Source organism: Bombina bombina, chromosome 10 (genome assembly GCF_027579735.1).
Source record: "Bombina bombina isolate aBomBom1 chromosome 10, aBomBom1.pri, whole genome shotgun sequence".
NCBI lineage: Eukaryota > Metazoa > Chordata > Amphibia > Anura > Bombinatoridae > Bombina > Bombina bombina.
In genome coordinates, this window is record NC_069508.1 from 103,431,133 (window position 1) to 103,503,221 (window position 72,089).

Below are 72,089 nucleotides of genomic sequence, written 5' to 3' on the forward strand. Positions count from 1 at the left end.
ATAATAACTAACAGTAACTGAAAACATAAAAACATATTTTCCTGAGTGTGACTGAGTACATGTAATAAGTGTCATGATGTGATGGGTTCTCGGTGTGCAGGGGTCAGGTATATAACAATGGATATAGGTGAGATCCTAGATTACCTTATTTTCTAGTGTTGCTCTTAGGGGTATTATTGGTTGGGTTGTGTCTCCCAGAGGAACATTATATCAGCGTGCGTGTCTAACTGATTTGCAATGAGATAATGGTATCTTTTTAACTTGAGGTTGGTTTGTGTTTCTTGTATCCATGTTTGCAGAGTGGGTATTGTTTATCATGATTTGTAAAAGTTTCACATGTGTTCTAGAGTCAAGTTTCGGGTATTTGTGGAAGAGGAATGTCATTGGGTCCAGGGTTATGGGTGTACCTAGTGTATCTTGTATGTAGGTGGAAATAGATTCCCAAAAGGGTTGAATTTTAGGACAGGTCCGCAAAATATGATATAAGGTCGCTTCATCTGAGCATTGTCTCCAGAAGCGGTTGGAAGAGTTAGGGAAAATGTGTTTAAGTCTTTGTGTCATTAAATACCATCTTTGGCTGAGTGGGCTGATTTGCGGATGGAGATAAAAATTGATCGGCAGACAGCAGCTGGGATGAGAAACGGCAAATCTCTCTCCCAGGATTTGGTAGAATTCGGCAAATAGCGACGTGAGCAGTTTGTATGTCAGTGAGATAATGTGGTGTATGGGAGAGGAGGAACTACACATTTTCTCAAATGGGGTTCTCTGTCTTGTTAGATTGTGTTTATGTGTAGATTGGAGGAAATGGTTGAGCTGGTGGTATCTAAACCATGTTGCATAAAACCCATCGCCTAAGTGTTTGATATATTGTCTTGGTAGTAACTTACCCTTCTCCGCCAAAATGTATGTAGGTAAAAGGAGATGTTTATATCTTTGGTACCCGATGAAGTAATATTGATACTTGGTTGGAAGTCAAAGTTTTGTACAGTAGGCGTGAGTGGTGAGGGGATTGTGGAAATATTAGGGTGGGGTTTGACTATCTCTGTCCAGGATCTATGGGTTTCTGATATTATGGCGTTTGAAGATTTTCTTATTTTAGTCTGGCAACTGTCAATCCAGCATGAGGCACCCAATTGGGGATAATCTGCAAATTCGTGCTCTAGTCTGACCCATTGTTTATGATGGTGTTCATCATAAGTGCACCACTCTACTATCCTGGAGAGGAAAACTGCATTTCAGTATTTGTGTATGTTAGGAAAGCCTAGTCTGCCATGAAGGGGGTCTCTGTATAAGGTTGATTTGGCAATTCTAGTAGGCTAGATTTCCATATGTAGGAATTAATTATGGATTGTAATTTATGGAGTAAAGAGTTTGGGATGGGGATTGGTACCGTTGTAATATAGATAATATTTTTGGTAGTAAGGTCATTTTGGCTGCACCTATCCTTCCTAACCTTGAAATAGATTTAGGGGTCCATGATATGGTGTGTGCGGATATGCTCGAAATAAGAGTGTCATCATTTAATTTGATCAAATCAGCTAAATTAGAGGAAAGGTGTATTCCTAAGTATTTGAGTGAGCAGGTTCTAAGAGAGAATTGGGTTATAGATTGTAGTGATGCTAGGTCTTCATTTGTTACGTGTACCGGGAGTAGCTCCGACTTCTCAAAGTTGATTGAGAAGTTGGAGACCGTGCCATATGACTTAAGGAAAGAGTGTGCAGCCTGAAGTGATTTTGTTGGTGCAGTTAGGGTTAGTAGGAGGTCATCGGCAAATAGAGCTAACTTGTATTCAGAGGATTTGATTTTTATTCCCTCAACCGAGGGGGAGGCATGAAGAATGGTAGCGAGTACTTTCATTGTTAGGACGAACAGTAAGGGTGACAATGGGCACCCTTGTCTTGTACCGTTACTAACTGGGAAAGATTCTGAAAGGAGCCCATTTACTTTTATCTTGGCTGAGTGAGTTGTGTAGAGGATGGTTATTTTGGAGATAAATTATTTGGGGAGGCCAAATTTATGTAGGGTGCATATTAAAAAGGTCCAATCTAAGCGATCAAATGCTTTTTCAGCATCCGTTGTTGATTATTTAGTATTGGTAGTTGGTGTTGGGAGGTATGCTGTAGAAGGTGTATCGCCTTTACCATATTATCTTTGGTCTCTCTATGTGGTACAAAACCCGTCTGGTCATTATGTATCAGATGAGGGAGAGTGGTGTTTAGCCGGTTGGCAAGAATTTTTGAGTATAATTTGAGGTCAATGTTTAGTAATGATATGGGACAAAAATTGAAGGGTGTATCAGTCGGTTTGCCCGGTTTAGGTAGTACTGTGATGTTTGCCTCGAGCATGCGTGAAGGAAATGGATGTTATGTGTCTATATAATTAATAATTTAAAGAGATGTGAGATGAGTAATGGTTTAAATTGTTTATAGTAAAAGTTACTGAAGCCATCTGGACCTGGGCTCTTCCCTGTTTTTAGAGATTTAATTGCAAGTCCAATTCCTTGTGTGTTATGGCTTGATTAAGTAGATGTAAATACTCTGGGTGTACCTGGGGAAGATCTATTTGACTGAGATATTTTTCACATAAGTCTTTGTGGTCGGGTTTTAAGAGCTCAGTGAATAAGTTGTATAGTTTGGTGTAATATTGACGAAATTTCAACAACTTTTAAACAACTTTCTGATTTACTTCTATTATCAAACGTTCTTTGTTTTCTTGGTATCTTTTGTTGAGAAGCAGTATATAGCAGTCGTTTTACAAGCATGTTATGCATTTGCAAGAGCACTAGATGGTTTTACTTTTTCTGCCATGTAACACTCCACACGTGTAATTTTTTAAAAATTGCATGCTTTGTTGTTTAAAAAGATAATCCCTTTATTACCAATTTCCCAGTTCTACACTGTTTTAGAAATTTACTTTTTACCTCTGTGATTACCTTGTACGTAACCTTTCCCAAACTGCCCCCTTATTTCTGTTCTTTTGACATACATGCATTTTAGCCAATCAGTGCTCACTCCAGGGTAACTTCACGTGCATGAGCTCAATGTTATCTACATGAAACACATGAACTAATGCCCTCTAGTGGTCAAAATCCATTCAGATTAGAGGCAGGGCAGTCTTCTAATTAGCATATGAACCTCCTAGAATTCGCTTTCAACTAAGAATACCAAGAGAACAAAGCAAAATTGGTGATAAAAGTAAATTGGAAAGTTGTTAAAAATTACATTCCCTATTTAAATCATGAAAGTTTTTTTTTGGATTTGACTGTCCCTTTAACTTTAAAAATGGCAAAATGAATTTAAGCTAGCTAGGTAGACCATTTTGTCTTCGCCAACTGTGGTATTTTATAATTTCTTACCCTTCCCGCTAATCTATCCCCCTTCTACTTTCATACAAAAAAAAGCTATTTTCTATTTATTCAGTTAGTATATAAAAGATGATAATAATCTGTATTCTTAAGAGGGTATAGTAGTTGATTTAATGAGGGCTCTGGAAGGGATTTAATAAATATAGACCACTTCCCTATGAATTTTTGTATTTTGTTTTCGACATGTAGCCTGATAGCATGTTGCTCTAGTATTAATTTTTTCATTATGTAGTTTTTCCATTCATTAAATTTTAGTTGTCGCCAATTTCTAAGTAACAGGTTTCTGGTTGTAAAGATTGCTATATTAATACATTCCCAGTCTTTACTAATCTCTCTATTTATTAAGAAAATAATATAATCAACCTTAAAGGAGAAAGATTTTTTTTTTGTAATTTTATTTATCCAGAATTCTAATTTAAGTCAAAACTGTCTCATCACTGGACAGTCTCAGATAAGATGTAATAGATCAGCGGCATAAAGCTTACATCTTTGGCATTTATTAAATTGTCTATTCCCCCATGCTGCTCCCTTTTTGGGGAGTGTAATATATTTTGTAAATTAATTTTCATATGGGCCTCTCTCCAAGTTTCCGATAATGTGGTCTTTTCGACTCTATCAAAGGAAGATTTTATTACTTCTGGTGTTACATCCATACTGTATATTTTTTAGCTGCTTTTAATCAGAGACATCATAAAAAAACAAACAACGTTTCAGTCAGCGATGGGTGTGGGGAGCGCTCTAAAAGAGCTGTGAGTATAAACTATGATTTGAAGTGTGTATACACTGTGATAGAATGTGTATGGATTTACCAAATATAATTTCTTTGAATAAATATAATTACTTTGAATCATAAATTTTGTGTGGTTCTGGTGTTATGTAGTGTCTCTCCAAAAAATGTGAACAAATAAACAAACAAAAACAAAACGTTGATTCTTAAAATTCTTCAAGGACAATTTTATAAAATCCTTCTATTTATTCAAAATGTGTATGCTCGGTGTATTATCACTGTACCTTTAAATAAATTGATGTGCCTCTAAATAAAATTGATACACAAATTGTGCTTCAAAATGGATAGACAAACAAATCGTTGTGAATTTGAAACGTGATGAATTTAAAACGTGATGAATTTAAATGAATAAACAAACAAATCGTGATGAAAAAAATGACTTAACTTCTAGATGAATAAACAAACAAATCGTGATGAATTTAAAAAACTTTACTAAGATAAAAAACAGTATAAGATCGTTTCAATCGTATTTTATGGTTATACCATACAATGAATCTGTTTAGAGCATGTGGGGGTACATCTTTATCGTAAAACAATGCTAAAAGTTCGGATTTTTAATCCTTATGGTGGAAGTTCGGATTTGTAATCCTTATGGTTTTCTTAAGTTGTGGCCACAACCAATTTTAAAACAGTTAAAATCCAAATGTAGTACTGTGCTGTTGTTAATTTTGCAGTTTATTCTCCCCCTAACCGGACCTCTGATATTCCTTACCTCCGTGTTTTCTTTGTATTACCTTGGGTTCTGGGAAGAGTGCTTTTTGTAAGTAGGTCGAGTTCTCCAAGCGGCTTTGCCGCTGTTTGAATTTCCTCCGCAACTACTTCCTACCCTGATGTGCGTGTGACGTTGACGTTGTACACGGAGGACCAATCAGGCAACCGGATCGTGGGGGGAGTGTTTCTTGTACTGGAGCCAATCTTTCTACACTCGATGTCAGGTTTTCTACGCGTTTCAGCGCCGTAACTTGCGCCTTTATCAAGACTGTATAATCTGGTGTGTCTTTTAGGCTCCTATATAGTCCTGAGAGGCCGTTGCCGACCGCTAAACTGCAGAAGATTACCAATAATCTATTACACCCGGAAACGCTTCTCCAGACCCCCGTTTCCGGGTGTAATAGATTATTGGTAATCTTCTGCAGTTTAGCGGTCGGCAACGGCCTCTCAGGACTATATAGGAGCCTAAAAGACACACCAGATTATACAGTCTTGATAAAGGCGCAAGTTACGGCGCTGAAACGCGTAGAAAACCTGACATCGAGTGTGGAAAGATTGGCTCCAGTACAAGAAACACTCCCCCCACGATCCGGTTGCCTGATTGGTCCTCCGTGTACAACGTCAACGTCACACGCACATCAGGGTAGGAAGTAGTTGCGGAGGAAATTCAAACAGCGGCAAAGCCGCTTGGAGAACTCGACCTACTTACAAAAAGCACTCTTCCCAGAACCCAAGGTAATACAAAGAAAACACGGAGGTAAGGAATATCAGAGGTCCGGTTAGGGGGAGAATAAACTGCAAAATTAACAACAGCACAGTACTACATTTGGATTTTAACTGTTTTAAAATTGGTTGTGGCCACAACTTAAGAAAACCATAAGGATTACAAATCCGAACTTCCACCATAAGGATTAAAAATCCGAACTTTTAGCATTGTTTTACGATAAAGATGTACCCCCACATGCTCTAAACAGATTCATTGTATGGTATAACCATAAAATACGATTGAAACGATCTTATACTGTTTTTTATCTTAGTAAAGTTTTTTAAATTCATCACGATTTGTTTGTTTATTCATCTAGAAGTTAAGTCATTTTTTTCATCACGATTTGTTTGTTTATTCATTTAAATTCATCACGTTTTAAATTCATCACGTTTCAAATTCACAACGATTTGTTTGTCTATCCATTTTGAAGCACAATTTGTGTATCAATTTTATTTAGAGGCACATCAATTTATTTAAAGGTACAGTGATAATACACCGAGCATACACATTTTGAATAAATAGAAGGATTTTATAAAATTGTCCTTGAAGAATTTTAAGAATCAACGTTTTGTTTTTGTTTGTTTATTTGTTCACATTTTTTGGAGAGACACTACATAACACCAGAACCACACAAAATTTATGATTCAAAGTAATTATATTTATTCAAAGAAATTATATTTGGTAAATCCATACACATTCTATCACAGTGTATACACACTTCAAATCATAGTTTATACTCACAGCTCTTTTAGAGCGCTCCCCACACCCATCACTACTTGCACATTTCTATACATCTGATATTGGGAGCATATCAGATTTGGGGAAGCTAGTTGAGTCCTATCTACGTATCACTCCACACTTTCCTTTTCTAACGTTTCAGTCAGCACCTGACCTTAATCATGTTGTATCTGATACAACATGATTAAGGTCAGGTGCTGACCGAAACGTTGTTGGTTTTTTATGGTGTCTCTGATTAAAAGCAACTAAAAAATCTACAGTTTGGTGCTGCTATCTACTTTATTTGCTGCTACCATTTGGGGTTAGTGCATGAACCCCTATAGCGTGCACCGGATGTCTGATGGTGAGTGCTGGGCCTATCTTTTATTTTTCTATGTTACCTCCATACTAACATCCAGATTCCATTTTCTGGATAATAGTTCTAAATGAATCTGTCCTTCTAGCTCTAGAAGATACTTGTACCAAGGGGATATCTTATATATGTCATGTCTGGCCATCCTTATCCATGATTCTAGTTTATCCCAGTTCCCTTCAAAACCATATATCACAGTAATCTCATTAGCATAATTTCTAATTTGCAAGTATGCGTAAAAGTCTTTATTATTCAAAAAGTACTCATCTTATAATATTTCAAAATCGTTAATAGATTTTCCCTCTATATTCATAATCTGAGAGACAAAGTTCAGGCCATTATTTCCCCACCTTCTGAATGTTACTGAATGTATCCCTTCTGGAAAAGCTGTATTTCCTGTTATTCTTAAATGCTTGGATATACCAAATGTAACTCTCTGCTTCTTGCACATCTTTTGCCAAGCCCATATTGGATAATATATGATTTTTATTTCTTTAATCTCTACCAGAAGCTTATTATGAGTTATGTGTAAAAGATTCTGCAACCCATAGGGACCAACAAGGTTCCTTTCTACCTCAAGGGCTGTATAATATTGAGATTCAGCTAGTCATTCAACAGCTAGCTTCCCTAAACATATCCAGTTATAGTACTCAAAATGTGGAAGTGCTAAACCCGCATATTCTTTAGAAAGACATACATTTCTAACCGCAATCCTTGATTTCTTCCTGTTCCAAATAAATTGTGAAACATTAGACTGAACATTTTGCATTATGTATATTAATTTAGGCAAACTAATAATTTTTACAAGAGTCACTCTACCTGCAATTGAAATTGGTAATTTTGTCCAGTTATTTAGCTTTTCTTTATTTTTTTTTAAATAAAGGGGAACAGTTTCAATTGTACCATTTGTCTTCGTCTACCGAGATCAGAATGCCTAAATATTTAAATCCTTCCAGGGATTCCTTAAATAATTTGATTATGTCTGCTTCTTCCCTTTTTTTATCCAAAGCATCTCTGATTTTTTAGAATTGACCTTGTAGCCTGAAAAATTAGCTAAACTCTCTAATTAAGTGCTAAAGGGATATTTCTTCTGGAGTCCCGTATAAACAAAAGTAAATCATCTGCATATAAAGAAACAATTAATTCCTGCTTACCGATCTTAACTCCTTGAATATTTTCTCTCAGGGTAGAGGCTCGATAGCAATATAAAGGGACAGTCAACACTCAAAATACACTTACTGTATTGTCTTAGTTACCCCATGATTAGTCCATACATCATGGAATACATGGAATATCCATTATAATCAAAAAAGTTAACTGCCCGTTTTGAAAAAAAACGTGGCTCCATAACTCCTCCTATATCTACGTCACTATGAGCCCGATTTTAGCCGCAAATCTCCTGAGTGTCGGCCACAAATGCACGTTTACAAAATTGCGCATGCGCAGTTTGTTAATATCGTCACTCTCTGTCTTCTTATGCACGGAACTATGTAAAGGTTCCCATTTCAGTGACGGGCTGTCTGTGAAAGGTAAGGGCCATTGGATCGTCTGTTAGTTTGTTTTATAGAAAGGCTCTTTTAAAGAGCCTTTCTGTAATACAAACTAACAGGCGATCCAATGGCTCTTACCTATTCTTTGTTAAAAGTTAAAACTAGGTAGGCTCATATGCTAATTTCTAATATATAATTGAATGTACTGTAAGCTCTGTTGCATTGGATTGGCTAGTATGTTTCTTGTGTGATTGAAAAGTTACAGGAACAAAGTAATTATCAAATCAGATATACGCTCACTGGCCACTTTATTAGGTACACCTTGCTAGTACCTGGGTTGGACCTCCTTTTGCCTTCAGAACTGCCTTAATTCTTCATGGCATAGATTCAACAAGGTGTTGGAAACATTCCTCAGAGATTTTGGCCCATATTGACATGAGAGCATCACGCAAGTTGCTGAAGATTTGTCGGCTAAACATACATGATGCAAATCTCCCGTTTCACCACATCCCAAAGGTGCTCTATTGGATTGAGATCTGGTGACTGTGGAGGCCATTGGAGTACAGTGAACTCATGGTCATGTTCAAGAAACCAGTTTGAGATGATTTGAGCTTTGTGACATGGTGCATTATCCTGCTGGAAATAGCCATCAGAAGATGGGTACACTGCAGTCATAAAGGGATGGACATGGTCAGCAACAATACTCAGGTAGGCCGTGGCTTTTAAATGATGATCAATTGGTACAAAGCCAAAGTGTGCCAAGAAAATATCCCCCACACCATTACAACAGCACCACCAGCCTGAACCGTTGATACAAGGCAGGATGAATCCATGCTTTCGTGTTGTTTATGCCAAATTCTGACCCATCTGAATGTCGCAGCTGAAATCGAGACTCATCAGACAAGGCAACGTTTTTCAAATCTTCTATTCCAATTTCGGTGAGCCTGTACAAATTGTAGCCTCAGTTTCCTGTTCTTAGCTGACAGGAGTGGCACCCAGTATGGTCTTCTGCTGCTGTAGCCCATCTGCTTCAAGGTTTGACATGTTGTGCATTCAGAAATGGTATTCTGCATACCTTGGTTGTAATGAGTGGTTATTTGAGTTACTGTTGCCTTTCTATCATTGTCACGCTCGGCCGCTGGGAAGCTCTGGCAGTCCTCTCTGTGTGCTTGACTGACAGGTAGTCTGTGCCACCCCTTCCTGATGATGTCACGACCAGGCTTTTTATTCCAGGCTTCCTGTTTCTTCAGTGCCCGTTTGTTCCTCTTTGTGGCTTCTGTGAGGAATTTGCTGTGGAAACTCTCTAACTGCTGATTTTCTGTTGCCAATCTCTTCAAGGACTGACTATGCTGGTTTAACCTTCAAACATCCTGATAACCTGTTGCAAACTCTGCAAGGATTGTCTACACATTGTTAACCCTCAAACTGCCTGATAACAAATTACCTACTCCTGCATTATTAACTGTTTCTTGTTTTACCCATCTTCTGTCTGAGAATAAGTGGACTATCCCTGCTCTCCTGATTCTGTGGAAGACATTTCCTGAAACCAGTTCCTTATTCAGAAGTCTATCTGGCTGATATCTTGAATTACTTTGGACACAGGCTAACCCTGCTCCATATCGTGAGTACATTGTTTTTGGAGGTTGTCGTAGGGTCACGTCCTGGATTAAACTCAGAATGCAAGGGTGTTGTTTAAGTTTGGAAAGAAACGAAAAACCAATGGCACTACTTTGTTGCTACATATAACTATAAATAGCTCCCGAGTGCTATACGTGTATTCCTTCTTTTTTGGTGGGGTTCTCTTAACCCACCATTTAGCTTTGTTGTTTAAGTTTGCCCTAGCATTTGGGTCTTCTTCTGGACATTTCCTAATCTGACAGTACAAACGGGCCATAATATGGACCCTGATGAGTTATCCAGGGCTGTGGCTCTACAAGGGCAACTTCTAGGAAATAATTCTGCTCATTTGCAATCTTTGGATTCCAAGCTTGACCAGATTACTGCTCTGCTACATAACCTCTCCGCTCCTTCTCAAGCTACGGCGACTCCTGCTGCCGCTGCTACTAGCTCCAATGCTGTCTTTAATCCACCTCAACCTGTTGGACAGAATATACCATGAATCCCACTTCCAGATAAATGTGATGGTAATCCTGAAGAATGCCGTGGATTCCTTAATCAATGTCGTTTACACTTCAGAAACAATCCCCAAGTTTTTTCCAATTCTACTTCCAAAAAAATCACCTTTATTATTACCCTCATGAAGGGTAAGGCTCTAGCCTGGGTGTCCTCTCTATTAGAGAAGAATGATCCTTTACTACAGGATGTGGAATTATTTGTGTCCATTTTTTCTTCTGTTTTTGACAAGCCTGGGAGGTCTGCAGCTGCTGAGGCAGGATTGTTGGATCCGAGACAGGGATCCCTTTCCGTAGCTCAATATGCTATTGAATTCAGGACTTTAGCCGCAGAAACTGATTGGAACCATGGAGCCTTATGGACAGCCTTTCGCAAAGGACTTTGCGAACGCCTTAAGGATGAACTTGTATTTCGGGAACTCCCCGATTAATTGGAGGGTCTTATCAATTTATGTATTACTCTTGACGCCCGGCATTCTGAACGTCTTCAGGAGAGAGATAGGAATCGGAGATCCTTTGTTAAATCTTCTTTTCATCCTCCTATTCGAACCTCAAGTCTTTCTAATAATAATTCCCAATCTCCTGAGTCTGTGGAACCCATGGAAGTAGGAGCTATTAAATTGTCAGAAGCTGAACGCCATAGAAGGCGTACTCTTGGGTTATGTCTGTATTGTAGTAGCAAAGGACATTTACTGAAGGACTTTCCTATCTGGCCAGTAAAAGCCAAGGCTTAACTTTTGATAGAGGGACAGAGTTAAGCCAGAATCCCATGTCTTCCCTCAATTCTAAACTTTTTGTTCCTGTAACTTTTGGAAACACCAAGTTTCGAGCTCAAGCTCTCATCGACTCTGGAGCTGCTGGAGTTTTCATTGATTCAAACTTTGCTGACTCTCTCAGGATTCCTCTTCAAGCCAAGAAACAGTTAATTAAGGTAACTAATGTTAGTGTACAGCCTCTAGGTTCTGGATATCATACAACATTCTACCATTCCTCTTCTTTTGTCTGTGGGCATAATTCATTCTGAAATGATTCGTTTTGATGTCATCTCTTCTCCCCACGTACCATTGATTCTGGGGTTACCTTGGTTGCAGCTTCATGATCCAGTTTTCTCATGGTCTAAAGGAGAACTTATTTCCTGGGGAACTACCTGTTTCAAACATTGCCTGCAAAATCCCTCTAAACCATCTTGTCCTGTCGTAGCTATGGTGGAAGTTCCTGATTTATTGCCTAATTACTATCATGCCTTTAGTGATGTGTTCTCTAAAACGGAGGCTGAGACGTTACCTCCACACCGGATATTTGACTGTCCTATCGAATTGTATTCAGGGGCTCCTCTAACTAAGGGAAGGACCTATCCCCTCTCTCGTCAAGAAAATGTCTCTCTTGAGGAATACATAAAGGACAACTTAGCCAGAGGATTTATTCGTCCTTCCTCATCACCTGTGGGTGCGGGTTTTTTCTTCATTGGGAAAAAAGATTGAGGTCTTCGTCCCTGTATTGATTATCGGGCCTTGAATCAGATTACTGTCAAAAACAGCTATCCTCTGCCGCTCATTTCTGAGTTATTTGATCGTCTTCAAGGTGCTTCTATTTTTTCCAAGTTAGATCTCCGTGGGGCCTACAATTTGGTCAGAATCCGTAAAGGAGATGAATGGAAGATGGCACTTAACACTAGATTTGGTCACTACGAGTATCTAGTAATGCCATTCGGATTGTGCAATGCACCAGCAGTATTTTAGCACTTTGTTAACGAAATCTTCAGAGATTATCTAAATCAATTTGTTATCATTTATCTCGATGACATTCTGATCTATTCGAAAACATTACAGGAACATGTACATCATGTAAGACTGGTACTTCAGAGGTTACAAGACAATTCCCTGTTCGCTAAATTGGAGAAATGCTCTTTTCATCTGAGTTCCATTCCCTTTTTGGGGTATATCATTTCTGAATCAGGTTTTGAGATGGATCCTGCTAAACTTTCGGCTATCAAGGACTGGCCCAGACCAACTACTCTCAAATCCCTGCAGAGGTTTCTTGGCTTTGCCAATTACTATAGAAAGTTTATAAAAAACTTTGCTGACATCACGTCTTCGCTCACTTCTCTTACTAAGAAAGGGCAAAATTGTAAGAACTGGTCCTCTTCGGCAGTACAGGCTTTTGAAACGCTAAAATCAGCATTTTCTTCTGCACATCTTCTCAGTCATCCAATTCATGATCTCCAGTTTATTTTGGAGGTTGACGCTTCCTCTATAGCAGCTGGAGCTGTTCTCTCCCAACGTGATCCGACTACCAGCAAGATACATCCTGTGGCGTTCTTTTCAAAAAAATTCAATCCTGCCGAGTTAAATTATGATGTGGGCAATAAGGAGCTTTTGGCTGTAAAATTATCTTTGGATGAATGGAGGCATTGGTTAGAGGGTACCAGTCAACCTTTTTTCATTCTGACAGATCACAAGAATCTTTTATACCTCCAAACAGCTACACGTCTCAATCCTCGTCAGGCTCGGTGGGCCTTGTTCTTCTCCAGGTTTAATTTGTACTTTCCTATGTTCCTGGTTCAAAAAATTCCAAGGCAGATGCTTTATCTAGGCAGTTCCAATCTTCTGAACCTTTTCCATTGGATTCTGAACCTATACTATGTCCAGTCAAAGTTTTGGCTCAAGTATCCTCTTTTCCAGTACAGGCTTTACCTGCTGCTCAAGTCCGGGTACCATCTTCTTGCAAACTACCTTCTGGTATCCTGTATGTACCCAAAGGATTACGTCTTAAGCTTCTATGGGCTCACGACAACATTTCAGCAGGTCATCCTGGAGTAACCAATACTTTGTGGAAACTGAAGCAGCATGTTTGGTGGTCCACTATGAGGAGGCATGTCAAGGATTATATTGCTGCTTGTAGTTCTTGTGCTTCGAACAAACAATCTTCTCATCAACCGTTTGGTCTATTACACCCTCTTCCTATTCCTCATTTCCCTTGGTCTCACTTATCCATGGACTTTGTTACAGATCTTCCTGTTTCTGCTGGAAATACAACCATTTGGGTAGTGGTGGATCGGTTTTCCAAGTCTGCTCACTTCATACCTCTTCCAGGCTTGCCTTCAACTCAAAGACTTTCTGAACTCTTTGTTCTACATATATCTCATTTACATGGTTTTCCCACTGACATAGTCTCAGATCGTGGAGTCCAATTTGTTTCCAAATTTTGGAGGTCTTTTTGTAAGCACTTCGGAATCAACATATCTCTTTCTACTGCACATCATCCTCAATCCAACGGACAGACTGAGCGTGTAAAACAAGCCTTGGAATCTTTTCTTAGACATTATGTAGACCATCACCACTCCAACTGGTCTCAGTTATTGCCTTTGGCGGAATTAGCTCACAACTCACGTTATAACGCCTCATTACAGACCTCTCCCTTTAAGGCAGCTTATGGCTTTGAACCTAGAACCTTTCATGTGATTACCAGTTCTACTGAAGTTCCTGGAGCAGATCATATAGTGAAAAATCTCAGTAAACACTGGCAACTCATTTGTCAAAATCTACTTTCTTCTTCCTTAAGACATAAGAAATATGCTGATCGCAGAAGGTGCAAGGCTCCTTTACTTCGTACTGGAGACAGAGTATTTTTATCCACCAGATTCATACATCTAAAACAACCTTGTACTAAGTTGGGCCCTAAGTACATTGGACCTTTTCGAATTGTTTCCAAAGTTTGTTCTTCTGCATACTGCCTGGCCTTACCCAAGACTCTCAAGATCCATCCAGTGTTTCATGTCTCCCTACTCAAGCCAGTCATCTACAATCGGTACTCTATCTCTGTGTGCTTGATTGACAGGTAGTCTGTGCCACCCCTTCCTGATGATGTCACGACCAGGCTTTTTATTCCAGGCTTCCTGTTTCTTCAGTGCCTGTTTGTTTGTTCCTCTTTGTGGTTTCTGTGAGGAATTTGCTGTGGAAACTCTCTAACTGCTGATTTTCTGTTGCCAATCTCTTCAAGGACTGACTATGCTGGGTTAACCTTCAAACTTCCTGATAACCTGTTGCAAACTCTGCAAGGATTGTCTACACAGTGTTAACCCTCAAACTGCCTGATAACAAATTACCTACTACTGCATTATTAACTGTTTCTTGTTTAACCCTTCTTCTGTCTGAGTATAAGTGGACTAACCCTGCTCTCCTGATTCTGTGGAAGACATTTCCTGAAACCAGTTCCTTATTCAGAAGTCTATCTGGCTGATATCTTGAATTACTTTGGACACAGGCTAACCCTGCTCCATATCGTGAGTACATTGTTTTTTTGAGGTTGTCGTAGGGTCACGTCCTGGATTAAACTCAGAGTGCAAGGGTGTTGTTTAAGTTTGCCCTAGCATTTGGGTCTTCTTCTGGACATTTCCTAACCTGACAATCATCTTGAAACAATCATCTTGAAACAGTCTGCCTATTCTCCTTTGACCTCCTGACATCAACAAGACATTTTCGTCCACACAACTGCCGCTCACTGGATATTTTCTCTTTTTCTGACCACTCTCTGCAAACCCTAGAGATGGTTGTGTGTGAAAATCCCAGTATATCAGCAGTTTTTGAAATACTCAGACCAGCTCGCCTGGCACCAACAACCATGCTACATTCAAAGTCACTTAAATCCCCTCTCTACCCCATTCTGATGCTCGGTTTGAACTTCAGCATGTCGTCTTCACCACACCTAGATGCCTATATGCATTGAGTTGCTGCCATGTGATTGGCTGATTAGCAATTTGTGTTACCAAGCAATTGAACAGGTGTACCTAATAAAGTGGCCGGTGAGTGTATATCATCTTTTATAGATGAAGACCTGTATAACAGATATTTTGTTACCATTACATGCATACAGATCTTGCAATTTCTCAATCATGTTATATAGCTTGTATCAATTACTAAGCCAAGATGTCAGCATGTGCAAATATTTTAAAAATTAGATAACAAAAGTTTTTCTTTTTCATTATTCATGAGTAAGGTCATTTTACAATATTTTATATAATGATTTTATACAGATTAAAAAGAAGAAAGTTTTTAAATAAATAAAAATAGATAGAGATAGATTGATAGAGATAGATAGAGAAACTTAACAAAATAGAGGCCTTTGTGTATAGAGAGCTATATAAAATTATGAGGTCTGCTCTTTTTTGCAAGATCAGCCCAGTTAAGTGAACGTTTTTGTAGAACAATGGATTGAGGTTTCAATGTGCACAAACAGATATTTAAAATACAAAAAGAAACAGAAATTCTAATTTATAATTAGACAGGTCATTTGACAAAATAATATTTTTTTTTTTTAAAGAGAAGCAAGTTTATCAATCAACAAAAGAAAAACATATAACATACTTATGGATATGAAGAAAAAAAAAGTGTATTATAACTATCGGCTAGATTACGAGTTTTGCGCTAGAGGCTATGCGGTGCTAACGAGCAGTTTTTCTCACTGCTCACTTACCTGCAGCACTGGTATTACGAGTTTTTACAAACCCAGCGTTAAAAGACAAGAAGTGAGCGTTGAGCAAAATTGTGCTCCATACCGCACTCCAATACCAGCGCTGCTTAAGTCAGCGGTGAGCTGGTCGTACGTGCTCGTGCACGATTTCCCCATAGAAATCAACGGGGAGAGCCGGCTGAGAAAGAATCTAACACCTGCAAAAAAGCAGCCCCATTGATTTCTAAGGGGAAATAAAATTTATGTTTACACCTAACACCCTAACATGAACCCCGAGTCTAAACACTCCTAATCTTACACTTATTAACCCCTAATCTGCTGCTCCGAACACCGCCGCCACCTACATTATACTTATGAACCCCTAATCTGCTGCCCCTAACATCGCCGACACCTACATTATATATTAACCCCTAATCTGCCATCCCCAATGCTGCCGCAACCTACCTACGCTTATTAACCCCTAATCTGCCACCCCCAACATCGCCGCCACTATAATAAACATATTTACCCCTAAACCTCCGCACTCCCACCTCGCAAACATTAGTTAAATATTATTAACCTCTAATTTGCCGTCCCTAACATCGCTGCCATCTACCTACATTTATTAACCCCTAATCTGCCGCCCCCAACGTCGCCGCCACTATACTAAATGTAATAACCCCTAAACCTAAGTCTAACCCTAACCCTAGCACCCCCTAACTTAAATATAATTACAATAAATCTAAATAAAAATTAATATTATTACCTAAATAATTCCTATTTAAAACTAAATTCTTACCTGTAAAATAAACCCTAAGCTAGCTACAATATAACTAATAGTTACATTGTAGCTATCTTAGGGTTTATTTTTATTTTACATGCAAGTTTGTATTTATTTTAACTAGGTAGAAAAGTTATTAAATAGTTATCAACTATTTAATAACTACCTAGCTAAAATAAATACAAAAGTACCTGTAAAATAAAACCTATCCTAAGTTACACTAACACCTAACACTAGACTATAATTAAATAAATTAACTACATTAACAACAATTAAATAAATTAAATTAGCTAAAGTACAAAAAAAACACACTAAATTACAGAAAATAATAAACAAATTACAAGATATTTAAACTAATTACACCTAATCTAATAGCCCTATAAAAATAAAAAAGCCCCCCCAAAATAAAAAAAAACCCTAGCCTAAACTAAACTACCAATAGCCCTTAAAAGGCATTACCCCAAAGAAATCAGCTCTTTTACCTGTAAAAAAAATACAAACAACACCCCCAACAGTAAAACCAACCACCCACACAACCAATCCCCCAAATAAAATACTATCTAAAAAAACCTAAGCTCCCCATTGCCCTGAAAAGGGCATTTGGATGGGCATTGCCTTTAAAAGGGCAGTTAGCTCTTTTGCGGCCCAAAGCCCTAACCAAAAAATAAAACCCACCCAATACACCCTTAAAAAAACCTAACACTAACCCCCTGAAGATCGACTTACTGTTCTGAAGACCGGACATCCATCCTCAGAAGTCTTCATCCAACCGGGCCGAAGTCCTCAATGAAGCCTGGAGAAGTCTTCATCCAAGCCGGGCGAAGTGGTCCTCCAGACGGGCAGAAGTCTTCATCCAGACGGCATCTTCTATCTTCATCCATCCGATGCGGAGCAGTCCATCTTCAAGACATCAGACGCGGAGCATCCTCTTGAAACAAAGTCTTCTTACTGAATGACGGTTCCTTTAAGTGACGTCATCCAAGATGGCGTCCCTTAGATTTCGAATGGCTGATAGAATTCTATCAGCCAATTGGAATTAAGGTAGAAAAAATCCTATTGGCTGATGCAATCAGCCAATAGGATTGAGCTGGCATTCTATTGGCTGATTGGAACAGGGGGTTAGTGTTAGGTTTTTTTAAGGGTGTATTAGGTGGGTTTTATTTTTAGGTTAGGGCTTTGGGCCGCAAAAGAGCTAACTGCCCTTTTAAGGGCAATGCCCATCCAAATGCCCTTTTCAGGGCAATGGGGAGCTTAGGTTTTTTTAGATAGTATTTTATTTGGGGGGTTGGTTGTGTGGGTGGTGGGTTTTACTGTTGGGGGGTTGTTTGTATTTTTTTTTACAGGTAAAAGAGCTGATTTCTTTGGGGCAATGCCCCGCAAAAGGCCCTTTTAAGGGCTATTAGTAGTTTAGTTTAGGCTAGCGTTTTTTTTTATTTTGGGGGGGCTTTTTTATTTTGATAGGGCTATAAGATTAGGTGTAATTAGTTTAAATATCTTGTAATTTGTTTATTATTTTCTGTAATTTAGTGTTTTTTTTTTTTGTACTTTAGCTAATTTAATTTAATTTATTTAATTGTTGTTAATGTAGTTAATTTATTTAATTATAGTGTAGTGTTAGGTGTTAGTGTAACTTAGGTTAGATTATTTTACAGGTACTTTTGTATTTATTTTAGCTAGGTAGTTATTAAATAGTTAATAACTATTTAATAACTATTCTACCTAGTTAAAATAAATACAAATTTGCCTGTAAAATAAAAATAAACCCTAAGCTAGCTACAATGTAACTATTAGATATATTGTAGCTAGCTTAGGGTTTATTTTATAGGTAAGTATTTAGTTTTAAATAGGAATTATTTCGGTAATAATATTAATTTTTATTTAGATTTATTTAAATTATATTTAAGTTATGGGGTGTTAGGGTTAGGGTTAGACTTAGGTTTGGGGGTTAATACTTTTAGTATAGTGGCGGCGACATTGGGGGCGGCAGATTAGGGGTTAATAAATGCAGGTAGGTGGCGGCGATGTTAGGGATGGCAGATTAGGGGCTAATAATATTTAACTAGTGTTTGCGAGGTGGGAGTGCGGCGGTTTAGGGGTTAATATGTTTATTATAGTTGCGGCAATGTCCGGAGCGGCAGATTAAGGGTTAAAATTTTTATTTTAGTGTTTGCGATGAGGGAGGGCCTCGGTTTAGGGGTTAATAGGTAGTTTATGGGTGTTAGTGTACTTTTTAGCACTTTAGTTATGAGTTTTATGTTACGGCATTGTGCCATAAAACTCTTAACTACTGACTTTAAAATGTGTTAGGTCTCTTGACGGGGTAGGGTGTACCGCTCACTTTTTGGCCTCCCAGGACAGACTCGTAATACCGGCGCTATGGAAGTCCCATAGAAAAAAGACTTTACGAAGTTTACGTAAGTTGTTTTGCGGTAAGGCCAAAAAAGTGTGCGGTGACCCTAAATCTGCAAGACTCGTAATACCAGCGGGCGTAAAAAAGCAGCATTAGGACCTGTTAACGCTGCTTTTTTACCCTAACGCACAAACTCGTAATCTAGCCGAATGTTTGCTTTAATTAATTCCTTGATAATTAAAGTGAATCTCAATTTTGATGCTAAAGTGCCCGGGTTCTTAAAATTTCGATTAAAAACAGTGGCACTTTAATTCATCAAATTTACATTTCACTCCTGTTGAGAAAAACAACTTACCTTTTTAATCTACACAGCAGCTCCAGCTTCCTCCGGTCATTGCAAGCCATTCCTGATGTCAGAAATGATGGATAGGTCATCCTCCAATCATGGCCCCCCCCCCCCCCCCCCGGGGGAATCAGTGTCTGATTCAACGTGGTGATTGGAGGAATCCGGATTCCTCATTTTAGACCCAGGAAAAGGCTTTGCGACGGGCGGAGGAAGCTGGAGCAGCTGTCAAGAGTAAAAGGTAAGTTCTTTTTCTCAACAGGAGTGAAATGTAAATTTTGAGGAATCAAAGTGCCTTAATCAAATTTTTAAAAAACCGGGCACTTTAGCATCAAAATTGACATTCACTTTAAAAAGTGATAAAATAGTAATCAAATTTACTTTATTCTCTTGGTATACTGCGTTGAAGAGCATACCTAGGTAAGTAGTGTACACATGTCTGGAACTCTATATGGCAGCAATTTTAAAAGAATCTTTTAACAATTTTATACATTGTGCAACACTTCTGCCATCTAGTGCTGAAAAGTGACTAACAATCTTAAAAGCATTCTTGCAAAACTGCTGCTATATAATGCTCCATATGTACACACTACCCACCTATGTATGATTTTCAATAAAGAATACAATAAGATTGAAGTAACTCTGATAAGTAAATTTGATATTTTTGAAATTCTATGCTTTATCTGAATCATCAAAAACAAATGTGACTCCCTTTAATGTCATGTTCCCCTTTATCTTAGGTGATACGGGCTATGCATATATAACTTGGCTGCCTAAACCTGTTAAACCTTATTTACATCCAGCAGAGAAAGTATATAAATCTGTGTCATGCATGGACCAGATTCATAACTTAATGCACCTTTGGTGCACTGAATTCATGGTTTTGGTGTCTGAAACATTCCGGTGGAATCTTACAGTAAGCTTAGCTATGACATCACTGTAATTTTATCAATAGTGGCTCTGGAATATGAGAGTAAAGTTCTACTATTAGTGGATATTTTAGTATATAACACTATGTTGCATCCCCTTGTTTTCTTTAATTTTTGAGTTAGTAGATCCAAGAGACTGATTACTTTTTAAAGAGATAGGGGCATATTTATCAACTCGTCAACTGTGCTGCATTCGCCGGCACCAATACGCTCGCCTGACATCGCCTAACATTGCTGCCGCGGATCTGAATACGCTCTCCATATTTAACAAAAAAGCTGTCAGAAAGCCGCGCACCAAGTACGGGGCGATGAGCAGTGGACTGTTGTTAACTAACAGTCATCGGTCTCGCTGCTCTTCGGCTTTTTCACAGCTTTATTTGTATACTGTCACTAAACACCCACACTAAACTGTTTAACCCCTATACCGGCGCTCCCGGACCCTGCCGCAACTAAATAAACTTATTAACCCCTAAACTGCCGCTCCCAGAGCCCACCGCCACTCTAATAAACTTATTAACCCCTATTCCTCCGCTCCCGGAGCCCACCGCCACCTACATTATACTTATTAACCCCTAATCTGCCACCCCCTATTATTATTATTATTATTATCGTTTATTTATAGAGCGCCAACAGATTCCGTAGCGCTATAAACAAAGGGGAGTACAACAAAACAATTAAAGGGATCAAATGGGTAGAGGGCCCTGCCAAGAGTTGCACTGTGTAATCCACTCTTAAGAAGGTGATCTACAAACAGCTGGACTCTTAGGCTTACATGCTAAGGGGGTTCAGGGGATAGCAATGGAGGAGTGGAACTGGTATAAAGTAAGGTTAGCATAGGTTGTATGCATCCTTGAACAGTAGAGTCTTTAGGGAGTGCTTGAAGCTTTCAAAACTAGGGGAGAGTCTTGTAGGGCGAGGCAGAGAGTTCCACAAGATGGGAGCCAGTCTGGAGAAGTCCTGTAAACGGGAGTGCGATGAGGTAATCAGAGAGGAGGAGAGTAGGAGGTCATGAGCAGAGTGAAGGGGACGGGAGGGAGAGTATCTGGAGACAAGGTCTGAGATATAGGGGGGAGCAGTGCAGTTGAGGACTTTGTATGTCAGAGTGAGAATTTTGTGTTTGATCCTAGAAGCAAGAGGAAGCCAGTGAAGGGATTGGCAGAGAGGAGCAGCAGATGAAGAGCGACGTGTAAGGAAGATGAGTTTGGCAGAGGCAATCATTATGGATTGTAAGGGAGCTAGGCGGCAGGTGGGGAGACCAGAGAGGACAGAGTTGCAGTAATCAAGGCGGGAAAGAATGAGAGAGTGGATTAAAATCTTAGTTGTGTCTTGTGTAAGGAAGTGTCTAATTTTGGAGATGTTTTTAAGGTGGAAGCGGCAGGCTTTAGCCAAGGACTGAATGTGAGGAGTGAAGGAAAAATCTGAGTCAAATGTGACCCCGAGACATCAGCCATGCGGGGTAGGGGTAATGATGGAGTTGTCGACAGTTATAGAGATATTGGGGGTGGAGATTTTGGAAGAAGGGGGGAAAATGAGGAGCTCAGTTTTGGAGAGATTTAGCTTGAGGTAGTGGGAGGACATCCAGGAAGAGATGTGAGAAAGACAGTTAGTGACACGGGTTAGCAAGGAAGGAGATAGGTCTGGTGCAGAGAAGTAGATTTGGGTGTCATCGGCATACAAATGATATTGGAAACTGTGGGACTTTATTAGGGAGCCTAGTGATGACGTATAGATTGAGAAGAGAAGGGGACCGAGGACAGACACCTACATTATACTTATTAACCCCTAATCTGCCACCCCCTACACCGCCGCCACCTACATAAAGTTATTAACCCCTAATTTGCCGCTCCCGGAGCCCACCGCAACGAAATAAATGTATTAACCCCTAAACCGCCAGCCCCCCACATCGCCATAAACTAAATTAACCTATTAATCCCTAAACCTAACAAATTGTTAACTTTATATTAAATATTAACTCATTCCTATCTTATAATAAATTTAAACTTACCTTTAAAATTAAATTAAACTATATTAAACTAATAATTAACCTATTCTAACTAATATAATAAAATTACATTAAACTATATTAAATTAATAATTAACCTACCCTAACTGTTATAATAAAATTACATTAAACTATATTAAATTAATAATTAATCTAACCTAACTTTTATACTAAAATTACATAAAATTACAAATTAAAATAACTATATTATATATTTAAACACCTAACCAAAAAATTGCAAAGTTACAAAAAACTAACTAAGTTACAAAAAATAACAAACACTAAGTTAAACAAAAAATAAACACTAAGTTACAAAAAATAAAAAAGAAATTATCAAAGGTTTAAACTAATTACACCTAATCTAAGGGCCCTATGAAAATAAAAAAGCCCCCCCCCCCCCCAAATAAAAAAACCCTAGCCTACAATAAACTACAAATAGCCTTAAAAGGGCCTTTTGCGGGGCATTTCCCCAAAGTAATCAGCTCTTTTACCTGTAAAAAAAATACAAACAACCCCCCCAATAGTAAAACCCACCACCCACACAACCAACCCCCAAATAAAAAGCTATCTAAAAAACCTAAGCTCCCCATTGCCCTAAAAAGGGCATTTGGATGGGCATTGCCCTTAAAAGGGCAGTTAGCTCTTTTGCAGGCCCAAGTCCTAATCTAAAACTAAAACCCACCCAATAAACCCTTAAAAAATCCTAACACTAACCCCAGAAGATTTACTTACAGTTTTGAAGATCCGACATCCATCCTCCAAGAAGCCAGGAGAAGTCCTCAACGAAGCGGCCGAAGTCTTCATCCAAGCCCGCAGAAGTCTTCATCCAGACGACATCTTCTATCTTCATCCATCCGGCGATCAGCCAATCGGAATTAGGGTTGAGCTTGCATTCTATTGGCCAATAGAATGTGAGCTCAATCCTATTGGCTGATTGGATCAGCCAATAGGATGAAAGCTCAATCCTATTGGCTGATTGCAACAGCCAATAGGATTTTTTCAACCTTAATTCCGATATATCAGCCAATTGGAATCTAAGGGACGCCATCTTGGATGACGTCATTTAAAGGAACCTTCATTTGTCGGTAGTCGTCGGAAGGAAGAGGATGCTCCACGTTGGATGTCTTGAAGATGGAGCCGCTCCGCACCGGATAGATGAAGATAGAAGATGCCGTCTGGATGAAGACTTCGGCCGCTTCGTTGAGGACTTCTCCCGGCTTCTTGGAAGATGGATGTCGGATCTTCAAAACTGTAAGTAAATCTTCTGGGGTTAGTGTTAGGATTTTTTAAGGGTTTATTGTGTAGGTTTTAGTTTTAGATTAGGACTTGGGCCTGCAAAAGAGCTAAATGCCCTTTTAGGGGCAATGCCCATCCAAATGCCCTTTTCAGGGCAATGGGGAGCCATGGTTTTTTAGATAGCTTTTTATTTGAGGGGTTGGTTGTGTGGGTGGTGGGTTTTACTATTGGGGGGTTTTTTGTATTTTTTTTTTTACAGGTAAAAGAGCTGATTACTTTGGGGCAATGCCCCGCAAAAGGCCTTTTTAAGGGCTATTTGTAGTTTATTGTAGGCTAGGATTTTTTTCTATTTTGGGGGGGCTTTTTTATTTTCAAAGGGCCCTTAGATTAGGTGTAATTAGTTTAAAGCTTTGATAATTTCTTTTGTATTTTTTGTAACTTAGTGTTTATTTTTTTGTGTAACTTAGTGTTTGTTATTTTTTGTAACTTAGTTTTTTGTAACTTTGCAATTTTTTTAGTGTAGAACTAAATTATTTGAGTAGGGTTAGGTGTTTAAATATATAATATAGTTATTTTAATTTGTAATTTTATGTAATTTTAGTATAAAAGTTAGGTTAGATTAATTATTAATTTAATATAGTTTAATGTAATTTTATTATAACAGTTAGGGAAGGTTAATTATTAATTTAATATAGTTTAATGTAATTTTATTATAATAGTTAGAATAGGTTAATTAATAGTTTAATATAGTTTAATTTAATTTTAAAGGTAAGTTTAAATTTATTATAAGATAGGAATGACTTAATATTTAATATAAAGTTAGTGGGTTGTTAGGTTTAGGGATTAATAGGTTAATTTAGTTTATGGCGATGTGGGGGGCTGGCGGTTTAGGGGTTAATACATTTATTTAGTTGCAGTGGGCTCCAGGAGCACCAGATTAGGGGTTAATAACTTTATGTAGGTGGCGGCAGTATAGGGGGTGGCAGATTAGGGGTTAATAAGTATAATGTAGGTGGCGGTGGGCTCTGGGAGCGGCGGTTTAGGGGTTAATAACTTTATTTAGTTGCGGCGGGGTCTGGGAGCGGCGGGATAGGGGTTAATAACTTTTATTTAGGTGGCGGCGGTGTAGGGGGCGGCAGATTAGGGGTGTTTAGACTTGGGGTACATGTTAGGGTGTTAGGTGTAAACGTAACTTTTATTATACCATAGGAATTAATGTGATATATCGGGCAGCAGCGAACATGAGCTTTCGCTGCTTTCAGACTCCCATTGATTCCTATGGCATCCGCTGCCTCCAGGGCGGCGGATTGAAAACCAGGTACGCTGGCCCGGAATAGTGGCGAGCGTTCCTGCTAGTTATTTGATAAGTAGTAAAAGTAGTCAGATAGTGCCGAATTTGCATTCGGAACATCTGTAGTGACGTAAGCATCGATCTGTGCCGGACTGAGACCGGCGGATCGTATGTTCCTCACAGATTTCTACTTTTGCCGGTCTGTAGGCTTTGATAAATAAGGGGAATCAAGCTTGCCACAATTACGCTGCGGAATTCCGGCGTATTTGCGGTTGACGGCTTGAAAAATAGGCTCCATAGTATACTGTAAAGTTTTCTCTCCTTCAATGTGTTCCCAGTTATTCATTTTACCTGCTGGAATATATTAAATTGTTTACAAATAGCTCCTATGTCTTTCTTATGTCATTTTAAATACTTGTTTTTGCCAACTGTAGCCACTTCTACTACTGAAATTAGTAGTATTCTCTATAGAAAATGTATGTAAACAAGAGGCAGCAGCAGAAATGAACCTCATAATCAAAATAAAGCGCACACTACCATTAAAGGTACAGTAAACACCTTGCAATTGCAAGACATTTCTGTTGCGTTGCTATACGATAACATATTGGCCAAGTCTAAACATTTTTAAAACAAATTAACACCTTGTTAATTTGCAGTTGTTATCAGTTAAAGTCATTTAGGAAAAAAATATTTGATCTGCTGATTTTGTACGTTTGCCCACTTACAAAGAAATGATCAGTCTATAATATTAATGGTAGGTTTATTTGAACAGAGAGAGACAGAAAAACAACAAAAAATACAGAAAAACACATTTAAAAAAAAGGTATAAATTGATTTGCATTTTAATGAGTGAAATAAGTATTTGATCCCCTATCAATCAGCAATATTTCTGGCTCCCAGGTGTCTTTTATACAGGTAACAAGCTGAGATTAGGAGCACTCTCTTAAAGGGAGTGCTCCTAATCTCAGCGTGTTACCTGTATAAAAGACACCTGTCCACAAAAGCAATCAATCAATCAGATTCCAAACTCTCCACCATGGCCAAGACCAAAGAGCTGTCCAAGGATGTCAGGGACAAGATTGTAGACCTACATAAGGGGCTGGAATGGGCTACAAGACCAACGTCAAGCAGCTTGGTAAGAAGGTGACAACAGTTGGTGCGATTATTAGCAAATGGAAGAAATACAAAATAACTGTAACCTCCCTCGGTCTGGGGCTCCATGCAAGATCTCACCTTGTGGAGTTTCAATGATCATAAGAACGGTGAGGAATCAGCCCAGAACTACACGGGAGGATCTTGTCAATGATCTCAAGGGAGCTGGGACCATAGTCACCAAGAAAACAATTGATAACACAGTACGCCGTGAAGGACTAAAATCCTGCAGCCCCGCAAGATCCCCTGCTCAAGAAAGCACATGTACAGGCCGTCTGAAGTTTGCCAATGAACATCTGAATGATTCAGATGAGAACTGGGTGAAAGTGTTGTGGTCAGATGAGACCAAATTTTAGCTCTTTGGCATCAACTCAACTCGCCATGTTTGGAGGAGGAGGAGGAATACTGCCTATGACCCCAAGAACACCATCCCCACCGTCAAACATGAAGGTGGAAACGTTATTCTTTGGGGGGGGGGGTTCTGCTAAGGGGACAGGATAACTTCACTGCATCAAAGGGACGATGGATGGGGCCATGTACCGTCAAATCTTGGGTGAGAACCTCCTTCCCTCAGCCAGAGCATTGAAAATGGGTCGTGGATGGGTATTCCAGCATGACAATGACCCAAAACACACGTCTAAGGCAACAAAGGAGAGGCTCAAGAAGAAGCACATTAAGGTCCTGGAGTGGCCTAGCCAGTCTCCAGACCTTAATCCCATAGGAAATATGTGGAGGGAGCTGAAGGTTTAAGTTGCAAAATGTCAGCCGCAAAACCTTAATGACTTTGAGAGGATCTGCAAAGAGGAGTGGAACAAAATCCCTCCTGAGATGTGTGCAAACCTGGTGGCCAACTACAAGAAATGTCTGACCTCTGTGATTGCCAACAAGGGTTTTGCCACCAAGTACTAATTCATGTTTTGCAAAAGGGTCAAATTATTTATTTCACTCTTTAAAATGCAAATCAATTTATAAAAAATTTTAAATGCGGTTTTCTGGATTTTTTTGTTGTTATTCCGATTCTCACTGTTCAAATAAACCTATCATTACAATTATAGACTGATAATTTCTTTGTCAGTGGGCAAACGTATAAAATCAGCAGGGGATCAAATACTTTTCCCCCTCACTGTATGTAGCAGAGTTAGCCTTGAGGGGGGTCTGAAATGTGCACATTTTCACAGCTAAATTACTTGAAAATGGGGCAAAAAAACTAATGAAAGTATATTGAAAAGTTGTTTTACTATGCATAACTAAACACTTTAAATAACAATTTTTTTTTACTGTCCCTTTAAAGAAACATTGAACACTAAATAAATGCTAGATAGAATTATGCATTTAAGGAAAAGATTACCCTGAGAATAAGATGTAGATGTATTTTTTAAAGTTTCATTAGTTGTTTAAATATTGACAAAATAAGTGTAAAGTTTTAGTGCCTATAAAACAATGGGAGCTGCCATGTTGTAACTTAGGTTACCTTCTCTGCTGTGACAGGAACTGAAAAACTCACAATTTAAGAATGGAATTTATAGGAAAAGGGAACAAAATAAATAATGAAAGTATATTGCAGAGTTTTTTTATATATACAATTTTATCATTTTATATTACCATCTCAAAGTATTTAATGTCCAGTTAAGGCACACATTTTATAAGTCCTTAAAATAATGTATAAGTAACCCCAGCAATTTTATTAAAATTGACTGAAATTGACTGAAAGCGCAAACCCTAGGAAACTAATCTGTTTCTTTTTTTTACCACAGACTTAGGGTGCTTGGTTTTTAAAGTGGACTTTTCCACAGATGAAACTGATCTGACGAGTGCAACAAGCAAATTAATAAACAAGGTATAAAAAATGTATTTACAAGAAGATATTTGAATAAAAGAAAAATATAATTAAATAAAGTAATATTTTTGATAAATATATATTTGCAATATTTCTCACATTATAGTACTATAATTATAACATTTTCTTTCCATTACGTTGATGCACGAAAATAAACATAAAAACGTTGTTGTTAAAGTATATATCACTTTATCCCTGAGTATCTGATGTGCACATTCCTGTTAATTTTAATATCAATGTGAAAGGGTGAAAATGACCAGATTTTTACCAGATTTGAGAGGGCTCTGAAACTAATTCTCTATCACAGCCCCCAATACAATCAAGCAGTTTACCCATACCTATAATTTGTTCCCAAATATCCATTTTACCTGCTGGAGTGTATTAAATTGTTTACAAATAGCTAATTTACCTTTATATCAGCATTTCAAGTGGCTGATTTTGCCTGTGTTATCCCTACGTCTAGTGAAAGTTTCTATACTTAGTATAGGCTAAAAAAACTGTGTGGACATATGCAGTAAAATAAATTACACCCCAGGGGGGTTTAGGAGAGCAAAGTAATAAAATGTTAATTTTCAATTGTTGGGCTTTGGTATACAGACAGAGATAATATAAAGAAGCATGGGTGTACAGAAAGTGATAAAATAAGGAAATCTGAATTTTACTGTTATTATCAAATATGCTTCATTATCTTGTTATCCTTTGCTGAAGGAAAATAATTGCACTACTGGCAGATAGCTGAACATATCTAGTTAGCCAATCACAGAAGACAAATGAGTGCAGGTTCCAATCACCAGCTAGCTCCCACTAGTGTAGGATATGTGCGTATTAATTTTCAACAAGGAATACCAAGAGAACAAAGCACATTTGACAATAGAAGTGATTTTAAAAGTGTCTTAAAATGACATGCTCTATCTTATTATTGCAAGTTTATTTTGACTTTCCTATCCCTTTAAGTTATGCATAATCAAACAACTTTGCAATATACTTCATTTTTTATTTTGCCCCATTTCATGTAATTTAGCTCTAAAAACTGTAGATTTTTTTAAATTTTCACAACCTGAAATGCTGACTTACCAAGACTAACGTTGCTACATACAGTTGCAAGAAAGTTTGTGACCACTTTGGAATTACCTGGATTTCTGCACTGATTACAAGTGGAGCGATATTTTAACGTGAGCCTGTAAAGGGGCAAATTTGTCTGTTTACAGGCGCACGTAAATAACCAGCCATTCAAAGTGCCTGATTAATGCTCACGCAAACTCGCTCGAGCACTTTGTGCTTAGCGCAATTAGCCAGAGGTCAGACCTCTGGTTAATTAAAAAAAATGTCCCCCAATAGACCCTCAAATACAGTAAACAGTTGCTTTATTAAAATAAAAAATATGAGCATCTTTATTTATTTTAAAAAAAACTACACAAAGCACTTACAAGTGAGGGAAAATGGGGTGTTAGAAAATAAACGGCTCTGGTAAGTGCCATTAGATTGCGGTCTATGGGGGACTGTGTTTATACTGTTAATATATATGTACAGGGGGTATTGAAAAGAATCACCCCCCTTTAAAATAATCACATTTTGTTGCTTTGCAGCCTGAAATAAAGACAGACACATTTTTTGTTTATCCAGTTGTTATTACTCAGTGGAACTTATAACATCCAAGTGAAAGATACAACACCAACATGTCAGACAAAAATAAAGACAATTCAAAAACAGAATCACTGAGTTGGAAAAAGGATCATCCCCTTGTGTCAGTATTTTGTTGAACCACATTTTGCTTCAATTACAGCCTTTAGTCTGTTGAGATTTGTCTCTACTAACTTTGCACATCTAGACTGTGCAATATTTGCCCACTCTTCTTTGCAGGACTGCTCCAGTTCCGTTACATTTGATGGTGACCGTTTGTGGACTGCAAAGCCATGCAAGGAAATTCACATTTTTCTCCTTCAACCACTGTGTGGTCATTTTTGCTGTGTGCTTTGGGTCACTGTCATGTTGGAAGGTAAACCTTCTTCCCATATACAATTTCCTGGCAGAGAATTTGAAGGTATTTTGCCCCATCCATTATTCCTTCTATCCTGACAAGTGCTCCAGTGCTTGTTGCAGAGAAACACCCCCATAACAGGATATTACCACCTCCATGCTTTACTGTAGGTATGGTGTTATTTGGATGGTGAGCTGTATTGGATTTCCTCCTGACATACTGTTTGATGTTGAGGCCAAATAATTCAATTTTAGTCTCATCTGACCATAACACCTTTTTCCATGTGGCCTCAGAATCTCCTAGGTATGTTATGGCAAAGCTCAGTCATGACTGCATGTGGCCTTTCTTGAAGAGTGGCTTTTTTCTTGCAACCCTCCCATACAAGCCACATTTCTTGCAGAATTTGTGATATTGTTGTCACATGTACACAGTGACCACTCTTTGTCATAAATTCCTACAACTGCTTCAGAGTTGCGGTGGGCCTCTTGGTAGCCTATCTGACCAGTTTCCTCCCGGCTCTTTCATCCAGTTTGGAGTGATGCCCTGATCCAGAGAGGGTCTGTGTTCTACCAAATACCTTCCACTTCTTAATAATAGACTGCACTGTGCTTCTAGGCATTGTTAAAGCCTTTGATATTTTCTTGTATCCATCTCCTGACTTGTTACTGTCCACAACATTATCCCGGATATCTTTTTTAGTGCCTTGCCCCCCATAGTTGATTGTTTGCTTCAGTTGTACTACCAGGGACTGAGACGCTCCAGAAAAGCTCTTTCATGCTGAGTTTATCAATATGCCCACAGCTGATCACAGTTGAAGGCTTTCTGTGTGCCGTTGAGAAGGTGATTAGCTACACCTGAGTGAGTTTACAAGTAATTTTAGGAGGGGGTGATCCTTTCTCCAACTCAGTGATTCTGTTTTTGAATTGTCTTTATTTTTGCCTGACATGTTGGTGTTGTATCTTTCACTTGGATGTTATAAGTTGCACTGAGTAACTACAACTGGATAAACAAAAACTGTGTCTGTCTTTATTTCCGTCTGTAAAGCAACAAAATTTGATTATTTTCAAGAGGGGGTGATTCTTTTCAATACCCACTGTAGATGCTTATATACTGTACATATATACGGTATGTATGTGTTAATAGGTGTATTTACACATATAAACACACACATATATATATATATATATATATATATATACAGGGAGTGCAGAATTATTAGGCAAATGAGTATTTTGACCACATCATCCTCTTTATGCATGTTGTCTTACTCCAAGCTGTATAGGCTCAAAAGCCTACTACCAATTAAGCATATTAGGTGATGTGCATCTCTGTAATGAGAAGGGGTGTGGTCTAATGACATCAACACCCTATATCAGGTGTGCATAATTATTAGGCAACTTCCTTTCCTTTGGCAAAATGGGTCAAAAGAAGGACTTGACAGGCTCAGAAAAGTCAAAAATAGTGAGATATCTTGCAGAGGGATGCAGCACTCTTAAAATTGCAAAGCTTCTGAAGCGTGATCATCGAACAATCAAGTGTTTCATTCAAAATAGTCAACAGGGTCGCAAGAAGCGTGTGGAAAAACCAAGGCGCAAAATAACTGCCCATGAACTGAGAAAGTCAAGCATGCAGCTGCCAAGATGCCACTTGCCACCAGTTTGGCCATATTTCAGAGCTGCAACATCACTGGAGTGCCCAAAAGCACAAGGTGTGCAATACTCAGAGACATGGCCAAGGTAAGAAAGGCTGAAAGACGACCACCACTGAACAAGACACACAAGATGAAACGTCAAGACTGGGACAAGAAATATCTCAAGACTGATTTTTCTAAGGTTTTATGGACTGATGAAATGAGAGTGAGTCTTGATGGGCCAGATGGATGGGCCCGTGGCTGGATTGGTAAAGGGCAGAGAGCTCCAGTCCGACTCAGACGCCAGCAAGGTGGAGGTGGAGTACTGGTTTGGGCTGGTATCATCAAAGATGAGCTTGTGGGGCCTTTTCGGGTTGAGGATGGAGTCAAGCTCAACTCCCAGTCCTAACTAAAAACTACTTCCAAAACTATTCAGCTTTGATATTAATGAGTTTTTTGGGTTCATTGAGAACATGGTTGTTGTTCAATAATAAAATTAATCCTCAAAAATACAACTTGCCTAATAATTCTGCACTCCCTGTTCATATATATTTTTAATTTGCTGCCCAATGCTGTGCGACTTACCCCCTGTGCTGTGCTAGTTTCTTTGCAGTGTCTCACGGTATCAGAACGAGGCTCCCATTGGAGTCTATGGAACCTTCCAGGCAATGCAAACACAAGGTCTCATTTGCATAGCGCTTAACTTGTAATACCAGCGCACCTTTGCAAGCACTGGTTTTACTGAGTTGAACGCAAATATTGCGCTTGCAAAAGCACAATTTTGTTTTCCATTCGTAATCTGGCCAAAATTATGGTCTGATCAACTGTTTGCATGTTATTAGTTTAGTCAGATTGTGTTTGTCTGTAACTGTTTGCGTGTTATTAGTTTAGTCAGATTATGTTTGTCTATAACTGTTTGTGTGCTATTAGTTTAGTCAGATTGTGTTTGTCTATAACTGTTTGTGTGCTATTAGTTTAGTCAGATTGTGTTTGTCTATAACTGCTTGTCTGCTATTAGTTTAGTCAGATTGTGTTTGTCTATAACTGTTTGTGTGCTATTAGTTTAGTCAGATTGTGTTTGTCTATAACTGTTTGTGCGCTATTAGTTTAGTCAGATTGTGTTTGTCTATAACTGTTTGTGCGCTATTAGTTAAATCAGATTGTGTTTGTCTATAACTGTTTGTGCGCTATTAGTTTAGTCAGATTGTGTTTGTCTATAACTGTTTGTGTGCTATTAGTTTAGTCAGATTGTGTTTGTCTATAACTGTTTGTGTGCTATTAGTTTAGTCAGATTGTGTTTGTCTATAACTGTTTGTCTGCTATTAGTTTAGTCAGATTGTGTTTGTCTATAACTGTTTGTGTGCTATTAGTTTAGTCAGATTGTGTTTGTCTATAACTGTTTGTGTGCTATTAATTTAGTCAGATTGTGTGTTGTCTATAACTGTTTGTGTGCTATTTGTTTAGTCAGATTGTGTGTTGTCTATAACTGTTTGTGTGCTATTTGTTTAGTCAGATTGTGTTTGTCTATAACTGTTTGTGTGCTATTAGTTTAGTCAGATTGTGTTTGTCTATAACTGTTTGTGTGCTATTAGTTTAGTCAGATTGTGTTTGTCTATAACTGTTTGTGTGCTATTAGTTTAGTCAGATTGTGTTTGTCTATAACTGTTTGTGTGCTATTAGTTTAGTCAGATTGTGTTTGTCTATAACTGTTTGTGTGCTATTAGTTTAGTCAGATTGTGTTTGTCTTTAACTGTTTGTGCGCTATTAGTTTAGTCAGATTGTGTTTGTCTATAACTGTTTGTGCGCTATTAGTTAAGTCAGATTGTGTTTGTCTATAACTGTTTGTGCGCTATTAGTTTAGTCAGATTGTCTTTGTCTATAACTGTTTGTGCGCTATTAGTTTAGTCAGATTGTGTTTGTCTATAACTGTTTGTGCGCTATTAGTTTAGTCAGATTGTGTTTGTCTATAACTGTTTGTGCGCTATTAGTTTAGTCAGATTGTGTTTGTCTATAACTGTTTGTGTGCTATTAGTTTAGTCAGATTGTGTTTGTCTATAACTGTTTGTGCGCTATTAGTTTAGTCAGATTGTGTTTGTCTATAACTGTTTGTGTGCTATTAGTTTAGTCAGATTGTGTTTGTCTATAACTGTTTGTGTGCTATTAGTTTAGTCAGATTGTGTTTGTCTATAACTGTTTGTGTGCTATTAGCTTAGTCAGATTGTGTTTGTCTATAAATGTTTGTGTGCTATTAGTTTAGTCAGATTGTGTTTGTCTTTAACTGTTTGTGTGCTATTAGTTTAGTAAGATTGGTTTAGTAAGATTGTGTTTGTCTATAACTGTTTGTGTGCTATTAGTTTAGTCAGATTGTGTTTGTCTATAACTGTTTGTCTGCTTTTAGTTTAGCCAGATTGTGTTTGTCTATAACTGTTTGTGTGCTATTAGTTTAGTCAGATTGTGTTTGTCTATAACTGTTTGTGTGCTATTAGTTTAGTCAGATTGTGTTTGTCTATAACTGTTTGTGTGCTATTAGTTTAGTCAGATTGTGTTTGTCTATAACTGTTTGTGTGCTATTAGTTTAGTCAAATTGTGTTTGTCTATAACTGTTTGTGTGCTATTAGTTTAGTCAGATTGTGTTTGTCTATAACTGTTTGTGCGCTATTAGTTTAGTCAGATTGTGTTTGTCTATAACTGTTTGTGTGCTATTAGTTTAGTCAGATTGTGTTTGTCTATAACTGTTTGTGCGCTATTAGTTTAGTCAGATTGTGTTTGTCTATAACTGTTTGTGTGCTATTAGTTTAGTCAGATTGTGTTTGTCTATAACTGTTTGTGTTCTATTAGTTTAGTCAGATTGTGTTTGTCTATAACTGTTTGTGTGCTATTAGCTTAGTCAGATTGTGTTTGTCTATAAATGTTTGTGTGCTATTAGTTTAGTCAGATTGTGTTTGTCTTTAACTGTTTGTGTGCTATTAGTTTAGTAAGATTGGTTTAGTAAGATTGTGTTTGTCTATAACTGTTTGTGTGCTATTAGTTTAGTCAGATTGTGTTTGTCTATAACTGTTTGTCTGCTTTTAGTTTAGCCAGATTGTGTTTGTCTATAACTGTTTGTGTGCTATTAGTTTAGTCAGATTGTGTTTGTCTATAACTGTTTGTGTGCTATTAGTTTAGTCAGATTGTGTTTGTCTATAACTGTTTGTGTGCTATTAGTTTAGTCAGATTGTGTTTGTCTATAACTGTTTGTGTGCTATTAGTTTAGTCAAATTGTGTTTGTCTATAACTGTTTGTGTGCTATTAGTTTAGTCAGATTGTGTTTGTCTATAACTGTTTGTGTGCTATTAGTTTAGTCAGATTGTGTTTGTCTATAACTGTTTGTGCGCTATTAGTTTAGTCAGATTGTGTTTGTCTATAACTGTTTGTGTGCTATTAGTTTAGTCAGATTGTGTTTGTCTATAACTGTTTGTGTGCTATTAGTTTAGTCAGATTGTGTTTGTCTATAACTATGGCTTAGATGAAGATCAGACTACATTTTATGAGTAATAAATGCAGAAATCCAGGTTCACAATATCTGTCTTGCAACTGTATCTTTTCCAATTGGTTTTTACTGTAAAGAACTACAAAACAATGCATTTTATACTAATATTTCTACTGTAAGGTGTATCCAGTCCACGGATTCATCCATTACTTGTCGATATTCTCCTTCCCAACAGGAAGCTGCAAGAGGATCACCCACAGCAGAGCTGTCTATATAGCTCCTCCCCTAACTGCCACTCCCAGTCATTCTCTTGCAGCTCTCGACAAGAAAGGAAGTATCAAGAGATATGTGGTGATTTAGTGTAGTTTATCTTCAATCAAAAGTTTGTTATTTTTAAATGGTACCCGGCGTTGTACTGTTTTTACCTCAGGCAGAAATTAGAAGAAGAGTTCTGCCTGAGGTTTTTGATGATCTTAGCAGGTTGTAACTAAGGTCCACTGCTGTTCTCACACATAACTGAAGAGTATGGGAAAACTTCAGCTGGGGGAATGGCCTGCAGAATTAACTGCTCTGAGGTATGTTCAGTATATTTTTTTCTAGAGAGATGATAAGGTCTAGAAAATGCTGACAGTGCCTGATATATTTAAGGTAAGCCTGATTACAGTGATTTAACAAACAACTGGGATCATGCTTGCAGTAAAAGGTAATATTCATGTTACTTACTCTTATTACTTAGTATGTAAAACGTTTGCATGATATATAAAAAACGTTTTTTACTGAGGGTGATAAATCTTTATTTGGGGCCTAGTTTTCCACATGGCTGACTAGATTTCTCCTAGGAGTAGTTATTTATGGCCCTTTCACTTTGAGTGCATGGTGGGAGGGGCCTATTTTCTCGCTCTAATTGCGCAGTAGTTTTTACAGTCTGAGACATCCAGCTTCCCTGAAGGAGTCCCCTGACATATAGGACCTCTGTAAAGGGTTTTTGTGCCTACAAAAGTCGTTTTATGGGCAGGTAGGAGCCACAGTAGAGCTGTGGCAGTTTGCTTGTGACTGTTTATAACGGTTTTACCATTTTTCTGATTAGTTTTTGAGCCTGAGGGGTTAATCATCCTTTTGCAGTTTATGTGATTGTTTTTTTCCCTTAAAGGCAAAGTACCCTTTTTTATATTCTGCTTTTTCACATTTATTAAAGTGTTTTCCAAGCTTGCTGGTCTCATTACTAGTCTGTTAAACATGTCTGACATAGAGGAAACTCCTTGTTCATTATGTTTAGAAGCCATTGTGGAACCCCCTCTTAGAATGTGTACCAAATGCACTGATCTTACTATAAATTTTAAAGACCATATTCTGGCTTTAAAAGATTTATCACCAGAGGAAATTGACAAGGGGGAAGTTATGCCGACTAACTCTCCCCACGTGTCAGAACCTATAACTCCCGCTCAAGGGACGCCAAGTACATCTAGCGCGCCCATTGCGTATACTTTACAAGACATGGCGGCAGTTAGGAATCATACCCTTACAGAGGTATTGTCCAAACTGCCAGGGTTACAAGGAAAGCGAGACAGCTCTGGGGCTAGAACAAATACAGAGCTCTCTGATGCTTTAGTAGCTATGTCTGATATACCCTCACAATGTGCAGAAGCCGAAGAAGGAGAGCTTCTATCTGTGGGTGATTTTTCTGATTCAGGGAAGACACTTCAACCTTATTCTGATATGTCTACATTTAAATTTAAACTTGAACACCTCCGCGTGTTGCTCAGGGAGGTTTTAGCAACTCTGGATGACTGTGACGCCATTGTAGTCCCAGAAAAAATGTGTAAGTTGGATAAATACTATGCAGTGTCTGTTTACACTGATGTTTTTCCAATCCCTAAGAGGTTTTCAGAAATTATTACTAAGGAATGGGATAGACCAGGTGTACCGTTCTCTCCCCCTCCTGTTTTTAAAAAGATGTTTCCTATAGATGCCGCTACACGGGACTTGTGGCAGACGGTCCCTAAGGTGGAGGGAGCAGTCTCTACCCTAGCAAAGCATACAACTATCCCGGTCGAGGACAGTTGTGCTTTTTTAGATCCAATGGACAAAAAATTAGAGGGTTACCTTAAGAAAATATTTATTCAACAAGGCTTTATTCTCCAGCCTCTTGCATGCATTGCCCCAGTCACTGCTGCTGCGGCTTTCTGGTTTGAGTCTCTAGAAGAGGCTCTACAGGTAGAAACCCCCGTTGGATGATATCCTTGACAAGCTTAAAGCTCTTAAGCTAGCCAATTCATTTGTTTCTGACGCCGTTGTTCATTTAACCAAGCTAACGGCTAAAAACTCAGGTTTTGCTATTCAGGCGTGTAGGGCGCTATGGCTTAAATCCTGGTCAGCTGACATTACTTCAAAGTCTAAGCTTCTCAACATTCCCTTCAAGGGGCAGACCCTATTCGGACCTGGATTGAAGGAGATCATTTCTGATATTACTGGAGGAAAGGGTCACGCCCTTCCTCAGGATAGGTCCAACAAATTAAGGACCAAACAGACTAATTTTCGTGCCTTTCGAAACTTCAAGAGTGGCGCAGCTTCAGCTTCCTCTAATACAAAACAAGAGGGAAATTTTGCACAGTCCAAGCCGGTCTGGAGACCTAACCAGGCTTGGAATAAAGGAAAGCAGGCCAAAAAACCTGCTGCTGCCTCTAAGACAGCATGAAAGATCAGCCCCCCCATCCGGAAATGGATCTAGTAGGGGGCAGACTTTCTCTCTTCGCCCAGGCTTGGGCAAGAGATGTCCAGGATCCCTGGGCATTGGAAATTGTGTCCCAGGGATATCTTCTGGACTTCAAAGCTTCTTCCCCAAAAGGGAAATTTCATCTCTCACAATTATCTGCAAACCAGATAAAGAGAGAGGCATTCTTACATTGTGTTCAAGACCTCCTAGTTATGGGAGTGATCCACTCAGTTCCAAAGGAGGAACAGGGGCAAGGCTTCTATTCAAATCTGTTTGTAGTTCCCAAGAAAGAGGGAACCTTCAGACCAATCTTAGATCTCAAGATCCTAAACAAATTTCTCAGAGTCCCATCCTTCAAGATGGAGACTATTCGAACCATCCTACCTATGATCCAGGAGGGTCAATATATGACTACCATGGACTTAAAGGATGCTTATCTTCACATTCCGATACACAGAGATCATCATCAGTTCCTCAGGTTCGCCTTCCTAGACAGGCATTACCAGTTTGTGGCTCTTCCCTTTGGGTTAGCTACGGCACCAAGAATCTTTACGAAGGTTCTAGGGTCACTCCTAGCAGTCCTAAGGCCGCGGGGTATAGCAGTAGCCCCTTACCTAGACGACATTCTGATACAGGCGTCGAGTTTTCAAATCTCCAGGTCCCATACGGACATTGTTCTGGCATTCCTGAGGTCTCATGGGTAGAAAGTGAACGAAGAAAAGAGTTCTCTATCCCCTCTCACAAGAGTTTCCTTCCTTGGAACTCTGATAGATTCTGTAGAAATTAAGATTTACCTGACAGAGTCCAGGTTGTCAAAACTTCTAAATTCCTGCCGTGTTCTTTATTCTACTTCTCACCCTTCAGTGGCTCAGTGTATGGAAGTAATCGTCTTAATGGTAGCGGCAATGGACATAGTGCCGTTTGCCCGTCTACATCTCAGACCGCTGCAACTTTGCATGCTCAGTCATTGGAATGGGGATTACACAGATTTGTCCCCTCTACTAAATCTGGATCAAGAGACCAGGGATTCTCTTCTCTGGTGGCTATCTCGGGTCCATCTGTCCAAGGGTATGACCTTCCGCAGGCCAGATTGGACAATAGTAACGACAGATGCCAGCCTTCTGGGCTGGGGTGCAGTCTGGAACTCCCTGAAGGCTCAGGGCTCATGGACTCAGGAGGAGGAACTCCTTCCGATAAACATTCTAGAACTAAGAGCGATATTCAATGCTCTTCAGGCTTGGCCTCAGCTTGCTGCGGTCAGGTTAATCAGATTTCAGTCGGACAATATCACGACTGTAGTCTACATCAACCATCAAGGGGGAACAAGGAGTTCCCTAGCAATGTTGGAGGTTTCAAAAATAATTCTATGGGCAGAGGTTCACTCTTGCCATCTATCAGCTATCCATATCCCAGGAGTAGAGAACTGGGAGGCGGATTTTCTAAGTCGGCAGACTTTTCATCCGGGGGAGTAGGAACTCCATCCGGAGGTATTTGCACAGTTGATTCAACTTTGGGGCAAACCAGAACTGGATCTCATGGCATCTCGTCAGAACGCCAAGCTTCCTTGTTACGGATCCAGGTCCAGGGATCCCAAGGCAGCACTGATAGATGCTCTAGCAGAGCGCCTTGGTCCTTCAACCTGGCTTATGTGTTTCCACCATTTCCTCTGCTCCCTCATTTGATTGCCAAGATCAAGCAGGAGAGAGCTTCAGTGATTTTGATAGCACCTGTGTGGCCACGCAGGACTTGGTATGCAGATCTGGTGGACATGTCATCCCTTCCACCATGGACTCTGCCGCTGAGGCAGGACCTTCTATTCCAAGGTCCTTTCAACCATCTAAATCTAACTTCTCTGCGTCTGACTGCTTGGAGATTGAACGCTTGATTTTATCAAAGCATGGTCTCTCTGAGTCGGTCATTGATACCTTAATTCAGGCTCGAAAGCCGGTCACCAGGAAAATCTATCATAAGATCTGGTGTAGATATCTTCATTGGTGTGAATCCAAAGGTTACTCATGGAGTAAGGTCAGGATTCCTAGGATATTATCTTTTCTCCAAGAAGGATTGGAGAAGGGATTGTCAGCTAGTTCCTTAAAGGGACAGATTTCTGCTCTGTCTATTCTTTTGCACAAGCGTCTGGCTGATACTCCAGATGTTCAGCCGCGTTTTGTCAGGCTTTAGTTAGAATCAAGCCTGTGTTTAAAACCTGTTGCTCCGCCATGGAGTTTAAATTTGGTTCTTAAGGTTCTGCAAGGGGTTCCGTTTGAACCTTTGCATTCCATAGATATTAAACTTTTATCTTGGAAAGTTCTGTTTTTAGTAGCTATCTCCTCGGCTCGAAGAGTTTCGGAGTTATCTGCTTTACAATGTGATTCCCCTTATCTCATTTTCCATGCAGATAAGGTAGTGTTACGTACCAAACCTGGTTTTCTTCCTAAGGTGGTATCTAATAAAAATATCAATCAGGAAATTGTTGTTCCTTCACTATGTCCTAATCCTTCTTCAAAGAAGGAACGTCTTTTACACAATCTTGATGTGGTTCGTGCTTTAAAATTTTATTTACAAGCTACGAAGGATTTTCATCAAACATCTGCTTTGTTTGTGGTCTACTCTGGACAGAGGAGAGGCCAAAAGGCTTCGGCAACTTCTCTTTCTTTTTGGCTAAGAAGTATAATTTGCTTATCTTATGAGACTGCTGGCCAGCAGCCTCCTGAAAGGATTACAGCTCATTCCACTCGAGCAGTAGCTTCCACATGGGCTTTTAAGAATGAGGCTTCTGTTGAACAGATTTGTAAGGTGGCAACTTGGTCTTCGCTTCATACTTTTTCTAAATTCTACAAATTTGATACTTTTGCTTCTTCTGAGGCTATTTTTGGGAGAAAGGTCTTACAGGCAGTGGTGCCTTCCGTTTAAGCGCCCTGCCTTGTCCCTCCCTTCATCCGTGTCCTATAGCTTTGGTATTGGTATCCCACAAGTAATGGATGAATCCGTGGACTGGATACACCTTACAAGAGAAAACAAAATTTATGCTTACCTGATAAATTTATTTCTCTTGTGGTGTATCCAGTCCACGGCCCGCCCTGTCATTTTAAGGCAGGTGTTTTTTATTTTTAAACTACAGTCACCACTGCACCCTATAGTTTCTCCTTTCTCTTGCTTGTCTTCGGTAGAATGACTGGGAGTGGCAGTTAGGGGAGGAGCTATATCGACAGCTCTGCTGTGGGTGATCCTCTTGCAGCTTCCTGTTGGAAAGGAGAATATCCCACAAGTAATGGATGAATCCGTGGACTGGATACACCACAAGAGAAATAAATTTAGCAGGTAAGCATACATTTTGTTTTTAACGGTGACTAACCTTGTCTGCAGTCTCAAGCCCAGACTGGCTCCTCCAAATAACGCAGATGATGGGTGGAGTTTGGCTATTAAAATACATTTAGACTTGGCTGATTTGTTCTCTTTTCTTTAATTATACAGATAGAGCATGCCATTTTAAGCAACTTTCTAATATACTCATATTATTAATTTTTCTACTTTCTCTTGCTATCTTTATTTAAAAGCAGGAATGTAAAGCTTAGGAGCTGGTCCATTTTAGGTTCAGCACCTTAGAAAGCACTTGCTTATTAGTGGCTAAATTTAGACACCAATCAGCAAGCATAACCCAGGTCCAGAACCCAAAATGGGCCAGCTCCTAAGCTTTACATTCCTGCTATTTAAATAAAAATAGCAAGAGAATGAATAAAAATTGATAATAGGAGTAAATTAGAAAGTTGCTTAAAATTGCATGCGCCCTAAAAATTTAGTTTAGTATCCCTTTAAGGACTAGAGTTAATTGCAGATGTGCTGCAGCTTGCAGGCAGATGGGATAAGCGAGTCTAAAAAGCAAAAGTACTAAGAAATAATGGCAACAATAACTGAAATCTACCTGTGGCTTAATGGTAGCACTGCAGCACTAGCAACTGAATGACCCAGGTTCAAACCTCAAGTTGTATTTTCGTAAAACAGGTGTGAGAAAGAAAAGTATGTGGCAATTAAGTATGATTTTAAACAATAGAGAAAAAAAAGTACATTTTATGATAGAATAGAAGTTGTCTCTTTAGCTTTTTTTAGCTTAGTAGAGTTGCTTAACATTTTTTTAATAAAATTCGGGATGAACTTTATTTCGATTAAATAAAAAAATTTTCTCTCCACAGGTAGAACAGATTCTACAATCAAAACTTGCTGCGGGGTCCTTTAAACTCACCTTGATTAGCAATGCAACCCGCATTTAGTCATCTCTATTACATCTTCATAACCCGCATTTAGTAATCTCTATTACATCTTCATAACCCGCACTTAATAATCTCTATTACATCTTTATAACCTGCATTTAGTAATCTCTATTACATCTTCATAGTCCGCACTTAGGGGCCAAATTATCAAACTCCGAGCAATTTGATTTGTTAGTGATAGTTTTTAATGTGTATTTTAATCAGATTGGCTGATGTCATAAATCATGTGGTGGAAAAATTCACTAGTGTGTGGTTTATTTAGGAGTTTGCATCATAATTGGTGCGAAAAGTGTTGCGTCAAATATGGCGCAAAGTGAAAAGTGGGACTTATATTACATGGCTTAAACATGGTGCACATAGATTTTTTAAAAACTAAAAAGGTTAGCTATATTATGTTGTGTATTTATTTCATTCTTATCTCTATATCTATTAGTGCGACAAGTTTGGGGCAAAACTTTCCACCAAATATGTAGAAATTATATTGTCCCCTTGATTTGTAATGAGAGACAAAGTTGTAGCATAATCCATCAGTAGTAATGTATTTTTAATTTTTATCCCTATATCTACTAGTGCACCAAATGTGGAGCTATAATATTGTTTGATTTAGAAAGGGTATACAATTTTAATAAAGTTTCTCATTTACTTTTATTATGTAATATACTGTACTTCATTGTCTTGTAGAATCGAACATAAGCTTTCTGTGTTTTCCGACTCCCATTGAGTTCTATGGCATCCGCGACCTGAAGGGTGGTGGATTGAAAACCAGGTACGCTGAGTCGGAAAAGATGCGAGCGTAACTGTAGAAATTTTGATAACTTCGTAAGAGCTTTAAATAGTGTAGAATAGGAGGGTGAATGAACACGAATCCTATCAAATTCCATGGGTTTTCAACTCGCATCGATCTGCGTCAGATTGAGATCGAGAGATTGTATGTGACGTCGCAAATTTCAACATTTGCCGATCTTGACGCTTTGATAACTACGGCGGATCAATCTCGCAACAATTACGACGCGGAATTCAAGCATATTTTCAGTTGACGCTTTGATAAATAGGCCTCAGAGTGTATATAGACTTAGCATTATAACAGGGCACATATCAACCAGACAAAACGATTAAATTACAAATAAAGTGAATCCCTAAATGAAGAAGTACCTGCTGAATAAAAACATAGCAAATTCAAGTAGTACAAAATATGCAATACAATGATCTACAATCTTACATGACACATATGAGAAGGAAATGAATTGGACCAAATCATGACCCACTGTAATACATAGAATTAGAAAGAGATATATATATATATAACTTAATCCCATTAGATCCAATAATATCATGACATAGACATCTAAGTTGTATTTGATATTTTTTAGTAACGTTTATAATATTATTCCTATCTGAACACCTTATAAGGATTAGATATGTGCATGATCGAAAAATTTGTTTCGGTTCGGATCGATTCAGAGTTTTTCGAATTTTGTTTTGGATCGATTCGAATTCGGAAAACTTTGAATGAATTTGTTTCGGATTCGTTTCGGATTCATTCGGATTCGAAAAAATTCGGCTGGATTTAGTTCGATTCGGTTCAGTTCGGAAATTCGGAATTTCGGTATGTGTGCTGTGTATTAGACTAGTATTATGTACTGTATATTAGGTGTAACCCATAGCAGAGTGATATAACCTAATATACGGTACAATACTAGTGTAATCCATGGCCATCCGAATTTACCGAATAAATCCGAACTAATTCGGATTTATTCGGTAAATTCGGCAGTATTTTAATTCGGAAATTCGGATCGATCCGAATCTCTGAATTTGCCGAATTTCCAAATCGATCCAAAACGAATTGCACATGTCTAATAAGGATCATATGCTCAGAGACAACAAGTAATTGTCAATAAAAAAGTTGATATCACATTCCCTATTCATGCCCTATTCATAGATTGGAACAATGTAGAGAAGCAGTGGAGCACGTAAACATTCAAACTGATCAGAATAATTTTGAGGATATTATTATTATCTTCACTACAGAATATAGCCAACAATATAATGATATAGTAAAAATACTAAAAATACATTTACATATTTTGTCTGCTGATGATGCTTTACAGCCTCATATTAAAAATTGTAAATTTGTTCCAAAACAATCTAGGACCTTAGCACAATCATTGTTACCTAGTCTAGTTAAAAGTAAGGATGCCAAAAAAATCTACGAATTGGTTAATCAAAAAAGGTACATTCAAATGTGGTAGTAAAATTTGCTATGCTTGCCCAAATATTTACCTAGGCGATAGCTTTACTAGTCAGGTAACTAAAGAAACATACAACTTTGATTTTTATGCTAACTGTGGTTCACAGTTCTCTGTCTACCTTTTAACTTGCAATTTCTGTTTCTGTCAATAAGTTGGGAAAACTACTCGCACTGTTAGAACAAGATCTAATGAGCATGTTAGGGACGTAAAAAACTATAACAAAGATTCAACAGTAGCTAACCATTTTAACAATTGGGATTATCCTAGCTAAAGTGTAGGTATAATCTAGATTTTATTAACTTAACTTTGCTTAACTTTCTTTACTACTACCAATGCAGCCATTAAAAGTATAACAGAACACAAACAGTTAACATTACAGACAAAGGAAATACCAGACATATTGAACCAATAAGAGCATTTTCTTAATGAATGGAGAAAAGAAGAACCAATCAGCTTTCTCATATCCACCATAAAGGGACCAATGACCCCCAATTATTCCTCTTTCGGATTTGCTGCTGAGATGGAACAGGAAAAAGTAATTGAACAACAGAACAAACAGGAACAGTCAAAACATAAAGATGAAACTGAGGAAACATTCCAATCCGAAGTTCATCGAGGAGGATGAAGAAAAAACATTTAGTTGGAACAGGGATGATGCATGAGAGGAAACTTGAAATGCAGATAACTCAGATGAAGGAGAAAATGATCCTGTAGAATAATGCAGATTCTTGGAATGTGGAGACATCTTAGACTGTAGGAGCTAGGTGAATAAACACAATAATTAGTAATATATAAAGACATATTAATAAAATATCCTGAGGAAGGGAAATAACTTCATTATGGGGGGGGGGGGGGAATACTCGTCTCCTTGTCCTTAATAAAATCAGGAGACAGGAGACTCCTATTTTGCTAGTTTAAAGCTGAGGCAAAAAAGGAAGAAGGATGAGAAATGGGTTTGAAATAAAACTGATGAAATGTGGAGTCAGAGACCAATCTACGTCGTTAAGTATATTCTGAAGAGAAGCTGAATTTACAAAAGCTTTAGAGGCCGCAGAACCTCAAACCTTGAACCCAGCGAGCAATGGAGGTAGATGTAACAGGGTTGTGAAGAGGAACGAAAGATAAAAGGAATTGATCAGATGATAAAGGAGAAAAGAAGAACCAATCAGCTTTCTCATATCCACCATAAAGGGACCAATGACCCCCAATTATTCCTCTTTCGGATTTGCTGCTGAGATGGAACAGGAAAAAGTAATTGAACAACAGAACAAACAGGAACAGTCAAAACATAAAGATGAAACTGAGGAAACATTCCAATCCGAAGTTCATCGAGGAGGATGAAGAAAAAACATTTAGTTGGAACAGGGATGATGCATGAGATGAAACTTGAAATGCAGATAACTCAGATGAAGGAGAAAATGATCCTGTAGAATAATGCAGATTCTTGGAATGTGGAGACATCTTAGACTGTAGGAGCTAGGTGAATAAACACAATAATTAGTAATATATAAAGACATATTAATAAAATATCCTGAGGAAGGGAAATAACTTCATTATGGGGGGGGGGGGGAAATACTCGTCTCCTTGTCCTTAATAAAATCAGGAGACAGGAGACTCCTATTTTGCTAGTTTAAAGCTGAGGCAAAAAAGGAAGAAGGATGAGAAATGGGTTTGAATAAACTGATGAAATGTGGAGTCAGAGACCAATCTACGTCGTTAAGTATATTCTGAAGAGAAGCTGAATTTACAAAAGCTTTAGAGGCCGCAGAACCTCAAACCTTGAACCCAGCGAGCAATGGAGGTAGATGTAACAGGGTTGTGAAGAGGAACGAAAGATAAAAGGAATTGATCAGATGATAAAGGAGAATGAAAATGATTAGTTCTTTTGAGATATTTATTTAAACAGATGACTACAAAAAGATTGGGAGAAGAAGGAAAATAAGTATAAAATAAGGTGGAAGAAAAAGTTTTTGTCCTACGAGAGATGAAAAAGGTTAGACCTTCAGGAGAGAAAGAAATAGAGTAAAAATCAATAGCTCTGACATCCAAGACTCTTCTAAAAGTGAGAATGGCAAAGAAGAGTAGCAAGTTTGCAAGTGAGTTGTTTTAAAGAGAGAAGGTCATTAGAGGGCCAGGTGTTGAAAAAGGAAAGAACCAAATCTACATCCCAAAATTGAGAATGTTTAGGAATAGGAGGACATTTGATTCTGATGGCTTTGAGAATTCTACAAACCTGAGGATGTCGACCCACTGGAAAATTATTGTATTATTATTAAGAGAATGTTTAGAGGAAATAGCTGATCTAATTACATTAATAGTTCTATGAGAGAGACCAGACTCAGAAAGAGAGGATAAAAAATTGATAATTTGGGCTAGAGGTACTGAAAAGGAATCCAAGTTCCATTCCAAGCACCAGCGATTTCATTTGGACCAGGCTGATGAATAGGATCTGAGGGTACCTGGGGCCAGGGATTCTCGTAATAATTGTAAAGCCCCTGACGGGTCAGAGACAGGGAAGAGATTCCTGAAATCCTCTAGGCTAGAAGATGAAGGGATCCTTGGAGGACTAGGCTGTGGAGATTGTTGTTCGGGTCTAAGAGGAGATCTTTAGAATATGGGAGAAGAAGGGGAAGTTCTATTTCCATCTCCAGGAGAGAGTGAAACCATGGTTGGGAAGGCCAAAAGGGAGTGATTAGAAGCAGGGAGAGGGATTCCCGACGAACTCTGGAAAGGATCCTGGGAATCATGATGAAAGGAGGAAGACATAAGCTCCGAACAGAGGCCAAGGTTGGAGAAAAGCATCCGTTGCTTGCGCCTCCAGATCCAGACGCAATTGAAGAAAAGACAAATTATGTCAATTGAGGCGAGGCGCAAACAGGTCTATTGAGAAGGGGCCTCTGGGATGATGGAGGCAAAGGAAAATCAGATGATTGAGTTTCCAGTTGCCCGAGTCTTTGAGGAATCTGGAACCCCAGTCCGACGCAGAATTTGAAAGTCTGGGGAGATATTCAGCTTTCACCATAATGTTTTGGGCTAGGCAGAAATGAATGAAATCCTTTGTAATATCCGATAGAACCTTTGACTTGGTACCTCTGAGACGATTCAGATACTGAACCGCTGAAACATTGTCCATCCTCAACAGAATGGATGTGGGATGGTTGAATTGAGAAAAGCTTTTTATGGCAAAGATCCAGCAAGATGCTCAAGACAGTTTATGTGAAGAGATTTCTCTTTGGAAGACCATTTCCCACCTATAATGGAAGGACCACCATCAGGCACCCCAGCCAGAAAGACTGGCATCTGATTCAATGACTAATCCGGGATGGAAACAAAAATGGTTCAACCATTCCAGGCTTCTATATGATTGAGCCACCAAGAGAGTTCTTGTTTGGCTTTGAGAGAGAGAGGATTCTTGTGGGAGTAAAGCAAAAACCTTTTTTGAAGGTAAAATATTTTTAATCTCTGCAGTGCCCGATAATGAAGGGGATTAGGATAAATGGCTTGAATCGAGGATGATAGTAACCCTACAATCTGAACCACCATCCTGAGGGAAACAAGATCTTTGGATAAAGTACGAGAAAATTTCCTTCCTTATATTTTTTATTTTGTCTTTTGGAAGACTGAGGGTAGAGGATTTTGTGTTTATCAGAAAACCTAGAAAAAGTAAGAGATTGGGAAGGTATGAGTTCTGATTTTTCCTGATTGATGAGAAAACCTAAATAGGAAGGAGATTGACTGTGAGTTGAAGTTGCTGGAGGAGGGAAAGATGATCTTGGTTCATTATCAAGATGTCGTCCATGAAGGGTCGTCCATGAAGGCGGAGCCAGGAAAGAACTGGTTTCATTAATTTGGTAAATACTCAAGGGGCAGAGGAATAAACCAAAAGGAAGGCGTGTAAGCTGCCAAAAGAGATTGTTCCATTTAAATTTCAGAAATTTTCGATATTCCTGAGCTATAGGGACTGTCAGGTAAGCGTCTGTAAGGTCTAGGCAAACAAGCCAGTCCCTGTCCTGAAGGCAATCTCTGAGAAGGTAGATACCCTCCATTTTGAAATGATGATAAGTTACATAAAAATTTAAGGAACGCAAATTTATGATGGGAAGAAATTTGCCGTTTTTCTTTTTTTACCAAAAAGATGTTGCTTAGAAAGCCTTTGGAAGGACAGGGAGATAGCTCTATGGCCTGTTTTTGAATAAGATTGTTTACTTCTGAGTGTAAGAGTTATTTGTCTTTAAGGGAAAAATGAATGGGATGAGGTAAGGCAATCTGAATAGGAAGGGAAGAAAATTCTATTTGAAATCCCTGAATAGTATTTAGAACCCAAGGTTCTGAGGAAATAACCTCCCATTTTTTTACAAAAAGAGGCTTCCTCCTATTTTTGATGGAGAAATATTTTTGTTAGATAAAGGCAGACTTACTGAAGGTGTTCTTGAGCGGGTTCGTGATCTAAAACCTCTAGACTATTATGGTATGGAACGGGATGGAAAGAACTGAGTGTATGTTGAAGAATTCTTTTCAGGAAAGTGTCTCTGATTGTTGTATTGGGACTGATGTTGGTATTGGTATTGAAATTGGGGGTCTGTAATTATTATATGATCTGCCAGGAAAGCGACCCCTACCTTTCCCGGGCCCTGTCAAAAACACGATTGGGATTTTAAAAAAATTTCATAGATGGCTTGGCCCTTGTTGAGGGAAGAAAAGATGCTAGCATAATTGTTAAGTTCTTTAATAAAGTCATCTCTAAAAAGGAGGCCATTAGCAGAGGGACCAGATTCAGACAGAGTCATATCTGGGAGTTTTGGGTCAATTTTCTTGAGAATATATTTCCTTCTTTCAATAGAAATAGCCAGAGTTAGTGTTACCAATATGACATAAGGCTCTCTGAAGCTATTGACTGACTAAAGCCGGGTCTAGAGCAGAATTATTTTCTAAAAGCTTCGTCAGAAAGTTCTAGAACTTTTTGTGAGGGGACCAATGGAATCCAGGAGCTTATCCTGACAAATCTTCCATGATCTGTCAAGACCCTTTTTTACATTAAATCCTGGAGTGGAAATAAATTTAACAATTTTAGGGTCCACTTCTGGAGTAATAGCAGTGTTATTAGGTAAATTGGGGCGAGGGCATTCTGCACGCATTTTATTCCGAACTTCTCTTTTAAGGGGACGTCTAATCCAATGTTCCACAAATTCAGAAACGTCTTTAGAAGGGAACCATTCTGATGAGCGAGGATGTTGGAGTTCATCAGGATTAAATCTAGGATTCCCAATTTTGTCAGTAAAATTATAAGGTTTAATGGAGTTGGATTTAGAGATAGAAAATGTTTTGCGCCTTTTGGGAGCAGGGGATTCATCTGAGTGAGAATCATTGTCTGAAATACATTTTTTATTTTCTGAAAAATTGTCAGTCAGACTGACTGAAATGATCTTCTGAGGAAAAATCATTGTCACTTGAGAAACAGCAGTGTCTAAGTATTTGTGTAATTTTCTTTTTATGACTCAAAAGTTTTCCCTCTGAACCTGAGGGAGAAGGTGAATTATTTTTAGTTCCCACACCTTAGGGGAAAGGGGAGTCTGATGAATGCAGACTTTTAGTATGACAAAACTTTCTGGATTTTTTAGAAACAGGAGATCATTTTCTTTCACGAGACTTTTTAGGAGGGGAAGCTTGAATAGCCTCTAATAATACTCCCATTTGTGAATTAAAATGGTTAAACATGTTAGACATAGAGGAATCAATCATAGCTTGTACCGCTTTTCATGTAAGGGGGCTATCATGAGGGGAAGACATGCTGAAAAGGAAATACTTTAACCTCAATAAAATTAAAACAGGCAAAAAATATCCCCTTAACTATACAGGCAATTTAACCGAGTAACAAAACAACAGGAAAAAAACAATTCTGTGAGAATTTTACAATGTTGCAATGTAGAAGACAGCTGTAGTCTGCAGAGAGCTGTAATGAGTTGGGAGGTAAAAAGTGGCAGGAAAAGATGACGTCATAGGGCGGGAACAAATTAAAATGGCCACCAGAGTTTTTTCATTAGCAGGAGAAAAGAAGAGAGCTGGAGTGAAAACAGCTCAAGGCAATACCAGGAAAGAAAAACGAAAGCAAAACGGAATGTATTAGAAAGATAAGGAGACCTTAAAAACTGAAACAAAAGGGAAAAAAATATTTTGAAAAAGGCAGTTTAGAGAGTGCAAGAGCTTAGGCAGAAAAAGGGGAAAAAGAGAAACAGAGTAATAAAATACAATACAAAGAGTAATACAATCAAGCAAGAAAAATAGCTGCAATACTTATCTTTAGTGATGTCGCGAACTTAAAAATTTTGGTTCGCGAACGGCGGACTCGAACTTCCGCTATTGTCCGCGAACCGGCCATTGACTTCAATAGGCAGGCGAACTTTAAAACCCACAAGGACTCTTTCTGGCCACAATAGTGATGGAAAAGTTGTTTCAAAGGTACTAACACCTGGACTGTGGCATGCTGGAGGGGGATCCATGTCAAAAACTCTAATGGAAAAATTACATAGTTGATGCAGAGTCTGCTTTTAACCCATAAAGGGCCTAAATCACCTAACATTAATAAATTATTTGCAATAACGTGCTTTAAAACATCAGTTATGATGTTGTAATCGATCAGGGTAGTGTAAGGGTTACGCCCGCTTCACAGTGACAGACCAAACTCCAAGTGTAACGCCACCGCAAACAACCGCAAACAGTCCATTTGCACAACCACGAGATAGATAGATTTGATAGATAGATACATAGATTACATAGCTCAATCAATGCAATATACATATGATTGATACAAATTACATAGATCAATAGATGCAATATACATTTGATAGATACGAATTACATAGATCAATAGATGCAATATCCCATTTGATAGATACGAATGTTATCGATCCAAAGATGCAATATACATTTGATAAATACGAATTACATCAATCAAAAGATGCAATATACATTTTATAGATACGAATTACATTGATCAATAGATGCAATATACATTTGATAGATACGATTGATAGTTAGATAGATTTGATAGATAAATAGATAGATTTGAAAGATATATAATTTCCCTGACAGAGTATAACAATAAGACATGCGGTCTGGGACCCGTGGTGTGTTAAGTAGTACTATTCTTAGCAGTTTACTACTACCTGTTACTCCCCCTATCAGGGGAGGTCTATATGGCCTGCATTTTTGGAACAGGGAGATGGAAGAAGATGATTGGTCTGTCCTCCTACTTCAAATTTGTCAAAAACACAAGTGGCTGTCTCAAAACAGTCCGTACATAGATAGATAGATTTGATAGATATACATAGATTGATAGTTAGATAGAATCGATAGAAGATAAATAGATAGATTTGATAGATATATAATTACCCTGACAAAGTATAATAATTAAACATGCGGTCTGCGACCCATGGTAACTAGGTTGTGTTAAGTAGTACTATTCTTAGCACTTTCATCCCTGTAACTCCTCCTATCGGGGGAGGTCTATATGGCCTGCATGATTACCATGACAAAGTATAACAACAAGACACGCGGTCTGGGACCCATGGTAACTAGGTTGTGTTAAGTAGTACTTTTCTTAGCAGTTTAATCCCTTTTTCTCCCCCTTTCGGTGGAGGTCTATATGGCCTGCATGATTACCCTGACAAAGTATAACAACAAAACATGCAGTCTGGGACCCATGGCAACTAGGTTGTGTTAAGTAGTACTATTCTTAGCACTTTAATCCCTGTTACTCCCCCTTTCGGGGGAGGTCTATATGGCGTACATGATTAACCTGACAAAGTATAACAACAAGACACGCGGTCTGGGACCCATGGTAACTAGGTTGTGTTAAGTAGTACTGTTCTTAGCAGTTTAATCACTGTTACTCCCCCTATTGGGGGAGGTCTATATGGCCTGCATGATTATCCTGACAAAGTATAACAACAAAACATGCGGTCTGGGACCCATGGTAACTAGGTTGTGTTAAGTAGTACTATTCTTAGTACTTTAATTTCTGTTACTCCCCTTACCGGGGGAGGTCTATATGGCCTGCATGATTACCCTTACAAAGTATAACAACAAAACATGCGGTGTGGGACCCATGGTAACTAGGTTGTGTTAAGTAGTACTATTCTTAGAACTTTAATGTAAACTAATGTAAAAGTTTTTTTTTTTTTTTTTTTTAATAATGTTAAACCAACAGGTATGAGTGGTTGCACAGAGCAATTAATCACAGTATATGCTTGCTGTTGGCCTTGCACACAGGCCTGATGGTAAATGAAATTAGATTAAACTTGCAATTAGCAAACTAATGTAAAAGTTTTTTTATTTTAATTTAAAATAATGTTAAACCACCAGATATGAGTGGTTGCACAGAGCAATTAATAACAGTATATGCTTGCTGTAGGCCTGGCACACAGGCCCGATGGAAAATAAAATTAGATTAAACTTGCAATTAGCAAACTAATGTAAAAGTTTTTTTTATTTTTTTAAAATAATGTTAAACCAACAGGTATGAGTGGTTGCACAGAGCAATTCATCACAGTATATGCTTGCTGTTGGCCTGGCACACAGGCCTGATGGTAAATGAAATTAGATTAAACTTGCAATTAGCAAACTAATGTAAAAGTTTTTTTTTATTTTAATTTAAAATAATGTTAAACCAACAGGTATGAGTGGTTGCACAGAGCAATTAATCACAGTATATGCTTGCTGTTGGCCTGGCACACAGGCCTGATGGTAAATGAAATTAGATTAAACTTGCAATTAGCAAACTAATGTAAAAGTTTTTTTTAAAATTTAAAATAATGTTAAACCACCAGATATGAGTGGTTGCACAGAGCAATTAATCACAGTATATGCTTGCTGTTGGCCTGGCACACAGGCCTGATGGTAAATGAAATTAGATTAAACTTGCAATTAGCAAACTAATGTAAAAGTTTTTTTTTTTTCTTTAAAATAATGTTAAACCACCAGATGTGAGTGGTTGCACAGAGCAATTAATAACAGTATATGCTTGCTGTAGGCCTGGCACAGAGGCCTGATGGTAATGAAATTAGATTTAAACTTGCAATTAGCAAACTAATGTAAAAGTTTTTTTGTTTTTTTTAAATAATGTTAAACCAACAGGTATGAGTGGTTGCACAGAGCAATTAATCACAGTATATGCTTGTGGTGGGCCTGGCACACAGGCCTGATGGAAAATAAAATTAGATTAAACTTGCAATTAGCAAACTAATGTAAAAGTTTTTTGTTTTTTTTAAATAATGTTAAACCACCAGATATGAGTGGTTGCACAGAGCAATTAATAACAGTATATGCTTGCTGTAGGCCTGGCACACAGGCCTGATGGAAAATAAAATTAGATTAAACTTGCAATTAGCAAACTAATGTAAAAGTTTTTTTTTAATTTAAAGTAATGTTAAACCACCAGATATGAGTGGTGGCAGTGAGTAAGTTGGCACAATATATGCTGTGAGGCTCACACACAGGCTGGTGGCAGGCGGGCAAATGCAAAAAAAACAACGACTGGAGTTCTAGCCCTATGAAAAAAAATAAAAAAATTTTTTAGCCCTGAAAAGGTCTTTTTGGGGTGCTGTCCTTACAGCAGAGATCAGATGAGTCCTTCAGGACTTTAGTGGAGACTGAATAGACTAGCCTAGCTATCAATTTCCCTATAAAATCAGGAGCTGCAACAATAAACCTCCTCTCTCTTCAAAAGCTGCATCACAATTATTCTAAAATGGCTGCTGCCCGGGACCTGGGAGGGTCTGGAAGGGAGTGTCTGCTACTGATTGGCTGTAATGTGTCTGCAGACTGTGAGATACAGGGTAAAATTTTACTCAATGATGACGAATAGGGGGCGGATCGAACATTGCATATGTTCGCACGCGGCGGCGAACGCAAACAAGCTATGTTCGCAGGGAACCGTTCGCTGGCGAACAGTTCAGGACATCACTACTTATATTTATGGTAGCAGCAAAAGAAAGAGGAATAATTGGGGGTCATTGGTCCCTTTATGGTGGATATGAGAAAGCTGATTGGTTCTTCCTATCTACATTCATTAAGAAAATGCTCTCATTGGTTCAATATGTCTGGCATTTCCTTTCTCTGTAATGTTAACTGTTTGTGTTCTGTTATACTTTTAAAGGCTGCATTGGTAGTAGTAAAGAAAGTTAAGCAAAATAGGAGTCTCCTGTCCTGTAATAAAATTATAACTTCACTCATGTTGCTAATTTGTGGCTACAAATAATTGATGTGGGTACAACCCCTCTTAGAAGAGGTAACAAAATCTAAGATTTAGAAAAGAAGGAGTTGTACTGGATTCTAAAACAGCACACATTACATCCATCAGGCATGAATAGGGAATGTGATATGAACTTTTTTATTGACAATTAATTGTTGTCTCTGAGCATATGATCCTTATAAGGTGTTCAGATAGGAATAATATTATAAACGTTACTAAAAAATATCAAATACAACTTAGCTTGGTATCATATGTAGATGTCTATGTCATGATATCAATGGATCTAATGGGATTTAGGTATATATACATATATTCTCTTTCTAATTATATGTATTTACAGGTTGGTCATGATTTGGTCCAATTAATTTCCTTCTGATATGTGTCCATGTAAGATTGTAGGATCATTTTATTGCATATTTTATACTACTTGAATTTGCTATTTTTGTATTCAACAGGTACTTCTTTATGCAGGGATTCACTTTATTTGTAATTTACTCATTTTGTCTGGTTGATATGTGCCCTGTTATAATGCTAAGTCTCTATACACTCTGTGTCTAGTTAGGTGTCCTTTGTTTTTAAACCTTTTCTCTCTATGTGGCAGTGTAGCAGTTAAATCTGTTTCACATAGCTTATAAATAGAGTAGGTTTCAACAGAGACCGTAGTCTATGAGTAAGCGCCTGTAGGGGGTGTGAAACACGTCAGACTGTTTGCACACCATGCCTGCCATGTCTGTTTGCCTTTTAAGATGTTTTCAATAAATTTTGTTTTATTTTACTATAGTACTGGGTTTTGGTGTAGTGCCTGCCACTCTCCTTGGTCTTGTTCAGATTTAGGTAGTGTTGCAGGGTACTCTCTATCTGCTGTACTCCTCTTCAGAGGCCTCGGATCAATTTATTAAGATGCGAGTGGACATGATCCGATATAGCAGATCATGTCCGCCGCACATCAATAGCATATGCTGTCAGCATTTATCATTGTACCAGCAGTTCTTGTGAACTGCTGGTACAATGCCGTCCCCTGCAGATTTGTGGCCAATCGGCCGCTAGCAGGGGGTGTTAATCAACCAGATTGTATTTGATTGGGTTAATTTCTATCTGCGGCCTCAGAGCAGGCGGACCAGTTATGGAGCAGCGGTCTTTAGACTCGCCGTAAACAAGGGGCATCAAGCTCCATACAGAGCTTGATAAATCGGCCCCCTCATCTGAGTTTGTCCACCAACCAGAAAGCACATATTTTATTTCTGCTGTTACCTGGGACCACAAAAACTATGTCACATATTTTCAGTTCTATTTTTTTCCTTGGGACACCACAAAATATGTTTGTTCAATGTAGAGAGATTGATACATTTAGTGGACATATATTGTATTGTACGTATTAATCACAAAGTGGAAGCGCTCCACATAGCAATTTATTTATTTTTACTTGTTTTTCTAAACATTACTTATCTTACTGTATCTATCTGGGAAAATTATTTTAAGAATTTCATCATTTTTTAAAGTATGCCAGTGTTTTATTAATATTATTTATAATTAGAACAGAAATTCTTGTAGCAACTTATTTCTATCTAAATACCATCTATAATTTATATAAATTTTTATTAAGTTTGGATTTTAACCCCTTTCAATAAATCTCTCTTTAAGAAGTAATGACTGTTGTTCAAAGTCTCTAGTGATGGTACAAGGTACAATTCCTTTTAATTCTATTAAACTATCCTCTAGGAATTGCTTTCAGCCATTTAGGATGAGGGCAACTTTTATAATGAATGCTCATATTTGTATCACAGGGTTTGAAACAGGTAGAGGTAAAGAGCTTCTTATTTTCTATCCTAATATTTATATGTGGTGTTAGGGGCAGAACTATAAGCGGTGCCACTGCACTAAGGCCTGGGGCTGGTGGGGGGCCCACTCAGAGATCTGAAAATTAAATGCAATAGAGTTCACTGTTTTTTTATTATTTTAACCCAGACAGTGCCGTTCTGGTAGCTGTTTCTGGAGGGAAGGTGTTGAGTGGGACTCTCCAGAGCGTTTTGGTTGTCAGAGTGACGGGGGGTTGTAAGGTCCGGGTCTATCTATTATAGTTCATTACGTAATTCTCTCTCTCTATATATATATATATATATATATATAAAATTATAATTCATTACGTAATTATATATATATATATATATATATATATATATATATATAGAGAGAGAGAGAGAGAGAGAGAGAGAGAGAGAGAGAGAGAGAGTTCAAGAGGGTATAGCATTCACAAATACACTGGTGACTGGGGTGCTCAGCAACATCAGTAATAATCAAGCACAAAAAGCAGGTGTGAGACATAAAATGCATGTGCACAATTGTATAATGTTTTATGCAATTTTCATGTTTCATATTGGCTTTGAAAGATGTTTGTTTAATTGTATTTGTTTTATATGGTGCTTGTAATAATTTTCTATGAAAATGCAACTCTCATTTGTGAGAGCATGGGACTCTTATTTTGTAATAATTTACTATCGCCTAGATTTAGAGTTCTGCGTTAGCCGTCAAAACCAGCGTTAAGGGGTCCTAACGCTGGTTTTTACCGCCCGCTGGTATTTAGAGTCAGTCTAACGCTCACTTTCCAGCCGCAACTTTTCAATACCGCAGATCCCCTTACGCCAATTGCGTATCCTATCTTTTCAATGGGATCTTCCTAACGCTGGTATTTAGAGTCTTGGCTGAAGTGAGCGTTAGAACTCTAACGACAAGACTCCAGCCGCAGAAAAAAGTCAGGAGTTAAGAGTTTTATGGGCTAACGCCGGTTTATAAAGCTCTTAACTACTCTTAACTACTTAAGTTAGGAAAAATCTGATTGGCTGATTGAATCAGCCAATCAGATTCAAGTTCAATCCGATTGGTAGATCCAATCAGCCAATCAGATTGAGCTTGCAATCTATTGGCTGATCGGAACAGCCAATAGAATGCGAGCTCAATCTGATTGGCTGATTGGATCAGCCAATCCGATTGAACTTGAATCTGATTGGCTGATTCAATCAGCCAATCAGATTTTTCCTAATTTAATTCCGATTGGCTGATAGAATCCTATCAGCCAATCGGAATTTGAGGGACACCATCTTGGATGACGTCCCTTAAAGGAACCTTCATTCATCGTCTAGTCGTCGGTAGAAGAGGATGTTCTGCGCCGGAGGTCATGAAGATGGAGCCGCTCCTCGTCGGATGGATGAAGATAGAAGATGCCGCTTAGATGAAGATGTTTGCCGGTCCGGATGTCCTCTTCTGCCCGGATAGGATGAAGGCTTCTGCCGCTCTGGATGTCTTCTTTTGATCCATCGCTGCTCGGCTGAGTGAAGACGACTCAAGGTAGGGAGATCTTCAGGGGGGTAGTATTAGGTTTATTTAAGGGGGGTTTGGGTTAGATTAGGGGTATGTGGGTGGTGGGTTGTAATGTTGGGGAGGGGGTGGTATTGTTTTTTTTTTTTACAGACAAAAGAGCTGTTTACTTTGGGGCATGCTCCGCAAAAAGCCCTTTTAAGGGCTGGTAAGGTAATAGAGCTGGTTACTTTTTAATTTAGATTAGGGTAGGGAATTTTTTTATTTTGGGGGGCTTTATTTTATTAGGGGGCTTAGAGTAGGTGTAATTAGTTTAAAATTCTTGTAATCTTTTTTTATTTTTTGTAATTTAGTGTTTTGTTTTTTTGTAATTTAGTTTAGTTGATTTAATTGTAGGTAATTGTAGGTAGTTTATTTAATTAATTTATTGATAGTGTAGAGTTAGGTTTAATTGTAACTTAGGTTAGGATTTATTTTACAGGTAATTTTGTAATTATTTTAACTAGGTATCTATTAAATAGTTAATAACTATTTATTAGCTATTGTACCTAGTTAAAATAAATACAAAGTTGCCTGTAAAATAAATATTAATCCTAAAATAGCTACAATATAATTATTCGTTATATTGTAGCTATATTAGGGTTTATTTTACAGGTAAGTATTTAGCTTTAAATAGGATTAATTTATTTAATAAGAAATAATTTAGTTTTAAAATTATATTTCTCTTGTAAGGTGTATCCAGTCCACGGATCATCCATTACTTGTGGGATATTCTCCTTTCCAACAGGAAGCTGCAAGAGGATCACCCACAGCAGAGCTGTCTATATAGCTCCTCCCCTAACTGCCACCCCCAGTCATTCTCTTGCAGCTCTCCACAAGGGAAGTAGCTAGAGATATGTGGTGACTTAGTGTAGTTTATCTTCAATCAAAAGTTTGTTGTTTTTAAATGGTACCGGCGTTTGTACTGTTTTTACCTCAGGCAGAAATTAGAAGAAGAGTTTTGCCTGAGGTTTTTGATGATCTTAGCAGGTTGTAACTAAGATCCACTGCTGTTCTCACACATAACTGAAGAGTATGGGAAAACTTCAGCTGGGGGAACGGCCAGCAGAATTAACTGCCCTGAGGTAACATAGTAACATAGTAGATAAGGTTGAAAAAAGACTGAAGTCCATCGAGTTCAACCTATACAAATCTAAAATACTTACAAAAAGCTCCAGTTAAGCTTAAATAACCCCATTAAAATGTGACCCATTTAATACTAGCAATCATATCCATGAATTTTGTTTATATACAGAAATTTATCCAGACTATTTTTAAATGTATCTATGGTATTGGCATTCACTACCTCCTTTGGTAATGAGTTCCACAATTTTATTGCTCTTACAGTGAAAAAACGTTTCCGTTGCAGGAGATTAAATCTCCTTTCCTTCAACCTTAAATTATGACCTCTTGTCAGAAACAATTTTCTTGGAATAAAAAGAGCTTCTGCCATCTCTGTATATGGGCCTTGAATATATTTATATAAAGTAATCATGTCACCTCTCAAGCGCCTTTTTTCTAAAGAGAACAGACCCAGTTTGGCTAGCCTCTCCTCATAGGTTAATTTCTCCCAATCCCCTTATTAGCTTTGTGGCCCTTCTCTGAACTTTTTCTAGTTCTGCAATATCTTTTTTAGCAATCGGTCCCCAGAACTGCACTCCAAACTCAAGGTGAGGTCTTACCAGGGCTTTATATAATGACAGAATTATGTTTTCCTCCCTTGAATCAATGCCTCTTTTAATACATGCTAGTATCTTATTAGCCTTTGAAGGTATGTTCAGTATATTTTTTTCTAGAGAGATGATAAGAAGTCTAGAAAATGCTGACAGTGCCTGATATATTTAAGGTAAGCCTGATTGCAGTGATTTAATAAACGACTGGCATCATGCTTGCAGTAAAGGGTAATATTCATGTTACTTGCTCTTATGGCTTAGTATGTTAAACGTTTACAGGAATTATAAAGAACGTTTTTTACTAAGGGTGATAAATATTTATTTGGGGCCTAGTTTCCACATGGCTGTTATTTTACTCTTAGGAGTAGTTTTTAAGGCCCTCTGACTTTGAGTGCATGGTGGGAGGGGCCTATTTTCGCGCTCTAATTGCGCAGTTGTTTTTACATTCTGCGACATCCAGCTTCCCTGAAGGAGTCCCCTGACATATTGGACCTCTGTAAAGGGTTTTTGTGACTTCAAAAGTCGTTTTATGGGAAGGTAGGAGCCACAGTAGAGCTGTGGCAGTTTGCTTGTGACTGTTATAACGATTTTACCGTTTTTTTGCTTCGTTTTTTGAACCTGAGGGGTTAATCATCCATTTGCAAGTGGGTGCAATGCTATTTTAGTCTAGTATATACACTGTAAAAATGTAATCGAGTTAACTGCTTTTTTCACTGTTTTGCAGTTTTTGTGTTTGTTTTTTTCCCTTAAAGGCACAGTACCGTTTTTTATATTCTGCTTTTTCACATTAATTAAAGTGTTTTCAAAGCTTGCTGGTCTAATTACTAGTCTGTTAACATGTCTGACATAGAGGAAACTCCTTGTTCATTATGTTTAGAAGCCATTGTGGAACCCCCTCTTAGAATGTGTACCAAATGCACTGATCTTACTATAAGTTATAAAGACCATGTTATGGTTTTAAAAGATTTATCACCAGAGGAAATTGACAAGGGGGAAGTTATGCCGACTAACTCTCCCCACGTGTCAGAACCTATAACTCCCGCTCAAGGGATGCCAAGTACATCTAGCGCGCCCATAGCGTTTACCTTACAAGACATGGCAGCAGTTATGGATCATACCCTGACAGCGGTATTGTCCAAACTGCCAGGGTTACAAGGAAAGCGTGACAGCTCTGGGGCTAAGAAAAATACAGAGCTCTCTGACGCTTTAGTAGCTATGTCTGATATACCCTCAGAATGTGCAGAAGCTGAGGCAGGAGAGCTTCTATCTGTGGGTGATTTTTCTGACTCAGGGAAGACACTTCAACCTGATTCTGATATGTCTCCATTTAAATTTAAGCTTGAACACCTCCGCGTGTTGCTCAGGGAGGTTTTAGCAACTCTGGATGACTGTGACGCCATTATAGTCCCAGAGAAATTGTGTAGATTGGATAAATACTATGCAGTGCCTGTTTACACTGATGTTTTTCCAATACCGAAGAGGTTTTCAGAAATTATTACTAAGGAATGGGATAGACCAGGTGTACCGTTCTCTCCCCCTCCTGTTTTCAAAAAAGATGTTTCCCATAGATGCCGCTACACGGGACTTGTGGAAAACGGTCCCTAAGGTGGAGGGAGCAGTCTCTACCCTAGCTAAGCGTACAACTATCCCCGTCGAGGACAGTTGTGCTTTTCTAGATCCAATGGATAAAAAATTACCTTAAGAAAATGTTTATTCAACAAGGTTTTATTCTCCAGCCCCTTGCATGCATTGCCCCTGTCACTGCTGCTGCGGCCTTCTGGTTTGAGTCTCTAGAAGAGGCTCTACAGGTAGAAACCCCATTGGATGATATCCTTGACAAGCTTAAAGCTCTTAAGCTAGCCAATTCATTTGTTTCTGACGCCGTTGTTCATTTAACCAAACTAACGGCTAAGAACTCAGGTTTTGCTATTCAGGCGCATAGGGCATTATGGCTTAAATCCTGGTCAGCTGACGTTACTTCAAAGTCTAAGCTTCTCAACATTCCCTTCAAGGGGCAGGCCCTATTCAGGCCTGGACTGAAGGAGATCATTTCTGATATTACTGGAGGAAAAGATCACGCCCTTCCTCGGGATAGGTCCAACAAATTAAGGACCAAACAGACTAATTTTCATGCCTTTCGAAACTTCAAGAGTGGCGCAGCTTCAACTTCCTCTAATACAAAACAAGAGGGAAATTTTGCCCAGTTCAAGCCGGTCTGGAGACCTAACCAGGCTTGGAACAAAGGAAAGCAGGCCAAAAAACCTGCTGCTGCCTCTAAGACAGCATGAAAGATTGGCCCCCGATCCGGTAACGGATCTAGTAGGGGGCAGACTTTATCTCTTCGCCCAGGCTTGGGCAAGAGATGTCCAGGATCCCTGGGCGTTGGAAATTGTGTCCCAGGGATATCTTCTGGACTTCAAAGCTTCTTCCCCAAAAGGAAGATTTCATCTCTCACAATTATCTGCAAACCAGATAAAGAGAGAGGCATTGTGTTCAAGACCTGCTAGTTATGGGAGTGATCCGCCCAGTTCCAAAGGAGGAAACAGGGGCAAGGCTTCTATTCAAATCTGTTTGTAGTTCCCAAGAAAGAGGGAACCTTCAGACCAATCTTAGATCTCAAGATCCTAAACAAATTTCTCAGGGTCCCATCCTTCAAGATGGAGACTATTTGAACCATCCTACCTATGATCCAGGAGGGTCAATATATGACTACTGTGGACTTAAAGGATGCTTATCTTCATATTCCGATACACAGAGATCATCATCGGTTTCTCAGGTTCGCCATCCTAGACAGGCATTACCAGTTTGTGGCTCTTCCCTTTGGGTTAGCTACGGCACCAAGAATCTTTACGAAGGTTCTGGGGTCACTCCTGGTGGTCCTAAGGCCGTGGGGTATAGCAGTAGCCCCTTACCTAGACGACATTCTGATACAGGCGTCAAATTTTCAAATCGCCAGGTCCCATACGGACATTGTTCTGGCATTCCTGAGGTCTCATGGGTGGAAAGTGAACGAAGAAAAGAGTTCTCTATCAACTCTCACAAGAGTTTCCTTCCTAGGAACTCTAATAGATTCTGTAGAAATGAAGATTTACCTGACAGAGGCCAGGTTGTCAAAACTTCTAAATTCCTGCCATGTTCTTTATTCTACTTCTCGCCCTTCAGTGGCTCAGTGTATGGAAGTAATAGGCTTAATGGTAGCGGCAATGGACATAGTGCCGTTTGCCCGCCTACATCTCAGACCGCTGCAACTCTACATGCTCAGTCAGTGGAATGGGGATTAAACAGATTTGTCCCCTCTACTAAATCTGGATCAAGAGACCAGAGATTCTCTTCTCTGGTGGCTATCTCGGGTCCATCTGTCCAAGGGTATGACCTTCCGCAAGCCAGATTGGACAATAGTAACGACAGATGCCAGCCTTTTGGGCTGGGGTGCAGTCTGGAACTCCCTGAAGGCTCAGGGCTCATGGACTCAGGAGGAAGCACTTCTTCCGATAAACATTCTGGAACTAAGAGCGATATTCAATGCTCTTCAGGCTTGGCCTCAGCTTGCTGCAGTCAGGTTCATCAGATTTCTGTCTGACAATATCACGACTGTAGCCTACATCAACCATCAAGGGGGAACAAGGAGTTCCCTAACAATGTTGGAGGTTTCAAAAATAATTCTATGGGCAGAGGTTCACTCTTGCCTTCTATCAGCTATCTATATCCCAGGAGTAGAGAACTGGGAGGCGGATTTTCTAAGTCGACAGACTTTTCATCCAGGGGAGTGGGAACTCCATCCGGAGGTGTTTGCGCAGTTGATTCAACTTTGGGGCAAACCAGAACTGGATCTTATGGCGTCTCAACAGAACGCCAAGCTTCCTTGTTACGGATCCAGGTCCAGGGATCCCAAGGCAGCACTGATAGATGCTCTAGCAGCGCCTTGGTCCTTCAACCTGGCTTATGTGTTTCCACCGTTTCCTCTGCTCCCTCGTCTGATTGCCAAGATCAAGCAGGAGAGAGCTTCGGTGATTTTGATAGCACCTGCGTGGCCGCGCAGGACTTGGTATGCAGATCTGGTGGACATGTCATCCTTTCCACCATGGACTCTGCCGCTGAGACAGGACCTTCTACTTCAGGGTCCTTTCAACCATCCAAATCTAATTTCTCTGCGTCTGACTGCTTGGAGATTGAACGCTTGACTTTATCAAAGCATGGTTTCTCCGAGTCGGTGATTGATACTTTAATACAGGCGCGAAAGCCTGTCACCAGGAAAATCTATCATAAGATATGGTGTAAATATCTTCATTGGTGTGAATCCAAGGGTTACTCATGGAGTAAAGTCAGGATTCCTAGGATATTATCCTTTCTCCTAGAAGGATTGGAGAAGGGTTTGTCAGCTAGTTCCTTAAAGGGACAGATTTCTGCTCTGTCAATTCTTTTGCACAAACGTCTGGCTGAGGTTCCAGATGTTCAGGCGTTTTGTCAGGCTTTGGTTAGAATCAAGCCTGTGTTTAAACCTGTTGCTCCGCCATGGAGTTTAAATTTAGTTCTTAAAGTTCTTCAAGGGGTTCTGTTTGAACCTTTGCATTCCATAGATATTAAGCTCTTATCTTGGAAAGTTCTGTTTTTAGTAGCTATCTCCTCGGCTCGAAGAGTTTCGGAGTTATCTGCTTTACAATGTGATTCCCCTTATCTCGTTTTCCATGCAGATAAGGTAGTGTTTAGAATGTGTGCCTTTGTCTTGTTTTGTATGTGTGCCTTTGTCTTGTTTAGTATGTGTGCCTTTGTTTTGCTTAGTATGTGTGCCTTTGTCTTGTTTAGTATGTGTGTCTTTGTCTTGTTTAGTATGTGTGCCTTTGTCTTGTTTAGTAAGTGTGCCTTTGTCTTGTTTAGTATGTGTGCCTTTGTCTTGTTTAGTATGTGTGCCTTTGTCTTGTTTAGTATGTGTGCCTTTGTCTTGTTTAGTATGTGTGCCTTTGTCTTGTTTAGTAAGTGTGCCTTTGTCTTGTTTAGTATGTGTGCCTTTGTTTTGTTTAGTATGTGTGCCTTTGTCTTGTTTAGTATGTGTGCCTTTGTCTTGTTTAGTATGTGTGCCTTTGTCTTGTTTAGTATGTGTGCCTTTGTCTTGCTTATTTGAACATACCAATTGAATATTCACTGGAAAACCAGCACCAAACTTCTTATAGGTGGAAAGACACACTGGTTCTTAACTCTTTGAGTGCTAAGCTGATTTGAGTGTTTTTTAATTTTTAATTTTTCTAAATATTTTTTTTTTTAACTTTTCTTTTTTCTTCAGATCCATAAGACTTATACCATTAGGCGATTTACTTTCCAATGGAAGGTCTCGGTGTCTTTAGCTGCTTATATGCCTGAGATACAGGCTTCTAAGCAGCATGCCTCTTTCCTTATTCTTGTCATTGTATTTCGTTAATAAAATTGTGCAGTGACGTCACCATTCAAAACGGGAAGCCCCGGCAATGCCTGTCACTATACAGGCCCGATTGCCGGGGTAGGAGCGGGTGGGAAACTCTGCGTAGGCTCAGAGCCTTTGTTTGCACTGAAAGGGTTAAAATACCAATAAATACAATAGAATTGCATAATCAACAAATGTATAATAAAAAGACCATGCAGGAAAGGATATGTCAAGTAATTTCATCTCTTCCTGGACCTCCTTAATACTGAAGCCAAAAGTTTGGTTTCCATGAAAGAATAATCAAACTAGTTGAAAAACTATATAACTTTCCTCATACAGCATTATTAATTAATGGTCAAATTTCGGGTGACATAATTTTAAAAAGAGGTACCAGACAAGGGTGCCCTCTGTCCCCCTTGTTATTTGACTTAGTCATAGAGCCTTTGGCATGTGTTTTAAGAGAGAAGATGGAAGGAATTAAAATAGAGCAATTTGAATGTAAGGTAGTGTTATATGCGGATGATCTGCTTTTATTTGTAAGTAGTCTGGAAAAGAATATTCCTATAATAATGGACATAATTAATAATTTTAGTACCTTTACTGGTTATAGAATAAATGCGAGCAAATCCGAATTAATGATGATAAATGGTCAAGCTAGTACTAAAATCAAGAAATATTTTAAAATTGCTCCGGAAGGCATAAGATATTTAGGAATATATATATCTCCGTTTGAAGACAAATGGTACACTATGAACTACACACCGTTGTTTAATAGAATAAAAGAGGAGTTTAAATTTTGGTCGAAGTTGCCTCTCTCCATAATGGGTAGAATAAATCTATATAAAATGATAACTTTCCCTAAAATACTTTATATCATGGAAAATATCCCTATACCAATTTTTAAAAAAGATTTAAAAAAATTACAATCAGACATCCAAAAATTTCTTTGGAATGGAAGGAAAGCTAGAATTTCTATGAAAAAACTATATTTACAAAGGGAAAATGGGGGCTTTGCACTCCCAAATCTAGAGTACTACAACTGGATAATTTTAAGTAGGATAGTCATAGAATGGATCTCAGAAATTACATATTATACAATACCAGAAATAGAATTCAATTTTTTTCCTTCACTTAAAATGACAAATTGCCTACATATACCAGGGCCGGAATTACCAATAGAATTGAAAAGGCTAAAAACGATATACTATCCTATATGGGCCTGGCAAAAAGTATGTGTAAAGCTTAAGATCCAACTTAGAATCTAAATATCTGGGAATTCAGAATAACCCAGCTTTTCCTGAAGGCATAAAGTCGGTGATATTTAAGAATTGGGAAAGAAAAGGCTTGAAGTATATACATCAAATTATAAATTTGGAGAGAAAATTCGTGAAGAACTTTGAGATGTTAAAGGAAGAATTTGGCTTGGTTAACAAAGATTTTTTTGCCTTCCTTCAAGTAAGGCATTATGTAGATAAATTGGTTAGGAATTATGGATATGTCTGGAATTGGGAAAGAATGGATTCTTGGATAGGGATGGTTAAGCAGGGAATTTATTCTATATCACCTTGGTATAAAATGTTGTTAATTCAAGAAGGATTAGCCAACTTAGAACAACTGTCTGAAAAGTGGAGCCACTTTCAGATAGATATAGATTATTTAAAAAAATCAATTCAAAATGTGGCTAAAACAACGATGTCAGAGACATGGAGAGAGGCCCACATAAAATTGCTTTACAAAATTTATTACACTCCAAAAAGAGGTTCAGAATGGGGAAATAAAAAATTTGATAAATGTCCGAAATGTAACATTTTGGAAGCAGATCTTATCCATATGATATGGGATTGCCTAATGATCAAACAATTTTGGCTGAAGATTGAATTCTGGCTTTCTAATGGCTAGACTTGGAGTTTTGTCGGTAACGACCCGAAAAGCTAACGCCGGCTTTTTTCTGGCCGCACCATAAAAATAACTCTGGTATTGAGAGTCCACATAAAGGCTGCGTTAGGCTCCAAAAAAGGAGCGTAGAGCATATTTAACGCAGCTTCAACTCTCGATACCAGAGTTGCTTACGCAAGCGGCCAGCCTCAAAAATGTGCTCGTGCTGTTTGAGCTGAAAAAAAACCTAACACCTGCAAAAAAAGCCGCGTTCAGCTCCTAACGCAGCCCCATTGTTTGCTATGCGGAAACACTTCCTACGTCTGCACCTAACACTCTAACATGTACCCCGAGTCTAAACACCCCTAACCTTACACTTATTAACCCCTAATCTGCCGCCCCCGCTATCGCTGACCCCTGCATATTATTATTAACCCCTAATCTGCCGCTCCGTAAACCGCCGCTACTTACATTATCCCTATGTACCCCTAATCTGCTGCCCTAACATCGCCGACCCCTATATTATATTTATTAACCCCTAATCTGCCCCCCACAACGTCGCTGTTCCGATCAGCCAATAGAATGCGAGCTCAATCTGATTGGCTGATTGGATCAGCCAATCGGATTGAACTTGATTCTGATTGGCTGATTCCATCAGCCAATCAGAATATTCCTACCTTAATTCCGATTGGCTGATAGAATCCTATCAGCCAATCGGAATTCGAGGGACGCCATCTTGGATGACGTCCCTTAAAGGAACCGTCATTCTTCAGTTGGACGTCGCTGGAAGAAGATGGGTCTGCGGTGGAGGTCTTCAGGATGGAGCCGGTCGTCATCGGATGAAGATAGAAGATGCCGCTTGGATCAAGATGGTTGCCGGTCCGGATCGCCTCTTCTTCCCGGATAGGATGAAGACTTTGGAGCCTCTTCTGGACCTCTTCAGCCACCGGATGATGGATCGCCAGCCCCCGCTTGGGTTGGATGAAGATTTTGGAACCAGGACGGATCGGTGATACCTGGTGAGGTGAAGACAAGGTAGGATGATCTTCAGGGGCTTAGTGTTAGGTTTATTTAAGGGGGGTTTGGGTTAGATTAGGGGTATGTGGGTGGTGGGTTGTAATGTTGGGGGGGGGGGTATTGTATGTTTTTTTTTACAGGCAAAAGAGCTGAACTTCTTGGGGCATGCCCCACAAAGGGCCCTGTTCAGGGCTGGTAAGGTAAAAGAGCTTTGAACTTTAGTAATTTAGAATAGGGTAGGGCATTTTTTATTTTGGGGGTCTTTGTTATTTTATTAGGGGGCTTAGAGTAGGTGTAATTAGTTTAAAATTGTTGTAATATTTTTCTTATGTTTGTAAATATTTTTTTATTTTTTGTAACTTAGTTCTTTTTTATTTTTTGTACTTTAGTTAGTTTATTTCATTGTAGTTATTTGTAGATATTGTATTTAATTAATGTATTGATAGTGTAGTGTTAGGTTTAATTGTAGGTAATTATAGGTATTTTATTTAATTAATTTAATGATAGTATAGTGTTAGGTTTAATTGTAACTTAGGTTAGGATTTATTTTACAGGTAATTTTGTAATTATTTTAACTAGGTAGCTATTAAATAGTTCTTAACTATTTAATAGCTATTGTACCTGGTTAAAATAATTACAAAGTTGCCTGTAAAATAAATATTAATCCTAAAATAGCTACAATGTAATTATAATTTATATTGTAGCTATATTAGGATTTATTTTACAGGTAAGTATTTAGCTTTAAATAGGAATAATTTATTTAATAAGAGTTAATTAATTTCGTTAGATTAAAATTATATTTAATTTAGGGGGGTGTTAGTGTTAGGGTTAGACTTAGCTTTAGGGGTTAATACATTTATTAGAATAGCGGTGAGCTCCGGTCGTCAGATTAGGGGTTAATAATTGAAGTTAGGTGTCGGCGATGTTATGGAGGGCAGATTAGGGGTTAATACTATTTATTATAGGGTTAGTGAGGCGGATTAGGGGTTAATAACTTTATTATAGTAGCGGTGCGGTCCGCTCGGCAGATTAGGGGTTAATAAGTGTAGGCAGGTGGAGGCGACGTTGAGGGGGGCAGATTAGGGGTTAATAAATATAATATAGGGGTCGGCGGTGTTAGGGGCAGCAGATTAGGGGTACATAAGGATAACGTAGGTGGCAGCGCTTTGCGGTCGGCAGATTAGGGGTTAATAAATGTAGGTAGCTGGCGGCGATGTTGTGGGGGGCAGATTAGGGGTTAATAAATATAATATAGGGGTCGGCGGTGTTAGGGGCAGCAGATTAGGGGTACATAAGGATAACGTAGTTGGTGGTCGGCAGATTAGGGGTTAAAAAAATTAATCGAGTTGCGGCGATGTGGGGGGACCTCGGTTTAGGGGTACATAGGTAGTTTATGGGTGTTAGTGTACTTTAGAGTACAGTAGTTAAGAGCTTTATAAACCGGCGTTAGCCCAGAAAGCTCTTAACTACTGACTTTTTTCCTGCGGCTGGAGTTTTGTCGTTAGATTTCTAACGCTCACTTCAGACACGACTCTAAATACCGGAGTTAGAAAAATCCCATTGAAAAGATAGGATACGCAATTTACGTAAGGGGATCTGCGGTATGGAAAAGTCGCGGCTGAAAAGTGAGCATTAGACCCTTTTTTGAGTGACTCCAAATACCGGAGGTAGCCTAAAACCAGCGTTAGGAGCCTCTAACGCTGGTTTTCACGGCTAACGCCAAACTCTAAATCTAGGCCTAAGATTCTTGATAGACAGAACTATTTAAATATAGAACAAATTATCTTTATAGTTGATAAATCAAAACCGAAGCAGCAAAATATTAGACTGATAAACATAGTAATACTAACAGCTAGAAACATAATATTTAAAAATTGGAAAAACAGAAAAAAACCTATTTTCTCGGAGTGGAAGAATTTCCTTATGAAACAAACGATTCTAGAACAACATGCTACACAAACATTTAAAGAAAATGAAGTATATTTGTTCTTGAAAAAATGGGACCCATTGATAAGATCTTTGGGCAAAACACAACAAGAACAGATAAAGTACCCATTTAGAAATAGCACATTGCTAATCACTCGTTAGAAAAATAACGGCTTAAGAAATAGAAGAAGAGGAAATGGTTGTGGTTTTTTTTTTTCTTTTTTTTTTCTTTTTTTTTTTCTTTTTTTGTTAGGTGCTCTGCTTGTTTTTTTAGTTTTATGGGTTTATTCAAGAAAATCACCAGTAATTGTGGATTTATTGACAGGCTGATGAGACAGTTAGTGAAGCTATAACAGCAATGAGAAGATATTGTCTTATTGTGGTAATACAAGTGTCTTTCCTTGTTTTTCACTTTCTTTTTTTTTGCTTTTGCATTGTGTTTAAATATACTGTATATCGGCTCTGAATTTTTGTTTTTGAACATGTATTTGCTCTTGCTGGTTAATAAATAAATAATAATAAAAAAAGACCATGCTATTTAAAATGAGCAACATTATATCCATTTCTCTGTCCATTTTATCATGTGACATGCATCAGCAAATCACAGACTTATATAGGTATGCACTGTGAACTCTTGCACATGCTCAGAAAATGTGCACCTACCAAGAAATTATAAACAAATGAAAGTTTAAAGGGACAGACTACACCTTAGTCATCTTAAAATCTTACTTTAGATTAAGCTGCAAATAACCTCCTGCACCCTTTCTATATCCTGCAACAGTAAAAAAGTAATTTTAAAATGAATATTGTTTCTGGTCACTTAGAAATGGCTGCTAAACTCTGCCCACTGATGACATCATGATCTGGGCTGCATTAAAGGTTTCCCTAGTTGCAAAAGACTCGCTAATTTGATTCAACAGGCTGTTAATGTTATTCAGCAAAGTGCATAAATGCAGCTCAGATCGTGATGTCATCAGTGGGCAGAGCTTGGCAGCCATTTCAAAGTGACCAGAAAAGAAAGTCTTTGATATACAGGGAGTGCAGAATTATTAGGCAAGTTGTATTTTTGAGGATTAATTTTATTATTGAACAACAACCATGTTCTCAATGAACCCAAAAAACTCATTAATATCAAAGCTGAATATTTTTGGAAGTAGTTTTTAGTTTGTTTTTAGTTTTAGCTATTTTAGGGGGATATCTGTGTGTGCAGGTGACTATTACTGTGCATAATTATTAGGCAACTTAACAAAAAACAAATATATACCCATTTCAATTATTTATTTTTACCAGTGAAACCAATATAACATCTCAAGATTCACAAATATACATTTCTGACATTCAAAAACAAAACAAAAACAAATCAGTGACCAACATAGCCACCTTTCTTTGCAAGGACACTCAAAAGCCTGCCATCCATGGATTCTGTCAGTGTTTTGATCTGTTCACCATCAACATTGCATGCAGTAGCAACCACAGCCTCCCAGACACTGTTCAGAGAGGTGTACTGTTTTCCCTCCTTGTAAATCTCACATTTGATGATGGACCACAGGTTCTCAATGGGGTTCAGATCAGGTGAACAAGGAGGCCATGTCATTAGATTTTCTTCTTTTATACCCTTTCTTGCCAGCCACGCTGTGGAGTACTTGGACGCGTGTGATGGAGCATTGTCCTGCATGAAAATCATGTTTTTCTTGAAGGATGCAGACTTCTTCCTGTACCACTGCTTGAAGAAGGTGTCTTCCAGAAACTGGCAGTAGGACTGGGAGTTGAGCTTGACTCCATCCTCAACCCGAAAAGGCCCCACAAGCTCATCTTTGATGATACCAGCCCAAACCAGTACTCCACCTCCACCTTGCTGGCGTCTGAGTCGGACTGGAGCTCTCTGCCCTTTACCAATCCAGCCACGGGCCCATCCATCTGGCCCATCAAGACTCACTCTCATTTCATCAGTCCATAAAACCTTAGAAAAATCAGTCTTGAGATATTTCTTGGCCCAGTCTTGACGTTTCAGCTTGTGTGTCTTGTTCAGTGGTCTCTGAGTATTGCACATCTTGTGCTTTTGGGCACTCCAGTGATGTTGCAGCTCTGAAATATGGCCAAACTGGTGGCAAGTGGCATCTTGGCAGCTGCACGCTTGACTTTTCTCAGTTCATGGGAAGTTATTTTGCGCCTTGGTTTTTCCACACACTTCTTGCGACCCTGTTGACTATTTTGAATGAAACGCTTGATTGTTCGATGATCACGCTTCAGAAGCTTTGCAATTTTAAGAGTGCTGCATCCCTCTGCAAGATATCTCACTATTTTTTACTTTTCTGAGCCTGTCAAGTCCTTCTTTTGACCCATTTTGCCAAAGGAAAGGAAGTTGCCTAATAATTATGCACACCTGATATAGGGTGTTGATGTCATTAGACCACACCCCTTCTCATTACAGAGATGCACATCACCTAATATGCTTAATTGGTAGTAGGCTTTCGAGCCTATACAGCTTGGAGTAAGACAACATGCATAAAGAGGATGATGTGGTCAAAATACTCATTTGCCTAATAATTCTGCACTCCCTGTAGAAAGGGTGCAGGAGGATATTTGC

The 72,089-nt window shown here is 38.6% G+C and overlaps 1 long non-coding RNA gene across 1 annotated transcript; it reads left to right on the top strand.

Annotated features, from left to right (window-relative positions):
• Window positions 1-27,624: 27,624 nt before the first annotated feature.
• Window positions 27,625-42,415, top strand: LOC128641234 (uncharacterized). Its single transcript, XR_008399458.1, has 2 exons — window positions 27,625-27,709; window positions 41,690-42,415. It is a non-coding gene; the product is annotated as an uncharacterized LOC128641234 (long non-coding RNA).
• Window positions 42,416-72,089: the final 29,674 nt, after the last annotated feature.